At 39.3% G+C, this 68,488-nt stretch overlaps 2 protein-coding genes across 4 annotated transcripts in view; one reads left to right on the top strand and one right to left on the bottom strand.

Moving 5' to 3' along the window:
• Positions 1 to 34,996: 34,996 nt before the first annotated feature.
• ART3 (ADP-ribosyltransferase 3 (inactive)) lies at positions 34,997 to 62,396 on the top strand (the record flags this gene model as incomplete). Its single annotated transcript, XM_080697639.1, has 3 exons — positions 34,997 to 35,065; positions 41,049 to 41,760; positions 62,263 to 62,396. 3 exons carry the CDS (start codon positions 34,997 to 34,999, stop codon positions 62,394 to 62,396), a joined length of 915 nt encoding a protein of 304 aa, XP_080553765.1.
• Positions 62,397 to 65,980: 3,584 nt separating this feature from the next.
• The window catches only part of NUP54 (nucleoporin 54), a gene marked incomplete at both ends in the record, with an annotated part of 34,054 nt that continues 31,546 nt past the window's right edge, over positions 65,981 to 68,488 (bottom strand). For all 3 annotated transcript variants that reach the window (XM_080697049.1, XM_080697050.1, XM_080697051.1), the window contains 2 exons: positions 65,981 to 66,109; positions 67,017 to 67,127. In XM_080697049.1, the coding sequence (XP_080553175.1) occupies positions 65,981 to 66,109; positions 67,017 to 67,127 (240 nt within the window). The remainder of the gene's footprint in view (positions 66,110 to 67,016; positions 67,128 to 68,488) is intronic.

The raw sequence follows: 68,488 nt of genomic DNA, 5'->3' as shown, positions 1-68,488 counted from the left end.
GTGCTGCTGGGCATGGTGATACACACCTGTAATCCCAGTACTTGGAAGGCTGAGGCAGGAGGACCACAGGTTCAAGGCCAACCTTGGCAACTTAGTGAAACCCTGTTTACAAATGAAGAAATTAAAAAAGGGCTGAGGGCATGTCTTGGAGGTAGAATGCCTTGGGTTCAATCTCCAGTACAAAAAGAAAAAGAATAAAATGCTGTGTAAATATTATAGAATAGGGTATATTCAGATGGGAACCAGCTTCCGTAAGGCAGCTTTTCCTGGAAAGGCATTTAATTGTTGGACTGCTCTGGAAGTTCCAATTGTCATTCATTAAGAAGGACTATTTTCTTCTTTCAGCTCTTTTACCATTTATCTTTCACATGACTCTACGAAAGAACACTTTTAAAACATTTTCTTAAGAATCACCTAGCTGGGCGTGGTGGCGCATGCCTGTAATCCCAACATTTGGGAGGCTGAGACCGGAGGATCGCGTTTCTCGGACAGCCTCAGCTACTTAGTGAGACCCTCCACAACTCTCAGTGAAACCCTGTTTCAAAATAAAGAATCAAAAATAGGGCAGGGGGTGTAGCTCAGTGGTGGAATGCCCCTGGGTTCTATTCCCAGACCCACACACACAAAAAAAAGAATCACCTGACTTTTGCTTTTAAGTCTAAACTCTTATCATAGATAAAGCATATATTATTTGACCCTAGATCATCTTTATTTATATTTTGCATATAATGTCATGTTTAAAGAAGTCTCCCTGTACTTCTGTACTTGAATTCATTTCTTTCTGCATTGTAAAGTTGTATGAATAATGTTACATACACTTAAATTTTTTTCACGTGACGTTTTCACCTTAGATTCTATTTTGATCTAGTCTGTTTTCTTTTTTCTTTACTGTTTCCTCTTAAGCTTTCTAAATCTATTTTTTTTTTATTTTTTTTTTTTAGTGGTACTGGGGATGGAACCCTTCTACCTCTGGGCTACACTTCCAGATCTGTTTTTGTATTTTTTATTTGGAAACAGGGTCTCTTAAGCCAGCAAGGCTGGCTTCAAACCTGCGTGATCCTTCTGTCTCCACCTCCCAGGCGCGGGGATTACAAGTGTGTGCCACCACGCCTGGCTAAATCTATTTGTTTTAATGTGTTACTTGTGGACACATCAGAAAATCATGTTAGAGAAAGAGAGAGAAAGAGGGGGGGGGAGTGTGTGTGTGTGTGTGTGTGTGTGTGTGTGTGTGTGTGTTTTGCTGGGGATTGAACCCAGAGGCATTTTACCTCTGAGCTGCATGTCCAGCCCTATTTTATTTTTATTTGGAAACAGGATCTAAGTTGCTGAGGGACCTCAGTAAGTTGTTGAAGCTGGTCTCCAATTTGGATCCTCCTGTCTCAGCCTCCCAAGTACTAGGATTACAGGTATGTACTATTATGCCCAGCTTTCCAATGGACTTTTTAATGAGTGGATTTAATAAAGTATATTTCCTGTGTATAGTTGGTAATCTGTAATCTTTTTTAATACTCCCTTGTGATTTCTTTTCTAAGTTTTCCTTCTAATTAAAAAGAAAAATATTTAAGGCCAGTGCTGTGACAGTGGCTGTATTCCCAGTACTGGGGACTGAGACAGGAGGATTAAAGGATTAAGGCCAGCCTTGGCAATTTAGCAAGACCCTGTTTAAAAAAAAATTTTTTTTTATTAGGGGATGTAGCTCAGAGGCAGAATGCTCCTGAGTTTAATCTATAGTACAACAACAACAACAACAACAACAACAACAACAATTTCTCCCTGTGGTGCTGGGGATTGAACCCAGGGTCTTACACATGCTAAGCCCCTTAATACCCAGGGGCATTCTACCTTTGAGCTATACCCCAGCCCTATTTTATTCTTTTATTTTGAAACAGAAATACAATACAACAACATCCATAGAGCACAGAAAGAGAAACCATGATTCACAAATTTTCTAACTAAACAGTGATTTTCATATGAAAGTCAAAGAAAGATTTTAGTCATGTTTTATCTACATTTGAATGTCTATTTGAGATAATATGATCCAAAATTTTTGATCAAAATTTTTGATCCAAAATACTTGAGATAATATGATCCAAAATTTGAGATAATATGACCCAAAATTCTCACTAATTTTTGGAGGGCCTCACCACGTAGTTGAATCTGGCCATGAACTTGAGATACTCCTGTCTCAATCTCTCAAGTACTGGGAGTACAAGAATATGTCACCACACCCAGCTTATTATTTTTTAACCCAGGGACATTCTACCTCTGAGCTACATCCCCAGCTGTATTTTTTTTTTTTTAATTTTTAAACAGGGTCTCACAAAGTTGTGGAAGGCCTGGCTAAGTTATATGGTTCAAAGAATTTAGATAAATAATAGTAAATGTTTCTATTTCCCTAAAGTTAGTCTAGCATGGAGCTTTGATGTAAAAGAACTTCTTAAACAAATTCTAATTTTTTTCATTTCTGGGGATTGAATCCAAGGCCTCATGCATGCTAGACAGTACACTATCAGTAAGATACACTCCCAGCCCTTTTTATTTTCAAACAGATCTTGTTAAGTTGTCTTGGCTGGCCTCTAATTTACCATCCTGTCATAGCCTCCTGAGTAGCTGAAGTTATAGGTCTGTGTGACGTCACCACAGTGGGCTAAAAATTCTCAATTATAAAAAAGACTTAGAAATTGACATCATTAAAAATTTTGGATCATATTATCTCAAATAGACATTCAAATTTAGATAAAACATGACTAAAATCTTTCTTTGACTTTCATATGAAAATCACTGCTTAGTTAGAAAATTTGTGGATCACGGTTTCTCTTTCTGTGCTCTATGGATGTTGTTTTATTGTATTTCTTCACTACAGAAGTGATAGCTGATATGATTTTAAAAATTGGAAAATACAGACAATTAAGAACAAGACTGGGGGTATAGCTCAGTGGTAGAGATCTTGCCTAGTATGTATAAGGTCCTGAGTTCAACCCCCAGCACTGCCAGAAGAATAGGACCACTAGATACAGCTCAGTTTTGTTTTTTATCCTCCTTTGGGATGCATACACATACACATTTTTCACCTAACAACTTCAATATCAGATTACATCAGGCCTTTATTTCTTTCTGCATCAGGATGCTGTATATATAGATACTTTAGGAAGAGGTAAGGAAGAAGAGAAGGGGAAAAGGAAGATCTTTCCTCCTCTTCTGGAAAGAGGACCAGGCAGTAATCCTCAGAGATGATACTGTTGCTTCTATGTGATGCTGGATGAGGGGGGCTATACGTAGGTGTGGTCTTGTCTGCCAAATCACAATTTATTTTTTGCGGTATTGGAGATGGACCCCAGGGGCATTCTACCTTTGAGGTACACCTCCTGGCCCTATTATTTATTCTTTATTTTGACAGGGTCTCACTGAGTTGCAAAGGGTTCTCACTAAGTAGCTGAGGCTGTCCGCGAACTGTGATCCTCCTGTCTCAGTCTCCCAAATACCGGTTTTACAAGTGTGCACCACCACGCCTGGCTCCAAATCACAATTTGAATGGGGAGGAAGGTGTGTTTAGTTCTTCACTTCAAGTCTTCAAGTAGTAGATCCAAAATTATGCAGGGTTGGGAAAGGGGTTGGTTTTGTGCTATATGTAACATTTCCACCTAAATATCCTTGAACCATACAAAAAAGTAAGCCCAACTAGGCTTTGGCAGATACAAATATGGGTGTTTTCTCCTTTAATACACACTTTCTATTACTTTTTCCTCCCTTGGCTTACAGTTTCCTGGAAAATATCATCCCTTTTAATTGTAGTTCATTTGCTCATTCACTCATTCATTCAGTAATGTTTGTTTGAGGTGTACGTCATGTGTCTGCTACTTTGCAGCTATTGGAAGTAGAGCAGTGAACAAAACCAACCAAATTTCTTCTTGCGTATTTCAATTTTGCAACTTTCTGCTCTATTATAAAAGACATTGGCCTGCTTTTTGCTGGCTCTGTATATGTGTGAAGTCAGGAGGGCCTTCAGGATTGATTCTGACTTGTTATGGCCTGAATACTCTCTGATATCATACAAGGAAGGTTTTCTTTCAGAACTTCCCCACATCTAGTGAGTCTGAGACCTCTCCTATTTATACAATTTGGTTCTTCTAGCATGGAATGTACATTTCCTCTCCTTTTCTGAATTATTCAAGTCTTGGTATCTTCATGGAATGTTATCTTGTGAAGCATTCTTATAATCATATAATGATTTTTTAGCTTTATAGAACTACCTTTATCCAGTAGAAATATAATGCAAGCCACATACATAATTTTAAAGTATTCTACTAGCTATACTTAGAAAGAGTTTAAAGTATTTAAAATTATGTATTTAATTTAGTCTAAAAGGTGAAAAATATTGTTTTCAATGTGCAATCAATGTAAAAACATCGAATGAGGTATTTAACATTTTTTCATACTAAGTTTTCAAACTGAACTAGCCTCACTTAAAATGCTCAGTAGTCTGAGGCCTCCGAGGCTGTGATCGGAGCCTGCCGAGGGGTTAGGCCAGTGCTGGCGCCGGCGAGGCCAGGATAAGAGCCAGCCAAGGGGTTAGGCCGGTGCCGGGGCCAATGGGCGGCATCGGAGCCTGACATGAGGCAAGGCCACTACTGGGGCCTCCGAGGCTGGGATCGGAGACTGCCAAGGGGTTAAGCCGGTGCCAGGACCAGCAGCCAGCATCGGAGCCTTCCGTGAAGCAAGGCCGCTACTGAGGACTCCAAGGCTGGATCGGAGCCTGCCAAGGGGTTAGGCTGGTGCCGCGGTCAGCAAGGCTGGGATCGGAGGTCACCGTGAGGCAAGGCCAGTGCTGGGGCCTCCGAGGCCGGGATCGGAGCCTGCCGAGGGGTTAGGCCAATGCTGGGGCCAACGGCCGGCATCGGAGCCTGACAGGAGGCAAGGCCACTACTGGGGCCTCCGAGGCTGGGATTGGAGCCAGCTGAGGGGTTAGGCTGGTGTCGGGGCCAGCGAGACCAGAATCGGGGCCTCCCATGAGACAAGGCCACTGCTTGAGCCAGCGAGGTCTGGATCAGTCCACCGGGTAGCCAGGCCACTACTGGGGCCGTCAAGAGTGGGATCGGTACTTGCAACGTGGCATGCACAGAGAAATATCGCAGAAAATAAAAATCAGATGCTTCACCTAATCAAATACTAGGAGGAAAGGGGCATCAAGAAGAGGTCGAGCTATAGAAAGGGCCCTATAGTGAAGCAACTAAGGTGACCAATTAGAGGGTATGGAATAGGGGAGGATGGAGCCTCTTTAAAACACAGGAGGTACATAAACAAATGTATCAAAGTTAATCACCAAACAAGCATGGGATTGAGGGAGGGGGAGGGAATGGGATGGGGATTGGATGAGGGCTAATTGGATGATGTGTGCTTGTATATCCTCTCAAGTCTTGTACTTCAATGTGATATATGACTACAATGCACCAATTAAAAAATAAAAATAAATAAAAATAAAAAATAAAATGCTAAAATGCTCAGTAGTATTCCGGGCATGGTGGCACACGCTTGTAATCCCCGTGCTTGGGAGGCTGAGACAGGAGGATTGCATAGGTTCGAAGCCAGCCTCAGCTGGCTTAAGAGACCCTGTTTCCAAATAAAAAAATATATAAAATAGGTCTGGGAGTGTAGCCCGGAGGTAGAATGCCCCTGGGTTCCATCCCCAGTACCACACACACACAAAATAAATAAATAAAATAAAATAAAATGCTCAGTAGTCCCATGGTCTCATGTGGTTTTATGTATGTTGTATGTATGTATTTATTTTTGGTGGTACTGGGGTTTCTGGAAGCCCTTCTACCTCCGGGCTATACTCCCAGACCTATTTTATTTTTGGAAACAGGGTCTCTTAAGCCAGCACGGCTGGCTTTGAACCTGCGCGATCCTCCTGTCTCGGCCTCCCAAGCGTGGGGATTACAAGTGTGTGCCACCATGCCCGGCTCCCATGTGGTTTTTTTGTTTTGTTTGTTTGTTTTTTTGTGGTGGTACTGGGGTTCCTGGAAGCTCTTCTACCTCCGGGCTACACTCCCAGACCTATTTTTACATCTTTTTATTTGGAAACAGGGTCTCCTAAGCCAGCGCACGCGGCTGGCTTCGAACCAGCACGATCCTCCTGTCTCTGCCTCCCAAGCGCGGGGATTACAAGCGTGCGCCACCACGCCAGGCTCCCATGTGGTTTTAAACCACCATATTCAACAGCAGAATCAAGTGACTCATTTGGCATTTAATACATATTCTCTTAAATTTAAAACTAAGGTGGAAATAAAAAGGAGGACAGATGCCGGGCGTAGTGGCGCACGCTTGTAATCCCAGCATTTGGGAGGCTGAGACAGGAGGATCGCAGTTCGCGACCAACCTCAGCTACTTAGTGAGGCCCTTGTAACTCAGTGAGACCCTGTTTCAAAATATAGAATAAAAAATAGGGCTGGGTATGTAGTGCCGAGGTAGAATGCCCCTGGGTTCCATCCCCAGTACCGTAAAAAAAAAAAAAAAAAAAAAAAAAAAAAAAAAAAAAAAAGACAGATACTCTGAATTTTTTTTTTTTTCCAAGAAACTTGATTCCCTGAAGATGGCAGCAGCTGCAGTCACAATGGCAACTGCGGCTGTAGCAACAATAGCTGGTAGCAGCCAAATAGGACATGTATTCCTCTGAGAAACCCCAGACATCAGATTTTGGTTTTATATCTGATTGGGACAATATATAGAGACATTTATAGCCATAATTTCCTTCCTAAAATATAAGAGAGAAGATACAGACCTAGATGTTGGAGATGGTGGTGGTGGCCAGTATTCAGGAAAGGCAGATAAATCCAATCCAACTCACCTTGAACTGTTGGAGAAATCTCCCCAAAAACAGACTGCTCCTGCCCCACATGCTCAGGAATTCTGGACAACATACTATGTAAGAAAAATGCTCGGGAGGAGGGCCGAGATGTCGGTGGCGACAACGGCCAGTATCGGGGAGAGGCAGGTAGCTTCATTCTAATCCACCCGGAACTTTTGAGGAAATCTCTCTGAAAGTAGACTGCACCTGCCCCACATACTCAGGAACTCTGAACAACATACCATGTAAGAAAAATGTTCGGGGTGCGTCAGATGGAGCCCCGCATAGTCTGGCCGGCTGGTACCACTCACGCATCCTGGGAGCCAAGGGTGCTCCTGGCCGCCAGGCTCCTCTGCACAGAACTGGGGCTGGGTGCGCTTGGAGCAGCAGAACCCGCTCTCCATGTAAAGTTGTGGGCCTCTGCTCTTGGTGGAGAGATAAAACACATTGCTACTAAGTACTTGGGTCCCCACTCCTGCAAAAGACACATACTGTTTTATTAAAAAATATTGAAAGCCAGGCATGGTGGCACATGCCTGTAATCCCTGCGCTTGGGAGGCGGAGACAGGAGGATTGTGCAGGTTCGAAGCCAGCTGTGCTGGCTTAAGAGACCCTGTTTCCAAAAGTAAAAAATGTATAAAATAGGTCTGGGAGTGTATCTCGGAGGTAGAAGGGTTTCCAGGAACCCCAGTACCACAAAAACAAGAACAAACAAAAATATTGAAGAGGGGGGAAGACGGCAGCAGTTGTGACTGCAGTGGCAACCACGGCCTGAGTGCTGTAGATTGGCAGCAGCTGAATAGGACATCATCCTTCTGAGAAACCCTGGGCAACAGATTTTGATTTAATAGCTGAATGGGACAACACAGAAACATTTCCAGTCATGACTTCCTATCTGAAATACAGGAGAAAGAGTGGAAAATGGCAGAACTAGAGGCAAGATGGCAGCGTGGTGCCCGCCACCGCAAGAAAAGTGATTTTTGGAGGGATATCCCAGAAGAGATCAGAAAGCAGACTGTTCCTGCCACCCATGCACAGGAATACTTAACAACAACATACTCTAGGAGAGACCAAGAAGGCGGTGGCGGCAGTCAGTATTCAAGAGAGGCAGACAGATCCAACCAAATCCACCTTGAATTTTTTAAGAAATCTCCCCAGAAGTAGATTGTTCCTACCCCACATGCTCAGGAACTCTGGACAACATACTGTGTAAGAAAAAGTTTCGCTAAGATGGACCAAGATGGTGGCAGCGGCAGCAGCCAGTATTTGGGAGAGGAAGATAAATCCAACCAAATTCACATTGAATTCTTGAAGAAATCTCCTCAAAGTAGACTGTTCCTGACCCACATGCTCAGGAACTCTGAACAACATACTATGTAAGAAAAAGTTTCGCGGAGATGGACCAATATGGCAGTAGCAATGGTGGCCAGTATTCAATCCAATCCAATTCACCTTGAATTTTTGAAGAGGCAGACAAATCCAATCCAATTCACCTTGAATTTTTGAAGAAATCTCCCCAAATGTAGACTGCTCCTGCCACACATGTGGAGGAATTCTGGGGCAAGTCGGAAGGAGCCCCACCCATATTGCTGGGCCAGCTAGCTGCGCTGGGTGTCCCCAGAGACCTCAGCTCATTGCCACTGTGCTCATCAGTTCTGCATTGGGGGCCAGAGTGTGCTTGGAGCAGCGGATCCAGCTCTCCATGGTATGGCTGCGAGCCTCCACTTTCAAGTGGGGAGATAACATCCATTGCTGCTAGGCAATTGGGCTCCCAGCTTCTGCAAATGACACATGCTGTTTTCTCCTACTTTAAATAAATAAACATATATGTATATTTATATATATATACATATATATTATATATATACATATACATATACATATACATATACATATACATATACATATACATATACATATATATATATATATATATATATATATATATATATATATATATGGAGGGGAAAATAGGAACCTCTGTAAATGTCCTGCCCACAGTAACAGGGACCGGAGCCTGTGGCGCAGCAAGGCCGGGCCTGGAGCCTGCTGCACGGCAAGGCTGGGTCTGGAGCCAGCGAGGTCAGCCCAGAGCCTGTTGTGCAGCAGGCCTGGGCTCCACAGCAAAGGGCCAGCGGGTTTCTTCAGCTGTGTGGCCAGGAAGCACTAGAAGCTGCTGCTGCCTCACCTAATCTCATAGCAGATTTCCAGATCCAAGTGACCTCTATTAAAAAAAAATTGGTTGTGAGTGGCTCATCTTGTCAAAGTTACTCACCTTCTGGGTTTCAGGTTTTCAGTAAGTGGGAATACGTGTGGAGAAACAGAAGCTCTAATACATAGTTGGTGGGATTGCAAGTTGGTGCAACCACTTTGGAGAACAGTATAGAAGATCCTCAGAAGAAGGAAAACGAACTTACCATATGATCCAGCAATACCACCTCTGGGTATCTACCAAAAAGAATGAAAACCAAAATACCAAACTAATGCATGAACAACCATGTTCATAGCTGCATAGTTCACCATTGCCAAACTGTGGAACCAGCCAAATCCACTCATCCCTTCAATGGATGAGTGGATTTCAAAACTATGGAATATGTACACAATAGAATTTTGCCCAGCCATAAGGGAGAACCGAATTATGGTATTTACAGTGAAATGTCACAAAAAATAAGAAATCAGATGTTTTCTTAATGTGCAAAAAATTAGGGAGAAATGGGTAACAGGAGGAACTCTAGATGAAGAAGGGACCCTAAGGGGAGCAATGAAGGTGACATATCTGAGGGGATAAGAGGGAGGATAAGGGAAATTCTTTAAAGAAAATGATGTACTTAAACATATCAAAGTCAATCAGGAAGCCAAACATGGGAGGGGGAGGGAAGGGGTTAGAGATTGGGTAGGGGCTGATTGGATGATGTGTGTATGTATATCTCCACAATATTTTTTCCCCATTGAGATGTATGACTACAATGGACCAATAAAAATTTATAAAAAATAGAAACTTGACTCCCTAATCATTTTCTTCTTTTCTTCTCTTCAGTAAGATATTATGATGCCCCTCATTGCTCTTTTTAAGTGGAAAATGATTAAATTACATTCTATCCCTTCTTAGTAGTGTTGACCTTTTTTGTTTTTTCTGAAATTGGCTATTTTCTGTTTTATATTCCCACATTCAAAGTAAATGTTCTCTTGAATTTTGTCCATTAAGCCCCATCATCCTATATATAAGACATCTATAAAAACTGAAATCGAGCAATTTCATTGGTGTCCTATAATATTTTGTAGGTTTTTATAGGTGTCCTGTTTAGGACAATGAGGCATAATGGGTTAAAGGAACAAATCTAATTTCCATTATTAATTTTTAGAGTCTTTCAGCTTAAAAATTCAATAATTTGTGATTTATCTGAAGTTTTAGTTATGCTCCCAAATTATCCAGTTAATGTAGACTTATTAAATGTTGGGCTGGGGATGTAGCTTAGTGGTAGAGCACTTTGCTAATCTAGGTGAAACCTTGGGTTTGATCCCCATGATTGGGAGGAGATGTCAGGTTAGAAGAGATTAATATAGCCGGGCGTGGTGGCGCATGCTTGTAATCCCCGCGCTTGGGAGGCTGAGACAGGAGGATTGCACAGGTTCGAAGCCAGCCTCAGCTACTTAGTGAGGCTCTCAGCAACTTAGTGAGACCCTGTTTCCAAATAAAATATAAAAAAGGTCTGGGAGTATAGCCCGGAGGTAGAAAGCCTCTGGGTTCCACCCCCAGTACCACCAAAAAAAAAAAAAATTAATATAAATCAGTGGTGTGTGTGTGTGTGTGTGTGTGTGTTACTGGGGATGGAACCCAGAGGCATTTTACTTCTGGGTTACACTCCTATTCCTGTTCTGTTTTTCATATGGAAACAAGGTCTCACTAAGTTGATGAGAGCTTCACTAAATTGTTGAGGTTGTCCTTGAACCTGCAATCCTCCTGTCTCAGTCTCTCTCAAGTACTGGGATTACAGGCGTGTACCACCATGCCTGGCCCTTTAATATAAATCATTTAAAGATAATTCCTAATTCACAAAGTTCACTGGGTCTCTGAATAATAAATTGCTCTCAAAAACAAACAAAAAAGTTAATATCAAGGTTATTTTGTTCTGTTAATTGAAAGTACGTTAGAAATGGAAACTAACATTTTCATTGATTATAAATCAGCATGATTCAAGAGAATCCTGTCTGGAGTTTATAGAAGGCAGATGACTCACTCATAGGGAAGAGGTTGCCAGGCATGTGTTAGGAACCTAAAAGAATGTGAAGACTAAACAGAAAATGAATGTAGAATCCAGAATTCTGTGTGTGTGTGTGTGTGTGTGTGTGTGTGTGTGTGTGTGTGTGTGTTACTGAGGATTGAACCCAGGGGCATTCTACCTCCAAGCTATACCCTCAACCCAATTTTTAAAATTTATTTATTTATTCATTTGCAGGTCTGGGGATGGAACCCAGGGGCATTCGACCTTCGAGCTACACCCCCTGCCCTATTTTTATTCTTGATTTTGAAACAGGGTCTCACTAAGTTACGGAGGGCCTCACTAAGTAGCTGAGGCTGTCCGTGAACCACGATCCTCCTGTCTCGGTCTCCCAATTATTCTTTATTTTGAAACAGGGTCTAAGTACCTGAGGCTGGCTGAGAACCTGGATCTTCCTGGCTCAGCCTCTCAAGTACTGGAATTATAAGCATGTGCCACCATGTCCAACTTCCAAAACTCTTAAAAACACAATAGTAACAGTACCTGATACTCTTTTATAAAAGAAATTAAGGAATTTAGAAAGCTGCTAATGGATTTGTTTTGGAACCCTTCATGAGAGCTTCACTAGTATTATCTTTGTGATTTTCTTAAAACATTATTAATATATTCATTCTAGAAGACAGATGAATCTTGTAGACTATATTCAAGATAGACATTAGGTACTGGGTATGGCTGTATTTTTTCCCCAAAACTTTAAATAAATTTTATCAACAAAAACAATCACTAAGGTATTGAGGATGCATACATATTTTATTGCTATTGGAAATATTTCTAGACAGTGAGTTTTGAATCAGGCTATTTCTGAATCTATATTTCATCTTTCCTGGAAATTTGACATAAGACATTTTCAAAAGTTATATTCTGCTAATGCAGTCTGATATTTGAGAATAAGATAGTTTAGAGTTTATGTTTTATAAAGAAGACTTAATTTTTTTCCCCAGTACTGTGGATTGAACCCAGGGGCATTCTACCTCTGAGCTACAACCCAGCCCTATTTTTATTTTTTATTTTAAAACAGGGTCTCACCGATGCTGGGGCCAGCGAGGCCGGCATCGGAGTCTGCCTTGAGGCAAGGCCGGTACTGGGGCCTCCGAGGCCAGGATAAGAGCCTGCCGAGGGGTTAGGCTGGTGCTGGGGTCAGCGAGGCCGGCATTGGAGCCTGCTGTGAGGCAAGGCTGGTGCTGGGGCCAGCGAGGCCGGCACCGGAGCCTGCCATGAGGCAAGGCCGGTACTGGGGCCTCTGAGGCTGGGATTGGAGCCTGCCGAGGGGTTAGACCGGATCTGGGGCCAGTGAGGCCAGCATCGGAGCCTGCCGTGAGGCAAGGCCGGTGCTGGGGCCTCCGAGGCCAGGATATGAGCCTGCCGAGGGGTTAGGCTGGTGCTGGGGCCAGCGAGGCCGGCATTGCAGCCTGCCATGAGGCAAGGCCGGTGCTGGGGCCTCCGAGGCCAGGATAAGAGCCTGCCGAGGGGTTAGGCCTGTGTTGGGGCCAGCAAGGCTGGCATCGGAGCCTGCCGTGAGGCAAGGTCGGTACTGGGACCTCCAAGGCCGGGATCGGAGCCTGCCGAGGGGTTAGGCCAGTGCTGGGGCCAGCGAGGCCGGCATCGGAGCCTGCCGTGAGGCAAGGTCGGTACTGGGACCTCCAAGGCCGGGATCGGAGCCTGCCGAGGGGTTGGGCCGGTGCTGGGGCCAGCGAGGCCGGCATCGGAGTCTGCCATGAGGCAAGGCCGGTACTGGGGCCTCCAAGGCCAGGATAACAGCCTGCCGAAGGGTTAGGCCAGTGCTGGGGCCAGTGAGACCAGCATCGGAGCCTGCCGTGTGGCCAGGCCAGCATCGGAGCCTGCCGTGAGGCATGGCCAGTGCTGGGGCCTCTTAGGCCGGGAGCGGAACCTGCCGAGGGGTTAGGCCGGTGCTGGGGCCAACGAGGCCAGCATTGGAGCCTGCCGTGAGGCTAGGCCGGTACTGGGGCCTCCGAGGCCGGGATTGGAATCCTGCCAAGGGGTTATGCCGGTGCAGGGGCCAATGGCCAGCATCGGAGCCTGCCGTGAGGCAAGGCCTCTCCTGCGGCCTCCAAGGCCGGGACCGAAGCCAGCTGAGGGGTTAGGCCGGTGTAGGGGCCAGTGAGACCAGAACCGGGGCCTCCCATGAGGCAAGGCCGCTGCTTGAGCCAGCGAGGTCTGGATCAGTCCACTGAGTAGCCAGGCCACTACTGGGGCCGTCAAGAGTGGGATCGGTACTTGCAACGCAGCATGCACAGAGAAATATCGCAGAAAATATAAATCAGACGCTTCTCGCCGGGCGTGGTGGCGCACGCTTGTAATCCCCGCGCTTGGGAGGCGGAGACAGGAGGATCGCGCAGGTTCGAAGCCAGCCATGCTGGCGTAAGAGACCCTGTTTCAAAAATATAAAAAAAAAATAGGTCTGGGAGTGTAGCCCAGAGGAAGAAGGGCTTCCAGGAACCCCAGTACCACCAAAAAATAAATAAATAAATAAATAAAAAATAAAATAAATCAGACGCTTCTCTTAATCAGCAATAACTAGGAGGAAAGGGGTAACAGGAAGAGGTTGAGCTATAGGAAGGGCCCTATAGTGAAGCAACTAATGTGACCAATCAGAGGGTATGTAATAGTGGAGGACGGAGCCTCTTTAAAACACAGGAGGTACATAAACAAATGTATCAAAGTTAATCACCAAAGAAGCATGGGATGGAGGGAGGGGGAGGGAATGGGATGGGGGCTGGAGGAGGGCTAATTGGATGATGTGTGCTTGTATATCCTCTCAAGTCTTGTACTCCAATGTGATTGATATATGACTACAATGCACCAATTTAAAAAATAAATTAATTAATTAAAAATAAATAAATAAAAATAAAACAGGGTCTCATTAAGATGCAGAGGACCCACAGGGCGTGGTGGCACATGATTGTAATCCCCGTGCTTGAGAGGCGGAGAAAGGAGGATAGCACAGGTTCAAAGCCAGCCTTGCTGGCTTAAGAAACCCTGCTTCTAAATAATAATATAAAAATAGGTCTGGAAGTGTGGCCTGGAGGTAGAAGGGAACCCCAGTACCACCAAAAAAAAAAACAAAAAAAACCCAAAAATGCAGAGGCCCTCACTAAGTAGCCGAGGCTGGTCTCAAACCTGCTATCCTCCTGTCTCAGCCTCCTAAGTACTAGGATTACAGGCATGTGCCATCAGCCCAGCAAGACTTTTTCTTTGATATGTGCTATCCCAAACATTGCGATCTTAATTGCATGTCCAAAAGAAGCATTGGTTTTCAGTGGTCACCATCACCTACCTTCCCATGCTTGAGGCAGCCACTGCTAGCCATCTCTCTTTCCTTTCCCTGTCAGCATGCCAGAAGAGATGGAATAAGAACTCTGGCACACCTCATGTGAGATAGTGCTGAGCTCTACCGAATTTCTGATGTTAAAGAGGCAATTATCTGTATTCTAAAGAAACAAAAAATTAACTTTTTAGCTTTCAGTGATTGAAAATTTGAAAAGCAGTTACTGATAGCTCAATTTACTTTGTTTTTTTAACTATGCTATTCATTCTGATTAGGTACATGCTATATGTATCTTGGTCTTGGAGTTAGATGGCTTCTCATTGGCTTAATTAAGTTTATTGCACAGGAGAGGGTTTCCTGAAACATTTAAGTTACAGGTGTTTTATTAAACTACAAACAGCTCTTTCATTTTTGGAAATCAGATGATTATATCAGTTACTATTCTTATAAAAGGAAAACAATATTTTCTACCTTTTGGGAAGAAGAGTTATTAATAAGTTATTTGCTTTTTTCAACCTTGTGAAGCACAGTAAAAAACATTTATTTTATCTATAGTCAAATTTATTTGACTTAGAACATTAGCAAGGTTTTGCCAAGACCACAGCTCAGCTAGTTTATCAGAGGATAATTAACAAGTGTCAAAAATCTACCTGATTTATTATTTTCATAATAATTTATAAGGAAAGCAAAGAATATGAGTTTAAAAAATAACCACTGCCCTTTAGAACTTTAGGTAAAACCTCAAAAACATATATTTTGGAACTTACAACACAGAAAAAAATGGTTAGGTTCTGTTACCAACTTGAATAGACTCTCTTTTCCACGTCCTCTCTGCTTCTCACAAATGACAGAATGTTTCTGTCATTTGCATGTATCTGAGCCAGGATCAGTGTGGCAGTACAAAACAGCTTCAGTAGTACTATAAACTTCGGAGAATTCATTTTTCTCCCAACAAAGGCGGCTCTATGCATGGCCTTCAGTTGGCCTCCTGGAAAATGACTGCAGTCAACAACTGCCAGGGCATTGTGGATGTTCATGTTAATTTTCCAAGTTGAGAAACAACACACCTATTGTTAAGGGATAAAAACATGTGCAAGATTAGCAGTGAACAACTTTACAAACAACTAACCAAAGGAAGCTTGGTTCAGTAAGAAGGGAAACATTGTGCAGGAGCTTTACTTACCATTAGTTTATTGCCTCTGCTTCTCAGAGAAGCTGGAGGGGAGGGGAAGATACATCTACCTGGTATTATTCCAGGGTTTAGTTGGAAAAAGTAATACACAAAAGAATCTTGCCTGGAGATGAGCCTTGAATGTGGATGTTAGAAGAACTATGTCTGCAAGGTATGAAGCTGGATTGAATTTATTAGTTTGTTTTATAGAATATAAATAAGATGACTTTATAAGAAACATTGCAGTATACATAATTTGCTAGTTTGAACTAAGAGTTAGCCAGACTTAATGCTTTAAAAAATATAGTTAGGAGTGTAACAAAAAGAATTGGAAGGACATTTTTTGTTGCAGATATTTTATTTCTTATGTTATCTCAATATTCAATACTTGAATCTCTTTGGGATTCAAGATAGATAGGCTATGTTAAGTTTAGATATTATGCTAAATGTTGTTTTCTTTTTAAATAACAAGTCAGTAAACATTCCTATCATTTTCTTGTTTCTAAGACTTTCCTGATATCTGTTTCCTCCTCATAACCTACAGCCTAGCTTGTTTTATTCTATATTTCTTGCTTCCCTGTTTTTATAATGTATGGGAAGGTAAGCAGTAAAAGGCATGGTCAGAGAGCTGGGGCTCACTCCCTAGCTCTAGTTGCTACCTCTTCCTTGCCTCACATCTGCACCAGGTGGTGGTTGGGTATATGGTAGTAGCAAAGTAGATGATGAAAACCAGAATAATTTCCATAGTTTGTTTAATGTCTTTCATGTTTCATAGTGTCTCTTACCATCTCCTTATTGGCCATAACAATTTTATAAGAAAAGGCCCCATTATCTTCTTTTTAAAGAAGAAAATGAGGCTTCAAGAGATTATACAACTCAGTCTTAAATTATAAAATACATTTGGGAGCCAGACATGGTGGTGCATGCTTGTGATACCAGCATTTGGAAGACTGAGACCGAGATCCTGGTTCACGGACAGCCTCAGCTACTTAGTGAGGCCTTCTGTAACTTAGTGAGACCCTGTTTCAAAATAAAAAATAGGGTAGGTGGTATAGCTTGGAGGTCAAATGACCCTGAGTTCCATTTCCAGACCTGCAAAAAAAATACATTTGGTAAAAAACAGTCAGGAGCCAGGTGTGGTGGCGCACGCTTATAATCCCTGTACTTGGGAGGCTGAGACAGGAGGATCCAGGTTTGCCACCAGCCTCAGCTATTTAGTGAGGCTTCTGCAACTTAGTAAGACCCTGTTTCAAAATAAAGAATAAAAAATTGGGCTGGGGGTGTAACTTGGAGGTAGAATGCCCCTGGGTTCCATCCCTAGTACTGCAAAAAGAAGAAGAGGAGGGGAGGAGGAGGAGGAGGAGGAGGAGGAGGAGGAGGAGGAGGAGGAGGAGGAGGAGGAGGAGGAGGAGGAGGAGGAAACAGACTCAGGAGACTGCAGCAATGAAAAAGTTTCATTCTTTTGTGTTCAAATGGAAAGAAAAGGCATCCTCAGAGATCTGCCTGTATAACTTCCAGACCCAGGCCTCCCTGAGAAAATAGCAAATGCAAAAGAAAACAACTAGAGCAAATGATTAAATGTGGAACAATTTGATATAATATCTGAGGGTTCCAGTCAGCAAGCAATTAAGAAAGCTGGAGACGTTTTAGAGCCCCATTTAATTTACATTTCAAATAATTCTTGTGCTGTTTTTACTTAATTAATTAATTAATTTATTATTTATTTATTTATTTAGTGGTACTGGGGATAGAACCCAGGGCCATTCTACCTCTGAGCTATACCCCCAGCCCTATTTTTTTATTCTTTATTTTGAAACAGGGTCTCACTGAGTTGCAAAGAGCCTCACTAAGTAGCTGAGGCTGTCTGTGAACCCGGACCCTCCTGTCTCAGCCTTCCAAATGCTGGGATTACTGGTGTGCACCACCATGCCCAGCTTCTTGTGCTCTTTTTAAAACTTGCCCTTTATAAGTAATACTTACACTCCATTTCCTTATTTAACGAGAGAGAGAGAGAGAGAGAGAGAGAGAGAGAGAGAGAGAGAGAGAGAGAGAGCGCGCGCGAGCGCACGCGATCAAGCGTAATCAAGCATGTGAGCAAGGGAGCTTGGGGGGGATGGGGAGAGAGGAGATTGGGAGGGAGGAGAAGAGAGGTATATGAGGGTGTGAGGGAAGTTAGATGTGTTTCAGGAGAACAGGAAAGGGGCACAGTTCCTGATGCCTATCAGATTGGGAAGGGAATGAATAAGAGAAAGAAATGTGTTCCTGGCATTTCAGGTTGAGTCCTAGAAGACTTGTCTTCATAGAAAAGTGATATATGTTCATCTAGGTGTGGTGGTGAATGCTTGTTATCCTAGTACTCAGGAGATTGAGATAGGAGGATAGCAGGCAAGTTCCAGGTCAGGAATGAGACCCTGCTTCACAATAAAATAGGGCTGGGGGCATAGTTCAGAGGTAGAATACCCCTCAGTTCAGTCCCTAGTACCACAAAGAAATAAAAGTAATACATATTAGATTAGATATCTGGGCTAGCCTGCTAAAGGAGTTGTGTCATAATGAGCTGAAATAAATATTGTGAGAAAAATCATCTTGGTAGAAAATAGTGGGTCTCTTTAAATGATTTTTTTTTTGTACTGGGGATTGAACCCAGGGGCATTCTACCTCTGAGCTACACACCCAGTCCTATTTTATTTTTACTTTAAAATAGGGTCTTGCTAATTTGATGAGAGTCTCACTACTTGCTAAGTTTGTCCTTGAACCTGCAATCTTTCTGTCTCAGCCTCCTAAGTACTGGGATTATAGGCATGAGCCACAATACCAGTCTCAAATAAAATTTGAATTAGGTCCCGTTGGTAAGTGGGAAATCTATAATATAGAATTAAAAGGTAGCTAAACCTTTGTAACTTATTATTTCTTATGAATAATCATTATGAAGACAATTTACTCTTAATTTTTAAAAAGTTCAAAAAGAAATACTTTGGAAAGATGTTGATCAGTTATTTTATAGAATATTCTTCAATTTGGTTTATCTGATGTTTTCTCATAATTAAAATGAGGTTATTACTTTTGGTCAGAAAGCTACAAAGCATGGGCCGGGTGTGGTGGCGCACGCTTGTAATCCCCTCTTGGGAGGTGGAGACAGGAGGATCGCGCAGGTTCGAAGCCAGCTGTGCTGGCTTAAGAGACCTTGTTTCCAAATAAAAAAGTATAAAAATAGGTCTGGGAGTGTAACCCGAGGCGGAAGGGTTTCCAGGAACCCCAGTACCACCAAAAAAAAAAAAGAAAGAAAGAAAGAAAGAAAGAAAGAAAGAAAGAAAGAAAGAGAAAGCTACAAAGCAATATTTTCTTTTCAGAATATTATATTATATTAAGGTTCATAATGTTGGTATTTATTATACTAGTGATATTTATTTGGATCATTTTATTAAGTTTGCATTTGCCAGTAAAAAAACTGTTCCAGATTGGAAGAGGAACAACTAAATGCAATCCTGGATAAGATTCTAGAAAAAAAACGTAAGTGGCAACCTTTTAGACTAAATTTAAATGAGGTATGAAATTTAGTTAACAGTGTCATACCTATTCTTCATGATTAAATTGTGGTTACAAAAGATGTTAACATCTGGAAGAGAAGTGAGGGATATAAGGATACTCTAAAATTTTCACAGTTTTCTTTAAGTTTAAAATTAACTCAAAGTAAAAAAAAGTTGCTGGGTGTGGTAACACATGCCTGTAATCCCAGTACATGGGAGGCTGAGACAGGAGGATCACAAGTTCAAGGCCAGCCCGGCAATTTAGCGAGATCCTGTTTCAAAATAAAATAAACTGGGTGTGGTAGTGCACACTTGTAATCCTAGTACTTGGGAGGCTGAGACAAGAGGATTTTAGGCTGGAGACCAGCTTCAGCTACTTAGGCCCTCTGCAACTTAGTGAGACTTTGTTTCAAAATAAAGAATAAAAAATAGGGCTGAGGGTATAGTTCAGAGTTAAAATACCCCTGTGTTCAATTCCTAGTGCCACAAAAATACATACATACATACATACATACATACATACATACATACATACATATACAATCTTGGGATGTAATTCAATGGTAGAATGCCCCTGGGTTCAATCCCCACTACCAAAAAAGAAAAGGAAAGGAAAGAAAGAAAAATTACATAGTAGTGTTTACCAGGATCAGTTTAAACTCAGAAGCTATGAAAGAAAAAACAACTTTATTGGGACCTGAAAATTGCCATTTGGGAAAACACAGATTGTGACAGTAGTGAATGAGTCTTCTGAAGATATTCAGGCTATCCATGACTTTTAGAGGGAAGGAGAAGCAGGTGACAAGGAAACTCAAGTTACCTGGAAAGAAAAGTGATTGGTGTAGAGAAGCTATGTAACACTAAAGTGTGCGTCAGTAATTGATTACTAGAGCTTTCTCTGTGTCATTTGTTGCTCAGCTGTAACCTCCAATAAAAGATGTTAATGGCTTTGCCGGCCTTGGTATAGTTTAAAGGTTAGCATTCCTGTGTTATGTTCCTCCCTCCCTCCCTTCCAAGCTCCACCCCAAGCCCTATTTTTTTTTTTTTTGAAACAGTGTCTCACTAAGTTGCAGAAGGCCTCATTAAACAGCTGAGGCTGGTGGTGAACCTGCAATCCTCTTTATCCTCCTGTCTCAGCCTCCCAAGTATGGGGTCCTATGTCATTTTCTTGCAAATTCACTTTCCCAGGCAGCCGCCTCCTTAGTGGCTTCCTGACTACATTTTGAAATGCTCTCTAAAGGTTTTTTTTTATTATTATTATTATATATATTAAAGTTTTATTTTATTTATTTTTTCTTTTTTCAGTTTTTTTTAATTGGTGCACTGTATTCATACATCATAGTGGGATACAAACTTTTATAGACATACATGCACACATCGCCCAGTCAGCCCCCACCCGATCCCCACCCCATTCTCTCCCCATCCCTCCTTCCCATGCTTGGCTTAGTGGTTGACATCTAGTATTATAGCAATTTATCCAAAATTAAAAATGATAATTTCACATAACAGTTTCATTTGTCTGATACCAAGCTTTTGATGACTTAAAGATAACATTTCAATATTTCTTTTTGCTTTCTTTCTTACCAAAGAATATTTTTTTTTTAGGTGAAACTATCATATATTTATTTATTTATTTTTCAGAAAAAAATCTATCCTAATATGGAATATGAATTCTAGATACCCAAAATGATCTTGAAAAAGAACAAAGCTAGCAGATATATATTTTCTGATTTCAAACCATATAAAGCTACAATAATTGAAACAGTGTAGTACTGTTCTAAAGGCAGATATATAGACCATTGGAGTTAAATACAAGCCTAGAGCTAAATTCTTCCCTATATTGTCAAGTTATTTTTGACAAGGTTTCCACGAACATTTGGTGGTGGAAATGATAATCTTTTAACTAAATATTGTTGAAAAATAATACTTACATGGAAAAGAATAAAATTGGACCCTTACCTAATCCCATATACAAATATTAACTCAAAATAGATAAAAGACCTAAATATAAATCTTAAGACTATAAACTTTTAGAAGAAAATCTGGGTCATAAAATCTCACAACATTGAAATTGGCAGTGATTTCTTGGATATGATTTCAATGGCACAGGCAACAGAAGAGTATACAAACTCCCTAAAAAATTAAAAAAATATTATATATCCAAAGACATTGTAAACAGAGTTAACAGTTACTAATAGAATGGGATAAAATATTTCCAATTGCTATATATGTAGGTATATTAATATTCCAACTAGAAATCCTAAAAATTAACAACAATAAAGACAAACAATACCCTTTAGAGATAGGTAAAAGACTAACATAAATAATGAATCTCCACAGATAACCAATCTTGTTTCTCTGGTGATGGTGTTTTCTGGCTATGAAAGGCGCTGATTTTGTGGTAATGGAGATTGGTTGTTAGCGGGGCTCTTAAGCCCCACTTTTCTCGGTCGCCATCTTCCCGGACGGGTTTTTTTTTTTAATCACGATTTTCATCTGAATTTCACATTTACTATGTTCCAGATGTACTCTGTTTTCTAATAACTCTCTGATTCCTTGCAACAACCCTGTAAAGGGGATCTTTCATTCTCATATGATACAACTTAGATCCTATTTCAAAAATAAAGAATAAAAAATAAGGCTGGGGTGTATCTTGGAAGTAGAATGACCCTGGGTTCAACTCCCAGTATTCCCCCCAAAAGAATAGGATATAGAAATGAGGAATACATAATAATAATAAACCACCAGCCAAATATGTGTTAGATGTGTAATGCTAGCATTTATAAAAATTAGCAGAGGGAATGCTAATGGAGTGATGTCCAAGAAATCTGTGAGTCAGTGGTTAGGAAATCAGAATATACTTTCCTATAGTTTCCTAGAGGATAGGAAACTTTTTTTTGTTAAGCATATGTTATAGTATGTGACACTTATGGACTCAATAAATGCTGTTTAAAAAATGAACAAGAGCCGGGCGTGGTGGCGCACGCTTGTAATCCCTGCGCTTGGGAGGAGAAGATAGGAGGATCACGCAGGTTCAAAGCCAGCCGCGTTGGCTTAAGAGACCCTGTTTCCAAATAAAATATAAAATAGGTCTGGGAGTGTAGCCCGGAGGTAGAAGTGTTCCATCCCCAGTACCACACACACACACACACACACAAAGTGAACAAGAGCTGGGAGTGGTGATGCATGCCTATAATTCCTTGGGGCACTGAGATAAGAGGATCTAGTTTCCAGGCTCAGCAACTTAGTGAGACCCTGTTTCAAAAAAAATTTATAACTTTCTGTAGGTCTTTTCCAAATTGAAAGTATAAACATCTCCAGGCAGAGATCATCTGTGTTTTCTGCTTTTTGTCTTTGCTGAACACATTTTATATGTACAAAGAATACCTATCAATGAAGCCTAGCAGATTTTTTTTAACAATTTTTTTATTGAACATAAGTAGTATACATTTACACTATATTTGGTGCCCTCTCCCTCCCCGCCCCCGTTTTCTCTCCCCCCCCACCAATGGTTGTCATTAAGAAATTGAAGAAGAATAAATAAAATTAATGAGGGCAGGAAAAGTATATGGTACAGTCTCTACATGCTTGGGATGAGGGGCCTTTGAGGGATAAGTGGTCGGCAAATTTTAGAGTAGAAGAAACTTGATCTGAGTGAGCAGGAAATAGAGCATCTTTGTTCTATGCTCTTAATAGAGATGCACTATACATTTATGTATTCATGTTAATCAAGTTCTAAAAATATGAAATAAATATATATACCTAAACTATAAAAAAAAATTTAAAATAAGGCTGGGCGTGGTGGCACAAGCTTGTAATCCTCGCGCTTGGGAGGCTGAGACAGGAGGATCACACAGGTTTGAAGCCAGCCTCTGCTGGCTTAAGAGACCCTGTTTCCAAATAAAATATAAAATAGGTCTGGGAGTGTAGCCTGGAGGTAGAAGGCCCCTGGGTTCCATCCCCAGTACCACAATAAACAAACAAACAATAAAATAAAACTGAGGGTTTAGCTCGGAGGTAGAATGCTCCTGGGTTTAATTTCTAGTACCCTCCCCACACAAGTGAATGAGAAGAACATCGAAGCATAAGGATTATGAAGTACAGAAGTGAGGTTTCCAGGTGAATTCCACATAACTTCTTAGAGTCTATTTCCCTAGATATGCTAAGGACAATTTTAGATGGTAATGTTTCTGGAATAATTTAAGGGCAACATGTTGTCAGTTTTATGTAAAAGCTAACAAGACAGCATTTGAATTTGGTATTTGGTCTAAGAAAGATGGCTCACTGAAAAGGAGTTACTTTAGAAGAGAAAGTTGTTAATGGAGACATGTAAGAATGCTACCAGACTGATTTATGTCATCTACTATTTTAATCTACGAAAGGGATTACCCCTTTTAGTTTTGCTTCTCCTTTTATAAAAGCTAAGTTTTTCTGTTCCAGAAGGGAGTATGCTTTTATTAAAAAAACATTTAATTACCTTCAGTTTTCTTTTAACTGACTGATGTTCCAACAATAGTTACTTCATGGGGGTTTCCAGACTAGGGAAGAGAGTTAATAATGAAACTCTTTTTATTTTTTTCTTGGTGGTTCTGAGAATTGAACTCTGGGGCATGCTATCTCCAAGCTATACCCCAAACCTGATTTATTTTTTATTTTGAAACAAGGTCTCACCAAGTTGCAGAGGACTTCACAAGGTTGCTGAGGCTGGATGCAAACCTGTGATCTTCCTGTCTCAGCCTCCCAAGTACTATGATTGGTTACAGTTGTACACCACCTACCTGGCTATAAGGAAATTCTTGGATGCAACATGAACCATGCCCATAGACAGAATTTTATTCCATTCTTCATGTTATATAAAATGCTCACTTATTTAACAGTTCTCCTTCCCTGTATTTAAGAAGGAAGTTAGATAGGTGGTTGAAGGTAAAACTTTTCTTGCCTTAGTACTGAAGGGTCCAAGAATTGCCCACCAACCCAAATATCGAAGGACTCACAAGAGATGTAAAATGCAAGCGAGGTTTATTGTGCTGCAGCTGTCCCGGCTAGCCAGGGGTCGAGACCAAGACACTGTGGCCGAGGTTCGACCCCTCCCCACTCCACGCTCTGAATTTTATAACCCTAGGAGGGAGTGGTTACACACAAGAAAGTGGTTACACATGTCAGAGCCCGGCAAAAGTTCGAGCCTGCCAACCTTAGAATACAACCAATCAGATACAAGGACAAACAAGTACAACCAATAATTTTAAAACATGCATCCACACTCCCAGAGCCTGCTCTGCCTTTCCCACCCACCTTGGCTGGGCCAGGCTTATCTCTGCACTGAAGAATCTGCCTGGAGAGCAGATTAGCCTGGCCTTGTTTGCTGATCTAGCTCAGAGATATGGGGATGGGGTCCCATTTACAAAGACCTTGGCCGGCAAGCTGGAGATTAGAGGCTTTGACCTTGTGGGTCCCCTACCCTTGTCCTTGAATCCTGCAACCTGGGCAGCTGGGCTTATGGATCTTCATTCTATTTCCAATCCTACCTTACTTTTTTTCTATATCTTAACTCCATATTTTAATACCTTATTTCTAATCCTAATATGGAAGAAGACTTCTCTAGTTAACCTCTCATACTGGGGGGGGGGGGGGGGGGCGGGGAGCGCTTCTTCCAGCCTGCTTTCCAGCACCCCTACAGTACCTAAGTTATACCTAAGTACTTGAGTATAACTTTCACAGGGCATTAAGTCAGATCCTGTATACTCTTGTTTTGTGTCCTCAATCCACACGACTCCTTACAGCTAGATTTTGATCCTGTCTAAAATTGTTTTTCTTCTTAAACCTATGTCAGTTATTCAAATTGGTAGTGTATGGAGAAGAAAATGTAGATAAAAATACTTGAGATAAGAGTTGACTGGGAGGAGATGATAGACTACAGGAATGCGGAGAATAAATGAGAATTGTGGACTGGCTCTTGCATGACCCTGCTGGAGCCTCTTTGTGGGGACTGGGATCACAATTATGTGAGCCTGCCCTGGGAAAGCCTAGTTCTTCCCACTGCAATGGGTTTCATGAGGCTTCCCTGCAGCCCTTCTTCTGACCTCCCTCCTACCTTGTACCATGTTATGGAACATTGGCACCATAGCAGTATAACTATAGATGAAATAGTACTAGAAATTTCTAACAGAAAGGCAATGGTTCCATGTGTTAATTTTGCCTCCAGCCTTTCAAGTTCAGTCATTGTCATTGTGCTTATCATGGGAGTATTTTTAAAGAAAGGTATATGAGGGCCTACAGATAGACTCTTTACATCGCTGACCTCATCTTCTGCACTGTACTCACTGGGCTCCAGCCACACTAGCCTCTGAACCTTCCTGGTTTTTAAAGGCATAGCAGGCAAGCTGTTTTTTCTAGCTCAGCATTGTCTAAAAGAAATATAAGCTACACATATAATTTGAGACTTCCTAGCAGCCACATTTTAAGATAAACAAGTGAAATTAATTTTAATAATGTCCTATTTAACCCAGTATATGTAAAGATAAGTTTTACTTTTTAAAATATGTTTGAGCCGGGTGTGGTGGTGCATGCTTGTAATCCCCACGCTTGGGAGGCAGAGACAGGAGGATCACGCTGGTTCGAAGCCAGCCGCACTGGCGTAAGAGACCCTGTTTCAAAAATATAAAATAGGTCTGGGAGTGTAGCCCGGAAGTAGAAGGGCTTCCAGGAACCCCAGTACCACCAAAATATATATATTTTGAAATCCTTCACATATTTTTTACTGACAGAACTTCTCATTTAGATTATTATCTAGTTAGACAAGATTCATAAAAAAGAGAAGGAAAAATATAAAAATTGTTGAATTCTGTTGCAAACACTAGAAAACTGACTAAAAAAAATAGTGTCTCTGCATAGTATGCTGCATAGGTAGTATGCCACATATATACCTTTGAGAATGTCTAATTAGGAATTTAAGTAGTTATAAGTTTACAGAGTATTAACTATGTGACAGTGACTAGGGGAACACAACAGATAGGAAAACAAAATCTGCACTTGAAAATTGGTTTATAACAATGACATTAAAAGGTAAAATAATTGATGCTCTAGAAATCTGATTTACACAAAGCTTTATTTGTTTTCTGCGGCACTAGGGATTGAACCCAGGGCCTTGCATATTGTAGGCAAACACTCTTACCACTGAACTTTATTTTGAGATGGTTATCATCAGGTTAGGTACCCAGCTGGCCTTGAACTTGTGATCCTCTTGTCGCAGCATCTCCAGTAGCTGGGATTACAGGTGTACACCACTTGGCTGTAAAAAGCATCATAACTGTTGCCAATTAGAGGGCACTTCTGAATTGAAACAACCTTCTTTGAGTATATGTTCAATTCAGTACAGAATTCTTTCTTCCCATTTTGTTCTGCCTGGGAGCAGTCCAAATCCTGCCGCTGAAGTAGAAGTATCTTGGTCTGGTGCTGACCTCTAGTGGTCATTGGCTGTTAACAAGTTGCTGGTCCAGCTTGGCCCCCAGTCTAAAATACATGTGTTTTGCATTCACCTTATTACAACCCCAGACTCCTTTGAATCACCTAGTTGTTTCTCAGCCTCTTCCTTGGGCCACTGCAATATAACTGTTTAGATGTGATGTATATAAATCCATTCAATCTGAAGGTGCAGTTCTATGATTTTTGCCAAATTTTTATGTAACTGCCACTTATAGTTGTGATACAAAATATTTCATCATCCAAAGAATTTCTTCTTGTTCATGTTATCACATGAATCAGTAGTACATTCAAAAATTTCTTGGGTTATTTCGTTCGAAGCACCCCCTCACATGAGGCTGTAACTATCTTTTGTATTTCTATCTTTTTTAATAAACTCCTTTAAATCTTCAAACAAAAAAAAAAGAAAATTTTCTATTGAAATAGTATTCACATATCATATGGTTCACTTTGTCTAAAATATACAATTTTTAGGGTATTGATAGATTTGTATAACCTTTGATGCATGGCTAAAACTACTGATATGTGCAGTAGCATGGGTATATTTTAAAGCATTATGGTAAGAAGTCACAAAAGACTGCATACTAACTGTACACTAATATTTAAATAATGATAGGAAGCAGGACCTGTGGTGGAGAGAGGAGATTGACTACAAAGATCATGAGAGTGTTTTTTTGGAACAAAGTTTATGAGAGCTTTTTTGGAAAACTTACCTTGGAACCGCTTCTTTATCTTTTCCTAATCTCACTATCTAAATGCTGCTGGCTTCCTTTTCCCCTTTTTCTTTTGCAGAAAAACTCTTTGAATTGATTATATTGGCTCTTTCCAATTTCTTTTCCATTCTCTCAGACCATTCCAAGTAGGTTTTCATCCCTGTCATTTCATAAAAAATGCTCTTATCAAGGCTCCACATTGCTAAATCATGATACTTATGCATCAGACACATTTGGCACTTTCTCATAAAAAAAAGTCTTAACTTGAGTTCTCGTATATTTACTCCATACACAGTTCTCCCCATTTCAGTCAATGACAACTCTTTCCTTCCAGTTACTCAAGCCCTAAACCCTTGTTTTTTACTTCTTTTTTCTTGTAGCCCACATCTAATTTGTCTATTATTATAGTCTTAACCTTCAACATATATTCTAAATTTTTCTAACCATTTTACTTTTAATCTATTTTTAAATCTAAGCATTTAAATTAAGTTGATTCTTACTTACTTTTTTTTTTTTTTTTTTTTTTTTTTAGTGGTACTGGGGTTCCTGGAAAACCTTCTACCTCCCGGCTATACTCCCAGACCTATTTTTTAATATTTTTTTATTTGGAAACAGGGTCTCCTAAACGAGTGAGTCTGGCTTTGAACCTGCATGATCCTCCTGTCTCCGCCTCCCAAGTGTGGGGATTGCAAGCATGCACTACCGCCTGGTGCCTTATTTACTTTTTTGAATTATAATACTCTTGAAAATAGAATAGCCTTTTTAGGACCCAAAGATACTTTTATTATAATCAAGGAGTATTGAACTAGCTGGGTGTGGTGGTATATACCTGTAATCCTAGAAAACTGGGAGGTGGAGGAAGTGTCGCAAGTTCAAGGCTAGCCTTGGGAACTTAGACCATAGACCTTGTTCTAAAATATAAAAATTTAAAAAGTGTTTTGGATGTAGCTCAGTGGGTAAAGTGCCCTGGGTTTATTTCTTAGTATTAAAAAAGGTTTTGTGCTTAATTTAATCTTCAAAAATATAATTTTTAGCAAGTTCTCTAAAAATGACCTGTTTAAGCCGGGTGTGGTGGCGCATTCTTGTAATCCCAGCGCTTGGGAGGCTGAGATAGGAGGATCGTACAGGTTCAAAGCCAGCCATGCTGGCTGAAGTGACCCTGTTAAAAAAAAAAAGTGTATATATACGTGTGTGTGTGTGTGTGTGTATACATATATATAATGTGTGTGTGTGTGTGTGTATATATATATATACATACATTATATATATATATATATATATATATATATATATATATATATATATATCTGGGAGTGTAGCCTAGAGGTAGAAGGGCTTCCAGGAACCCCAGTACCCCCCCCACTATACATATATATATATATATATATATATATATATATATGCGTATGTGTGTATATATATGTATTTATGTGTATATATGTATATATATAATAGATCTGGGAGTATAGCCCAGAGGTAGAAAAGTCCCTGGGTTTCACCCCAGTACCACTAAATAAATAAATAAATAAATAAATAAATAAATAAAAATGACATGTTTATAATAACCAGCCAACCAGCCAAACAACAACAAAAACATTATATGATGGCCAAATATAGAAGGTGAGTTGCTGCCCCCCCTATCTCCCGAGAGCCAGGACACACTGATCTTCTGCCTTTGGACATCAGAAGTCTAGGCACTCTGGTAACTAGATTCTAAGACTTAGTATTTGAAATACTTTCTCCCTGTGTTCTCAGGCTTTGGGCCTAGATCTTAGAGTTACACCATCATCTTTTCTGGTTCTGAGGCCTTGGGACTTGGACTGCGTCACTATCATCTTGATGTCTCTAATCTGTAGACATTCTATTTGGGACTTCTCAACCACCCTAATTGAGTTAGCCAATTTTCTTGTAAATCTCTTCTTATGTGTTTACATACATATCCTATTGGTTCATTCTCTCTAAGAGCCCAGAGCCTGGTTCTTACCACCTCTACAACACACATCAACACATATGCATCTACTTCTTAACATTTCCACAGCAGCAACACCCCTCACACACACTTCACTAACTGTACTGCAACCATCTTGGTTCAAGTCACCATAATCTCTGCTGGCTATTTATTATTATTATTATTATTATTATTATTAGTCTGGAGATGGAAGCCAGGGGCATTCGACCTCCAATCTACACCCCCTTGCCCTATTTTTCATTCTTTATTTTTGAAGCAGGGTCTTACTAAGTTGCGGAGAGCCTAAGTAACCGAGGCTGTCCGCAAACCATGACCCTCCGGTCTCAGCCTCCCAAATGCTGGGATTACAAACCTGCACCACCATGCCTGGCTTTTGCTGGCATAATTATAATAAAATGTGAAGCTGGACGTGGTGGTGCATGCTCATAATTATTTGGGAGGCTGAGACTGGAGGATTGCGGTTCACAGACAGCCTTAGCTACTTAAGCCCTTCACAACACAGTGGGACCCTGTTTCAAAAAGAAAAAGACTAAAAAATAGGGCTGGGTATATAGCTTGGAAGTACAGTGCCCCTGGGTTCTATCTTCAGTACCCCCCCCACACACACACAGAAAAAAAGTGAAATGGTTTTCCTACTTTAACCCTCCAGACTATTCTCAGCATAACAGCCACAATGATCCCTTTAAAAAATGTCAGATCATGTCATGCCTCTGTTCAATACCTTGTGACTTGCTCTCTTTCTCTTAAAGTGAAAGCCAAGTGTTCTTCCAACCACCTCATTATCTCTCTGGTCTTATTTCCTCCTATTTTTCTTTTTTTCACACTTTCTGTTCCAGCCATTTTGACCTCTTTGCTATTTCTCAGACAAAACTATACATTATCTTTGCTTTGGGACTTCAGTACCTGCTATTTCCTCTGCTCTTCCTCATCTCCTTCAGGTCTCTCCTCGGATACCACCTATTCAATGAGTCCTCCTTAACCATCCAGTTTAAACGATAAATTACCTAACCTTCTCTCTGTTATATTAAAAACACCACAGCACTTAGTATATGCTAGCATACTTAAATAGTATATTTATTTACGTTAGTTTATATGATTGCCTCTTCACACAATAACAGAAACTTCATGAGGGCAGTATGTTTATCTATTTTGCTAACTTATATACCCAAGTACCTGACACATTACCTGGCACATTGTAAATACCCATGAATTTGATGAATGTCCAAAGAAATCAAGAGTTAACCCAGACTCATTGTTGCATGCCTATACTCCCAGATCCTGAGGGGAGCGGTCAAGTTTATTAATTCCTGACAAAGAGGCTTTAATTAGTTAAGTTTTATCACAGACATAATCACTTTACTATATAAAGTAAATTACACAGTGTATAATGGAGCACTATGAAGTACTTTTTCCACCCTCCACAGACTTGCTTTATGAATATGCTACATCTAGGTTGTATATTGGTTGTGATATACATTCTGTTATGGGCTCTGTTATGGGTTCTTTATGCTCCAGAAGCATTCTATTTATTGCAGTTTGTCTTCTAATTTATAAACTTCTAATTTTAAAAAATTTAAAAATCTAGTATTTTATTCCATATATAGACTCTTACTTTGTGCTTTGTAGGAAGGGTTTATTCTAGATATTAGATATAAAATTTATTGTATGCAGCAACCTGATTAATATGTGGTCAGAAGCTGGGTGTGGTGGTGCATGCTTGTAATCCTAGTACTTGGGAGGCTGAGACAGGAGGATTGCTGTTGGTGGACAGTCTCAGCTATTTAGTGAGGCTCTCTGCAACTTAGTGAGACTCTATTGCAAACCCAGCATTTGGGGGGTGGAGATATGAAGATTGCGGTTTATGGACAGCTTCAGCTACTTAGCAAGGCCTTGCACAACTCAGTGAGACCCTGTTTCAAAAATAAAGAGACTAAGCCGGGCGTGGTGGCGAATGCATGTAATCCCAGTGCTTTGGATGCTGGGGCAGGAGGATCACACAGGTTCAAAGTCAGCCTCAACTGCTTAGTGAGGTTCTCAGCAACTTAGTGAGACCCTGTTTTCATATAAAGTATAAAATAGGCCTGGGACTATAGCCTGGAGGTAGAAAAGCCCCTGGGTTCCGCCCCCAGTACCACCAAAAATAAATAAATAAAATAATAAATAGACTAAAAATTTAGGGCTGGGGGTATAGCTTGGAGGGGTGCAGTGCCTCTGGGTTCCATCCCCAGTATGGAAAAAAAAAAAAAAGGAAAGTAGTCAGAACGAGCAACCTTCCACTGAAGCCTTCTAAAGTGTTCTGACTTTATTTTAGCAGCTGACTTCATCCCTAGATTACAAAAATATGTTGGGTTTTTGTTTTTAATTGATACTCTATCCTGAATATAGCATTATGGTATTATTAATTAATGCCAATTAATAGCAGCAAAACCCATTGTAGCATACATTTACATAGCATTAAAAGACCTGACAAAAATCCTTAGCAAAACAAAATCATACATGAAGGAAAAATAAAGATTCAGCTCATGAGTATTCTTGCAAGTCAAAATAGACAGGAACTAAAGGCTTATTTTCACTAAAGGTTGTTCTTTTCTAAATGACCTCAACTAATGATGACTAAATTCCTGTGGAGTTTCTGCTTCATCTTCCACATGCTCATAAAGATTGGTTTTGGTAAGTCTTGTTTTAGTGGCAGCTCTATTAAGTTTCTAAAAATAAGTGCATGCTCAAATCAGAACAGCACAATAAGCAAAAGAGTCACAGACATCAACCTGATGGCCTCAGACAAGAATGGCAGTCTATGTATTGTCATAATGACAAACCAGGTGTAGGAAATGGGGTACCAAGCAGATGGAGGTGTGAATTAATGTGCAAATGAGTACCATTATATACTCTGGAATTTTGCCTTATGGTGTACATGGAATCCAGCAATATAACTGTAAGTAATAATGAAAAGACTCATTCCTGTTTTAAAAATCAAGAACAAGTACACAGATGTTCACAACACTGTAAGCTTCAAGGCAGTACCCTCTCTTTCCTTCCTTGTTCATCTGCTCTAATACAGATGGCTGGTTTAGCCCTGAGCCCAGCTCTAGTGGAAAGATGTGACAAGGGTGGTCTCTTTCCTTCTTCACCAGTGGTCTGTGGATTTTCTGTGTAAAGCAGAAACGTATGTTTGCCCAGCAATGATAATACAAACAGGTGATACTGGCATAAAAGAACCAGACAAACTTTCAACTACATAAAGATTCATTTTGTATATGTGGGTATACTTCATTGTGACTTAAAATATTTCATTAACGTTCTATGTGTATATGTATAGGAAAATACACTATAAATGTAGAATTTGGTGAATTTTCACAAACTGAGTAATGTAGCAGTGTGATTGGCAACCTAACCAAAATCAAAACCCAGCTAGCATCTCAGATGCTTCCCTTGTATGTGTTCCAGTTACTGTCTAGACCCAGGATGAGTCCTGTTCTGACTTCTAATGACATAGATGTGTTTTGCCTGATTGTAGAACTCTATATAAAATTAAATCATGCAGTATATACACATTATGTCTCTTATTTTGTTCAAATTTTTATGAGACTTATCCACACTGCTAATATATGTTAGAATTTTTCATTTTCAATACTATGTAAAATTGCATTATATATATACATTTCACTCTCTTGCCATTGTACTGTTGATAAGCATTAGATGATTTTCACTTTGGGGCTATTATGAATAATGCTACTATAAACATTCTGTTAATATATTTTGATATAAATATACATGGGTTTCCTAGGACATGTCAAAGTGGGTTTTTTTTTACCCATAGTCAGTGAAACTTTATTTACCATGTGTACCTTACTCAAATGAGCACCTGGCACAGTACCTGACAAATAATAAGGCAGCTGAGTGAATGATGATAGCCCCTACCATTGTCAGTGATTAGCAAAACATGCCCTCTTAGTTGTGTGAATCATCTAGGCAAAGTAAAATACTTGCACTGGTCTGATACCTCAGTGCCAAAGGGTTAGGAATGGGAAGTGAATTCTTTGTGAAAGAGTCTCAGAACTGCACGTGTTTGGAAGGGGGTTGCTGTGGCTTTACAAACCCTTTGGAGATTTAAAGCGTTAACAGCGGTGATTCCAGGGCATAATGTGGGGGCCAGATATAAATAGCAGGACACAAGTGGGGTAATGTGCCACTGCCAAGCTACGGCTGGGGATGTTTATAAAAAGAAAAGCATTCCCTTCCCAACTCTCACTGTCAACAACATCCCATCCTGAAGGCATATTCACCACAACTGTGAACGGGGAGTCAATTTGAGACCTAGAATTATTTAAACCTCTTCAAAGGCAAAAAAAAATAAGGTAAATATTCTGACTTCTTTACACTCAGATTATAGAGATGAAGAGTTATAAGGGAAACCCTAATCCAGAGCTTACTTAGCACAAACTGCTTTGTGACAGGTACCTATCAGATGTGATATTGGAAATATTTTTTGTAAAGGGAGCTTAACACAAAAGTGGCATTTTGGTACTGGGTTTTAATATTAATATCTTTAGTTAAACTGCTGCTGAAAGACAGGAACCTGGGGCCAAAATTATTTATGAAAAGGAAGACTATCTCCCTCCTTCTATATTAATTGTTTCCTTATTAAAAATCCGGAATATTGGTAATATAAGGTAGAGGTTTCATTTTAGTTTTAGTAATGTCTACTTTGTTGGAAGCATGTAAGAGGAACCAGAGGCTGGCTTGATTTATCTTTTTTTTTTTTTTTTTTTTTTTTTCCATGGAACTGGGTATTGAACCCAGGGGGCAGCTTTTACCTCTGAGCTATACCCCCAGTCCTTACTGGTGGTTTTTTTTGAAACAAGGTCTTATTAAGTTGCTGAGGTTGGCCTCTATCTTGGAATCCTTCTGTTTTAGCCTTTCAAGTAGTGGTTTTATAGGCATGTACCACCATGCCTATAATATTGAATTGGCTAATGACTCTAGGGCAGCTTCAACTTTTGAAAATCTCTAACCCTCCTGTTTATCCCTTTCAGTATTATAAATACTAGGATGACTACTGGGCATTCAGCCATTAAAGTTGTATAATCTTGTTAGAATTGCTGCCTACCCAGTTTCTTCTTATTCTCATTCCTGCCTTCAGAAAGTTATACAACACATTTGTGTTTTTCTTGATTGTAGATATTTGGGAGTGGGAGGTCACCTCTGATAATCTGTTTTGTATTACCACTGTAATCTTCTCCTCCCTCCTATCCAGATGGGCAGGACTTAGTTTGCAAAGAAGATAGATGAATGGAAGATACAGTATGACACATTCCTGGACAATTCATAGAAACTGGGAGCGAGGGGACCCATTTGAGACCATGATATTTAGTTAGATTATGTTATTTCCTGTGCATGCCGAGAAGAGATTCAGAGATAGGGACAAATTTGTCTCCTAGCAACTATGGTGGGAGAGATGACATGACTGGAGAAGTAAGGGAACGGGCAGGTTTAACTTGACCATTATCGATGAAGTTCTCTTAGGTGTTGTTTCCTCATCTCTAAAATGAAGGTGTTAAAATACTAGATGAAACCTAATGATTCTTGCAGCCATTAGGAATTTATTGATAATCACTTTCTGACCATCATGTCACTGTCACCCCAAATGAAAATACTGCTCTACTCCCCTGAACTTCTTTTACAAGTCTACTGAATTGCAATTTCTTCATTTTAATTTAAGGAAAAATGAAGACAGGACATTTTGAAATGGTCACCATGCTGCTGGCAGCCATTATTCTAATGGACTTCTTCCAGGTAATGTTGGGAATGGGGAGCATGTGGTCTCTGGAATGGAAGCTGTTAGTATAACATTGCCTGAGGCATCTGTGTGAAAAGAGAATAGGTAAACGAGTTTATTACAAGTAGCTTTTTAAGTTTGATGTATGTTAAATATGTTAACTGTAGAAAGTTGAAAAAATTAAAATTAAGCAGGAAGAGGACAGTAAAAGTCATCCATAATATCTCCACTCAGAGAGAAAGACTATAAGGTGTAGTCATATTTTGGTTTCTCTGTCTCTCTTTTTGTACTTATAGAAAATAGATTCGCATATTTTTTACTCTTTTATTTTATTTATTTATTTTTGTGGTACTCGGGGTGGGACCCAGGGGCTTTCTACCTCTGGGTTATACTCCCAAACCCATATCATACTTTATTTGGAAACAGGGTCTCACTGAGTTGCTGAGAGCCTCACCAAGTAGCTGAGGCTGGCTTTGAACCTGTGTGATCCTCTTGTCTCAGCCTCCTAAGCGTGGGGATTACAAGCATGCACCACCACGCCTGGTCTGACCTTTTTAAAAAATTAATAGTATGTTATATATTGGTTACATGGTTTTAAATCAAATTACATGTTTACTATTTTCTCTATACTAAGTTTTTTTTTAGTACCCTATAGGGGTGGAAACTTGGGACATTCTATCTCCAAGCTATATTCCCAGCCCTATTTTGTGTTCTTTATTTTGAAACCAGGTCTAAGTTGCAGAAGGCCTCACTAAGTAGTGGAGGCTGTTGCCAATAGCAGTCCTCCTGTCTCAGCCTCCCAAGTACTGTGATTACAAGCATGGGCCACCATACCTGGCTTATACTAAGTATTTTTCAGATTATTTTGTTTGCAAGTAAACCTTTAAATATTCTGTAACATATTTTTATGTAAAATACAAAACAAATATCTCATTTTATTTTCTCCCAACATTGTTTAGCTGTCACATTACCACTGAGTATTTGTGCTCTGGTTTTGAATGCCTTCTTTATTTATTTATTTTTTTTTACTCTTTAAAAATTTTTTTATTGGTGCATTGTGGTCATACATCTTAATGGGGTACAAGAAGATAGAGGCATACATACACATATCACCTACTTAGCTCTTACCCAATTCCTGTCCCACTTCTTCCCCCTCCCTCCATCTCATGTTTGGCTTAGTGATTAACATTGATATGTTCATTAATGTACATCATGTGCATTAGAGGAATGCCTTCTTTAAAATAACTTAAATTCTTAATATTTTATCTATTATAATTTAATATTTTGATCCATTGTCTAGACTCAAGAGAATCAGTGTATATTCTATTGTTTGAATATTCTGTTCTTTAAAATTGAGTGAGCTATATAATACATATGCTGCAAAAACACTTAAAATATGTATTTCATTCATTTTTATTATATTCACTATGCTGTGTAACCATCACTATTATCTAACTACATAATATTTCCATAGCCTTAAAAAGAACCCTTTAGCCATCAATAGTCAGCTATAATTTCCTCCATCCCTCATTCCCTGGAAACCAGTAATCTACTTTCTGTCTTACGGTTTTGCCTATTCTTGGCATTTCAACTGAATGGATTCTAAGTTTTTTTCCACTTAGCATAAAGTTTTTAACGCCTATGCATATCATAGTATGTACTAGTTGCGTGCGTGTGTGCATGCGTGTGTGCATGCGTGTGTGTGTGTGTGTGTGTGTGTGTGTGTGTGTGTGTTTTACTGGGAATTTAATCCAGTGGCATTCTACCTCTGATATACACCCCAGCCTTTTTTTTTTTTTTTAAACAGTTTCACTAAGTTACCATGCTCTGACCTCCAGTCTGCGATCCTCCTATTTTGGTCTACCAAGTACTGGGTTTCCAGGTGTGTACCACCATGCCCAGCTCCTCTTTATTTTTCTGTTGCTGAACAAACACTGTTGTTTGGATGTGCCACATTTTGCTCTTTTGCTGGTTAGCTGATGGAGGCTGGGCTGTTTCTGCTTTGTGACTGTGATGAGCAGTGTTTGTGTGGTGTATTCACGTTTCTGGGTGAGCAGTTTCTTTTTTAAAAAATTATAATCACAAAATCTTTACTGAAATATTTGGAGACTATACAAGCACTATTTTGTAGCCCTGCATAGAGGAGTTCACTTTATGTGTGCAGAAAATACTTGTGTAAATGTGAATAAGTTTGCAGGGGATATGCTTTATGCTACATGATAACAAAATTTCTCATGTGAACTGGTGTTTTAATTCTCTATGGTATAGACCTACAGTGGAATCAAGGTCATATGGTAACTTTGTGTTTAACTTTTTGAGATACTGCCAAACTTTTCCACAGTGTCTGCACCATATTACAATCCTACTGGCAGTGTACTAGGGTTCTAATTCTTTGCATCCTTGTCTTGTTATTTTTCTTTTCTTGGATATAAAGTCATATTTCATTGTGGCTTTTAATTTGTATTTTCAGTATTCCTTTGCAATAAAATTGTAATGCATTTGTTTTATTAATGTTTTATCACTTGTTTAACCAATTTCTCTTCTTGAACATTTAGGTCATTTCTACATATTTGTAATACATCTTTGGTAATTGAATTTCATCAGTATGAGCTTTTATTTCAAAGGATAAATCAGAGGAAGAAATATAATCAGCTTGTTCGCCTTTTTTACCTGTTTTTTAGTATCCATTCATTTGTCCCTGAATGGGGGTGGCATTTGTGAACTTTGTCACTGCTCAAAGCACACACTGTACAGAACACACAATCAGCTGTGGTGTCTGGCCAGAAAGTCTTGATATCTAATATTAGACATGTGGAGACTGGTAAGAGGCATAGGGAAAAAACAGGAACATATCAGATCAACTCTGATATGATGTGAGGAATGTGGGAGGTGGTTTCAGGGTCTCATGTTGAAATCTTAAAGATAAATCAGGCGTTGGTGCACTCTGGTACGTTCTGTGCTGCAGAGAAAGTATATTTATTGACTATGATACAACCATGATTTGATCTCCTTAAGCTCAAATTCCATGTCAAGAAACCAACCTACAAACCCAGGAGTGCAAGGGTCTTGGTGACTCCCCCAGCAGAATACACTTCTGCAAATAATCAAGACAGTCTCTGATGCTGGTTCACTTCCTGTATTTCTAACATGGAGTTAGTAATTCCTTAACCTTTCATAAGGGTTTGTATAAGAACAAAATTGCACTCTCTTAAAAGTGCTAATATAAGTGTCTTTATCACTTGAAACAATCTCAATTTTGAGAGGCAATAGAATATTATTAAGAGAACAAGACTTTGGAGCCAGACTGCTTAGGTTCAAATCCTAATTCCATATACTCTCAATCTATGCAGTTTAGTTTCCTTAGAGTTTTTTTAAAGGGTGCTGATGATAGTACCTACATCACAGGATTGCTGTGAGGATTACATGAGGTAATTCATCACTCAGTGCCTGGCATATAGCAAGAACACTGGACATGTTTGTTAGGTCTAGGAGCATAGCCAGAGAGGGTGACTGAGATGAAGATACCTAGGACAACCTTATGAAAGAGTAGATAGTCTTAAATAAGGACCAGGCCATTATTGTTGGTGGTTGGTTGTAGGCATTATGTTTTTAAGTTCGGCCTTAGGCATGTTACATTTAAATGGTCTTTGGGCATTCAAGTGGAAGTATCAACTAGGCAGCTGATATATAGATCAGGTCAGAGATATTTAGATGATAATTGAAACTATGGGCATGTGGGTTGGAATTGTGCCTAGGGATAGAGTTGAGAATTTTAAAATGAGTAGCCTTTGAAAACTCTTAACAGCCAGAACTAGTCGGATAGTCAAATGAGTCTAAGTACCCCCTCAGTGAGAGCTGAATGGGTAGAGAAATGAAGGTGGGAAACCAGAATAGCAAAGGTTGATGTAAGTGGGAAATGAAATAGAGATGTCAAAGACAGGTATTTCTTTTGAGAAGTTTGAGGAGGAAAAAAGAGTAGGAAGAAGATATAGGATCAAATTTTGAGTTACTTTTTTAAAAAATTCTCTCTTTCTTACACATGCATGCATGCACACACACACACACAGACACATTTTTTATAAATCTCTCACATAGAACTTTAACAGCTCCTCACTAAACGAAAGTCTCTTAACTGGTGTCCCTAAACATACTTATGCATCCATGTATCATACATGTATAGGATAGTAGAAAAAGAGGCCTTACCCTTTCATTTTAAAAAGCCATAAATAGTATTTGTGGGCAGATTCTCTGATCTTATTTTTGATCCATAAATCAGAGTATAGGTGGGGCGTGGTTGTAATCCCCTTGCTTGGGAGGCGGAGACAGGAGGATCGCACAGGTTCAAAGCCAGCCTCAGCTACTTAGTGAGTCTCTCAGCAACTTTGTGAAACCCTGTTTCCAAATAAAAAATATAAAATAGGTCTGGGAGTATAGCCCGGAGGTAGAAATCCCCTGCTTTTAACCCCCAGTACCACCAAAAAATAAAAATCAGAGTATAGGGTTCTTATTTAGTTCACCTCAGTTTTTTACCAGGTTTTATAACCAGGTGGTTGGGACTCAAGGATAAATATGATACATGTTCTGCCACTGAGAAACTTGCAGTATAATGCATAATTCCTATCATGACAATAATAATCAATAACCTCAGTTTATTGAAGGCGTGATATATAATGTACCAGGCACGGGCTAAGTGCCTTGCATATATTCATTATGTAATTTAATCTTCATAATCATCCTGCAATTAAAACATTATTTTATCCACCTTATCTTTACTTTTTAATGAAAAATTGAGACTCAGATATCAAATAACTTTCCTGTATGTAGTTAGAATCTGGTTAGTAATGGAAATGAAATTTAAACCCCGATCTATTTGGCTTTAAATTAATATTATACCACCCTGCTTTGTATGGCACATGAGCATGCATGTCATTTAAATATGCATTAGATCCCCGGCGTGGTGGCACACGCCTGTAATCCCTGTGCTTGGGAGGCTGAGACAGGAGGATCGCACAGGTTAGAAGCCAGCCTCAGCTACTTAGTGAGGCTCTCAGCAACTTAGTGAGACCCTGTTTCCAAATAAAATATAAAAAATAGGTCTGGGAGTATAGCCTGGAGGAAGAAAGCCCCTGGGTTCCACCCCCCCAGTACCACCAAAAAGAAAAAAAAAATCATTAGGTCTTTTTCATAGCATGTGACAGAAGCACAATTCAAAATAAATTAGGAAAATAGGGAACCTGTTAATTTTTATGACTGCACTAAACATTCAGATAGTAGAGCTATATTAAGAGGCTCAAATATGTTTTCCTGGCCTCATCTTTCTCTCTACTTCTCAGTTCTGCAAGTATTTGCTGCTCTACTTTCAGACAAAATTCTCCATGGGACTAAAAGAATAATTATTGGAAGTCCCAGCAAATATTATCCTTAGAGCTTACAGTTTTAGAGGGGGAAATATTCATTTTTTTCTTTTGGAAATGTTCTGATTGCTATGCCTTAATAACTTTCTTATACTTTGGGCTGAAAGCACAAAATCAGTCTCACACACGACATATGGTCAAGAGAGGGAGGGGCATGCTGAAAGGAAAAGAGTTAATATTTGCTGTTATGCACTTGCCTATTGTGTGCAATATTTTTCGTCTATTTAAAAGTTAGTTTTGACTAGTTGAGGAAATTCAGCTAAGGATATTGTTCAAAGCTAGGATTGCCAAGCTAGGACTGCCAACAAGTTCTTCAATTTCCTGTGTGTCGCTATCTTAAGATGAGTTACAGGCACAATCCTACCTATACCTCCACTAACATTGACTCTATAATTATATAATAGCTTAAAGAAATTGCCAATAGCAGTGGAAGATACTTCATACATAAAATTAAAATTCAAAGTTAGTTATAAGTAAGGAGAGATTGTTGTCAGGAGACGAGAGGGCAGGGATTAGCAATGTGAGAGAAAGTGATATATACTAAAATGTCTTATTTCAAGAGTATTCATTTTCTTTTCCTTTGAAGGTGAAGGCTGAAATGTTGGACATGGCAGATAATGTATTTGATGATGAATATCTGAAATGTACTGAAAGGATGGAGTCAAAATTTGTTCCCCAACTGCTGGAGGAGGAAAAAGGAAACCATCAACTCTTAGAGACTGTGTGGGAAAACGCAAAAGCCAAGTGGGCAGCCCGGAAGGCCCAGATCTCCCTCCCTATAAGTTTTAAGGATAACCACGGGATAGCCCTGATGGCATATATTTCTGAAGCTCAAGAGCAAACTCCCTTTTACCATCTGTTCAACAAAGCTGTGAAGATGGCTGGCCAGTCTCGAAAAGATTATATCTTTGACTTCCAATTTAAAGCTTTTCATTTTTACCTGACAAAAGCCCTGCAGTTGCTGAGAAGACCTTGTGAGGACAGTTACAAAAATGTGGTGTATAAAACAAGCCAGAATACTTCATTTACATTTGGAGGGCTCAACCAAGCCAGGTTTGGCAGTTTCACATTGGCATATTCAGCCAAACCTCAAACCACTAATGACCAACACATTGTGCTAACCATCTACACATGCTTTGGAGTTCCTGTTGATAAGTTTTTTGATAAAGAAGATGAGAATATTATTGTAATACCTTTGAATGAGGTTTTTCAAGTGTCGCAGGAAGGGGATGGCAATAACCTTATACTTCAAAGCACAAACAAGACCTGTAGTCATTATGACTGTGCATTTGTAGGTGGTAAGTGTCTCTTCTGTCTGTGCTTATTTGGGAGCAAAGGAGTAGGTTCTAATGTCCAGGAGAGAGCAGGTACTGGGAGTGAGAGGCATTGTAAAGGAAAATCACATTATACATTGCTAGTTATTTAATTTTATCAAAATAATATGTTTCCAGTATTACTACAAGTTAAAAAATAGAATAGTACTCCAAGGTAGTAGTTCTCAAACCGAGGCTGTTTTGCCTCTTCAGGGTCATTTGGCAATGGCCAGAAAAACTGTAGACACCATCTATTGAATTTCTACTATAGAGAATGAGTATTTAGCCTCATGTACCTTGTGTTAGTTAAGAATTCTCTATTGCTTTCAGCTCCAAAAGAAAACCCGACAGGTTTGTTGTTGTTGTTGTTGTTTGTTTGTTTGTTTGTTTGTTTTGGTACTGAAGATTGAACCCAGGGACATTCTACCTCTGAGCTACAGCTCCATATCTTTTATTATTATTATTATTATTATTATTATTATTATTATTATTATTATTTATTTGGAAACATGTTCTCACTAAGTTGTGGAGAGCCTCACTAAGTAGCTGAGCCTGGCCGCAAACCTGGATTTTCCTGTCTTCAGTCTCCCAGCTACTGGGATTACAAGTGTGCTCCACCACGTCTGGCTGACTGATTAATAATTAATGATTTAATGATTAATTAATGAGTCTGGAGGGAGGCTCTCGCTCATGTACATCATCAGTTATTAATGCCCTTTCTTTCTGTCCACCAATATTAGAATGTTGGTTTGGGGATTCATGTTTGCAGTTTGGCTATTACTGCTCTGAGCATCTATGTCCAAGACAGAATAAGGGTGACAGCCAAATCTGCCTGTTTAATAAGGACAGTAAAAGTTTTCCCAGAACCTTCAGGAGACTTTTGCTTACAGATCATTTACGAGAACAATTTCCTTTTACTCATAGCTACAAGAGAGTCTTGGGAAAAGGGGGTGATTAGCTTTTCTGCCCGCTGTAGTGTCAGGAAACAAGGGAGAAGGGAATTAGAAGTAGCTGTTACATAAATAAACCCAAAATATTTGATGACTACAACCCCCAACACAATGTTCATTTCCTGTTCTCTCAGTGTGGTAAAGATCAATAGTAGATAAATCAAAGAGTTGTTTGTGCTTAGGTACCTCTTTTCCCTAGGATTAAGTTATGATTTTTGCTTTTTTGGTTTTTTTAAAAAATAGCCCAATCAGTGACTCACCTCCAAATCTTCTGATAAAACCAGAAATCTATTATTACATTCAGATTCCTTCATGCTCTTTTTTGGTGCTAGGAATTGAACTCAGGGGCATTCTATCTCTAAGATACACCCCCATCTCTACATATTTATTTATTGAAACAGGGTTTCACTAAGTTGCTTAGGGTCTTGTTGAGCTGTTGAGGCTGGCTTTGAACTTTCAATCATCCTGTTTCGGCTTCCAAGTACTGGGATTACAGAGTTGTGCCACCATGCCCAGCTCTTTGTTGTTTTGTTTTGTTTCCTGGATATACCCCTCCTAGACCTTCCCATCATCTTGCTCTATAATGTGCTCTTTATACTTGCTGAATGTCCTGAAATCTCTTCACACCACCACATGGAGAATTTGCTTTTCTCCTGTGAAAGATTCCTATTTCTTGGATTTGTATGTCTTCCTTCAATTAACTCCCCTTTTTTTGGTGAATTTGGACTGGGGATTCTACAGAAGTGTTATGAGAAATGGTACACTGAAGCAAATTTTCTATGACTGCATATCTGAAAGATCTTTTAAGCTTGAATAATAGTTTCTATAGACCTGAATTTCTGTTTTAGTAATGAATTGTCTTTGGAATTTTAGAGACATTCCTCTAATGACTTTTAGATTCTGGAGCTGCTGTTCAAAAGTACAGTGCTACTCTTATTACTAAATCTTTGAATGAGAGGTGTGTGTGTGTGTGCGCGCGCGCGCGCGCATGCGTGTGTGTATGTGTTTGTGATTTTTTTGTGGTGCTTGTTATCAGATTCAGGGCTTCATGCATGCTAGACAAGCACTGAGTTACCTCCCCAGCCTGAGATCCGTTTTATAATCTGTGAAATTTAGAAGGTTTTCTTTTTATTTTCTTCCCTTTTTTTGCGGGGGCTATTCTACCTCTGAGCTATACCCCCAGCCCCATGTCTTATTTTGAAGCAGGGTTCTGCTAAATTGCTGAGAGCCTCACTAAGTTGCTGAGACTGTCTTTGAGCCTGCAATCCTCATGTCTCAGCTTCCCAAATATTGGAATTACAAGCATGCAATACCACACTCAGCAAGAAGTTTTTTTTTATTCCAAACATTCTTGATTTTTATGTTATTGTGCCATAGTGTCTATGAATAAAAGGTCAGTAAAATCCATTCTCTTATGGGAATGGCCTCCTGTTGATTTTCTAGCACTATTTCCCTGTAATCTGCTACAGGTGGAATGACAGCTGTGTAACCAGCAACACTGCCCATGGTCAACAAAAGCCTAGATCCATAAAGTGAACCTGAGCTGGGAGGATTATGAATGAGTTACAAATTCTTGGCAGAGACCATTGTTTTTGGCTTTCCTGAATGTAGTACAACATATCCAGATGTTTGTCCTTGCTGAGTACTAGGAGGAGAATAGGACTCTTATACCAATCATGAACAAGTTTTGCGAGTTCAAAAGATGCTGTCTTCTTATGTGGTATGAAGTTGTTAAACTAGAGGGTTTGTGCACCCATCTGTGTAATCTTGTTTTCTTGTAATTGAGCTATCATTTGGGGGGGGGGGCTAAAGGATTGGACTGCTGTGAGGATTTGCACTGAAAAGACATGTGCTTTTCTCCTACTAAGTAGTATGCTGTGCTCCCTGCCTTGCATTCTTCTTCAGAATTTAGTAAACTGGTAAAGAGTTGGCCTTCTGTGAGTATGACTGTCTAGATGAACCAAAACCTGCTGCTGGGTCAAGCAGAGGAGTACTTCAGTAGGCTTTGGAAATGGGAGAGACTTTTAGACCTTGGTTTGGTGTGTTCCTCTACTTCCCCCACCAAGTGTATTAGACCTTAACATCATATCATAGGCAGAAACCTTGCTGCAGCTGGGCTGACAGACATCATCCACTTTTGTGTTCTTGATGCATTTAGCTAAATGCTATGTGAAGTCCTTGGTTATATAAAAGCTCTGTCTATAAGCCAAATTGAATGCTAGTGTCTAGTTGATGTGTCACAGGGCAGTGAAACCCATAGACTCCTTGTGTTATGAGTGGAATTGTGATATAATAAAAGAGATGGAGTCCTTGGATTGGTTCTGAATGAGCCAGGGCTCAGTTCCACATGGAGAGGTGCATTATGAGCCCTGTGTGAGGAAGTGGGGAGGAGAAATGGGGATTAGGCAGAGGCTACACAACAGATTAATGTTCTGACAAGCCACAAAGGGAGGAGTTTGCAAAGGCTTATATGTGAAATGGAGTGCTCTAATTAGCTACTGCACTTGAGTGTGTTGATTGAACCTGAGCCTGGAGTACAGGATTTAATACTAGACTGGAATCCTTTGCTACCATCTAGCTGTAACTAATGGGAATGCAGGGTCAAAACTCTATGGTGATTAAAAACAAACTGTAGGGATTTTAAAAGCTCAAGCCAAGAGGATACAATGATAATCTTCTTCCCTTGTGCCTAAATTTAACTAGGCTCTGGATATAAAAAGACAGTATCTCTAAAGGGGTAAAAAAAATTGTACTTTACTAAATTGAGGGTGCTAAGCACAGTCCTATACTTACTGTAAACTTGCTTATGATTTTCAAGATAATATATTTTGTGTCAGTTGGGTGTGGTGGCTTATGCTTGTAATTCCAGTACTTGGGAGGCTAAAACACGAGGATCACAGGTTCATAGCAAGCCTCAGCAATTTAGCAAGGCCCTTCACAGCTTAGTGAGACCCTGTTTAAAAAAAATAGCACTGGGAGAGTAGCTCAGAAGTAGAATGCCCCTAGATTCAGTCGTATGTATGTATGTATGTATGTATGTATGTATGTATGTATCTCTTTCTCTCTGTGTATGTGTGTGTATATATGTGTGTTTTGTTTATACAAAAAATTACAAAACAAGTTAGCTAAAAATCGAAATAAAATTGTTAGGAAATGAGACTGCTAATACTCCATTAGATAATAAAATTCCTGTTGGCCATAGATATTAATTTTGGTATTAATGCAAGATAATGGAAGTAAACTCTTAGCCCTTTCTTATTCCTCAAGAGAAAATTACTGTCATTAACCACCTTTGATAATATTTTTAGATAGCTTTATAAAGATAGAATTTTGGTTGTGTAGTCAGGCTAATTTCCTTGTTGAAAATGATCTCACTAGCCGGGCATGGTGGTGTATGCTTGTAATCTCAGCATTCAGGAGGTTGAGACCAGAGGATCGCGGTTCGCGGACAGCCTCAGCTACATAGGCCCTTTGCAACTCAGACCCTGTTTAAAATAAAGAATAGAAAATAGGGTTAGGGGTGTAGCTTGGAGGTTGAATGCCCCTGGGTTCCATCGCTAGTACTGCAAAAAAAAAAAAAAAAAAAAAAAAAGAAAAGAAAAGAAAAAAGATTACTGACTAAAAATTTACACACGGATTGGGAAGACTATAGATAAATTGTAAATATCTATTGGAAAGCCATAGCTTTGGGATTACTGTAATCTCCATAAAAATATAGCAGTTTTATCAGAAGAAAACTACTTACAAGCAGAGAACTAGAGTACACATCATCCCCTGAACTGTCATTATTGTAATGAACAGGATTGACATAGATGATCTGGTCTTTTGGGCAATGTTCCTACAGAGAATCAATCTCAGTATACTGCTTTACATATTTCTAGAGTCAGGGGTCAGGGAATATCAATGTTCTGTAGTTGGGATGGTGCCTTATTAGAAGGAGTTTCTGAATGTTAATAGCAGGTATTATCCCATTTATTTATTGAGTTTACTGGGGCCTGTTGAGCTGCTCTCTGCCAAGCCATTTAAGGGGAAAGGAGATGAGCCTGTTGAGGCTATAATTTAATTCTTAAAATTCACCCTCAACCCATGGAGCTTATTACATGTATGTATCTCAATTGGTTCTGATTGATACCTGTTAGTATTTATTAGGAGCAGCAAAGTTATCTCAGATTGTTTGGGTTTTGAGCATCAATTCATGTAGCTAGGACAGATAGGGAATGACATAGCCAACATCAGAACTAAGTGACATCCAATTCATCATTATGAGTCAAGGCTCAGAACATTATGAAGGGTTTTCAGATTATATCTAGATTTATAGGAAACAAGAGAATTGTTCACCAATAACTCCCTCCATGCTCTCACTCAACAGATCTGTTCATCACTCTTGTGTCTGTCAGGGTTTCACCAGAGATCAAAATCATCATGAAGTTATATATATGAATATTTACTGAACGGAACTGGCTTACACTGTTAGGGAGCCAGTAAGGCAGTTATAAAATCCACAAGGCAGCCTGTGAGGAAATCCAGGCTGGGTCTATCGATGAGCTCATGCTGCTGTTCACTAGCAAAGCTGCTGCTGATGCTCCTCCTCCTCCTCTTCCTCTTCTCCTTTTTAAATTTTTAGAGGTTTTCTTCTGGGAAGACTTAGTTCTTCATAGCAACAACTAGATTAGTGTTTGAATAAAAACTGACTATCCTAGACAAGTTGGCAAAGGAAATTTACCTTCAACCTGTTTTAATCATCCTTTATTGAAAAACAAATGACTCCAAAACATACTGGGTTAAAAGAACACTATTGTCTTGAAGTTGCTGTGACTTAGGAATCCAGGCATAGCTTAGCTGGATCCTTCACTGGGTCTCTTATAATAATACAGTCATCTTAAGCTTGGCAGAGTTGATGGGAAAGGATCTGCTTCTTAGCTCATTCACATGGTTATTGGTAGGACACAGTTCTTCATGAATTATTCTACTAACATCTCAGTTCTTCATGAGCTGCCAGCTGGAGGCCTCCCTTGGTTTCTGGATAGATAGGTCCCTTCATAGAAAATCTTACTTACTTCATTAGAGTAAGCAACAGAGTCAGTTTTTTGCAGCCTAATCATGGAAGTGATATGTCATCGGGTTTGCTGTATTGTTTTCTAGAAGCAAGGCACTAGGTTCAGCTTGTGTTCAAGGGGAGAAGAATTTGCCATGGCAGGGTCCTTGGGAGCCATGTCAGAAGCTGCCTACCATAATCCTAAACCAATCCATTAGAGTCTGTCCCCTCCTTCCAGGGATAATCCACTTTCTTTGTTCTTCTCCTTTAATGATGAGTTCTGTGGTAACCTGTAGGGGCAAAAAAAAAAAAAAAAAAAAAAAAGTAGCCACAGAACCAATGGAAGAAAGCATCTAGTTTCATAAACCTTTTTTTTTAGGTGGTACTGGGGTTCCTGGAAGCCCTTCTACCTCCGGGCTACACTCACGGACCTATTTTCATAATTTTTATTTGGAAACAGGGTCTCTTAAGCCAGTGAGGCTGACTTCGAACCAGCCTGTCTCCGCCTTCCAAGCGTGGGGATTACAAGCGTGCGCCACCACGCCTGGCATAAAACTGTTGTTTTTTTATATTAGTATGATCTATTATTTGCTGAAGTATATGAAATTTTTATTTGTTTGCTAAAGTAAAAGCAAGTATTTGAGTGTTCATTCATACAGCAAGGTCAGAGTAAGCACATCTATTCAAGTATCTTCTTTCTCAGATCCCCCCTCATTCTTTAGCTCCCGATTCCTTGGTGGTTGGAACTCAGGTCATGGGACTAGTGTCCTTCTGAGAAGGGGAAAGGAGGCCAAGGGGCTCTTTCTCTGCCATGTAGAGACACAGTAAGAAGGCAGCTCTTTGCAGGCCTGGAAAGGAGCCCTCGGCAGGAACTGACTCTTCTGGCACCCTGATCTTAAGACTTCCTAGCTACAGACATCTGTAGTTTAAGCCACTCAGTCTAAGGTGTTAGGTATGATGGCTAAACCTGAGGCAACATCTTAAATCTTTTTGCTTTTGAACGTTTAACATGTAGCTGTCAAATATTTAATGTACTTCTGTGACAATTCCAAAATCCCTGTTAGTTCTAGCTTAGTTTCAATAGATGATATTCTCTGTTCACTATGAACGATGTTTTCTGCCTTCTTCACATGCCTAGTAATTCTGAATCAGGTGCCGCACATTGGGAATTTTACCTGACCTCATCGAAAACTAGTTACCTCTCAAAGGCCCACATCCACATGCAATCACAGTGGGGATGAAGACTGCAGCATATGAATTTGGGGACATAACACTTTTAGTAAGTGTAAATGGAGACAAGATATATTCCTGAACTTCCAGAAATACAAATACTGAGAAAATATAGATTAGATGGGATTACTGACAAACTAAACACAGCACTTGAAGACACAGGGGTGTGGTATGCAAAGAGGTTCACATGCTAATCCCTGGAACTTGTGAAACAGGTTACTTTACATGGCAAAAGAGAATTAAAGTTGCAGTACAAATAATCCTCTAGGAGCTGACAGATTACCAATAGCTATAGATTAATAAAAATATTTCCTACTATCGTTATATATAACAAAGCTTTAATCTTTGTGTTTCAGGACTAAAAACTGATGGTTGTGTGGGGAACATAGGTAAGATATTCTTTAAAGTAATTGGAATTTTATCAGTGTTAACATCTCACAAGTATGGGTCAGAGCCACTCCACCATATACTGTCAGCCCTCATTTTCTCAGGGCTAAATTGTACTATCTTTACTACCTTTTACAGGTGTTGGGCTCAGCCACTGCTGCACACTCCCTCAAATATTTCATTGCTCTGAGCATGCAGAGAACCTGCTACTCTTACCCTACCCTGTCCCTGCAGGAATTTAAGGACTCCTTAGTGCCTCTACATCTTTAGCCATTTCCCATCTGCAAAGAGCTGGACTTCCATTCCTGTGTTTTGATACATTAGGAATTAATATTTGAGAGAGTAATGAAGGAGTAGAGTAAATGTGACTCCAAGGGGAAGGATGGGCAGACACAACAGTAGTGAGGCATGTTTCTACTTTCTCAAGGGAAAATAGGAGGACCTAACAAGAAATAATCTTTCTTAGAAGACTATGGAAATATCTAGGAAGATAGGAAATTCTAGGAGTATTCAGGAAGAGCATTATCAAATAGGTCTAATAGATTGGAACCAAAGCTGCCAGAAAATGCCTTGAGTGATGCATGCTTTCAGTGGACTCTTTTGAAGGCTTTTTAAATTAAAAACTTTGGAAGCAAGAGTCCAGTTCTAGCTGAATTTCTGGCTACCTTTTCTATGAATTGATCTTCATGTAATTAAAATGATTCCATGTCGCCAGGCGTGGCGGCGCATGCTTGTAATCCCCGCGCTTGGGAGGCAGAGACAGGAGGATCGTGCAGGTTCGAAGCCAGCTGCAATGGCTTAAGAGACCCTGTTTCCAAATTTAAAAAAAAGTATAAAAATAGATCTGGGAGTGTAGCCCGGAGGTAGAAGGGTTTCCAGGAACCCCAGTATCACATACACAAAAAATGATTTCATGTCTATTTGTTTTTGAAATGAAAATTTATATTTCTCATAATAATATTTTGAATGTTTTTTTAAATGTAAGCCAACTCAAATCTTTATTTTTAGTAAGCATTTAAAAAAGAGGTTGAACCTAGCCAGGCGTGGTGGCACATGCTTGTAAAATCTTAGTACTTGGGAGGCTGAGACAGGAGGATCCATGTTCACAGCCAGCCTCAGCTACTTAGTTAAGCCCGCCACAATTTAATTAGACCCTGTTTTAAAATGAAGAATAAAAAATTGGGCTGGGGGTGTAGTTTGGAGGTAGAATGCTCCTCGATTCAATCTCCAGCACTCCACACACAATAAAAATATTGAGCCTGATATTCATATCTGAGCAGAGTAGCGTGTATACATATTTGTATTTCAGACTATTTTAAACCAACTTATGTCTACAACCAAGGTGAGTATGCTCTTAATTTTTTAAAAATAATGTTTACAAGGATGTTTAATAGCTTTTTCTTTATCAAATGTAGTTCTTAAGCTGAATAAAAGAAGTACTTTGCAGTTATAAAGCGGTAGCTTGGCAGATCTGAACAAGGGAAGAAAATCTATTCTGGGAAAATTTACCTCCCTCCAATAAGAGACTTAGTCTGCAGAGATCTGAACAATATGCAAATTTTCTGAGAAACAAAGGTAGTGGAACCTGAAGAACTAATCACCCTCGACCAGGTCTGGGTTGTCTATGGGTCATTGAGATTAGCCAGGGTAACACCAACATTCAAATTTAGGTAGAAAACTCAGTATATTTGCAACTCTCAAATATGCTGATGGTTGATATGTTTACCAAGAATAAAATCAACCTAGTCACAAATAAAGAAAATTACATTTATTTGGCGCTAATTAGAGTTGCATTCCAGGAAAACACAGATTTAAGCAATCCTGAAGATATGCTCCAAGTTATTACAAAATGGTGGCTGCATTGGTAGTTTTTTTTTTTTTTTTTTTTTTTTTTGGTGGTATTAAGGGTGAAACCCAGAGGCTTTCTACCTCCGAGCTATACTCCCAGACCTATTTTTTTATATTTTATTTGGAAACAGGGTCTCACTAAGTTGCTAGAGCCTCACTAAGTAGTTGAGGTTGGCTTCGAACTTGTGCAATCCTCCTGTCTCAGCCTCCCAAGTGCGGGGATTACAAGCGTGCGCCACCACGTCTGGCTCATTTGTAGCTTTAAACTTCAAGGAGAGTGAAAATTAGAGCTACGATGGGTATTGGTAAAAGTTAAGCTGTCTTGTAAGAAAGGGAATAAGTACTGTCTTGGTCTCTGGGTAGTTTGAGGGAAGGCGTTCCTTATACAAAAGGTCAGCAGAGGTTAACAATGTTTCAAAGGTCAACTGTCATCCTCCAGTGGACATCTCTGCAGCTCATCTGGGATCTGATTACTAATGGTTTCCCAACTTCATTTTAAGTGCTATTTTATTTTTTTCTTTGATAGGTATCATTTGATTAAAGTATCTGGGTAATTACATTTTTTAACTAGTTTTCACTAGTAGAGATATAACCACATCATTTCATTGCATTTTTATGTTTGGCCCATGTGGCTTCAGTAGGTTTTTCTTTTGGGGGGATAAAAAAAGAAAATTCAATCTTTTTATTTTTTTTATTTATTATTATTTTTTTTTTTGGTGGTACTGAGGTTCCTAGAAGTCTTTCAACCTCCGGGCTACACTCCCAGACATTATATATATATATATATATATATATATATATATTGGTGGTACTGGGGTTCCTGGAAGCCCTTCTACCTCTGGCTACACTCCCAGACCTATTTTTTACATTTTTATTTGGAAACAGGGTCTCCTAAGCCAGCGCGCGCGGCTGGCTTCGAACCTGCGCGATCCTCCTGTCTCTGCTTCCCAAGCGCGGGGATTACAAGCGTGCGCCACCACGCCCGGCGAAAATTCAGTCTTTTTAAAATATTCAATTTAATCTATATTCAGGAAGATACTCCCTCCCCCCCCCTTTTTTTTGTGGTACTGGGGTTCCTGGAAACCCTTCTCCGGGCTACACTCCCAGACCTATTTTTTATATTTTTATTTGGAAACAGGGTTCAGCGCGATCCTCCTGTCTCCGCCTCTCAAGCGTGGGGATTACAAGCCTGTGCCACCACGCCCAGCGATACTTCTCCTTTTGAAAGAAGCAAAGCCTTCTATGCCCCCACCCACCAAGGACATGCTTAGCAACTCCTCCTCTTACTGGCCATTCGAGTCACAAATTCTGATTGCTTCATAGGGTCCCCACTAACTACAAAATAGACATTTTTTTTTTTTTTTTTGCTTCCTTGAGAGTAGGAGGAGACTAGCTGTATCTGTGGTGGTTTTTCTTCATAAGATAGTTGCAGTACATTAGCCAAAGTATGTTTAGACTGTAGCTGACATTTAAAATTATTAGCAGTAGTTACTGGACATACCAAGTGGTTTTTTATAGCCATATTACTCAGAAAATTGTGTGTGTGTGTGTGTCTAGTATTGAACCCCAGGCTATTCTACCACTGAGCTATTTCTACCCTTTAACATTTTTTATTTTAAAACAGTCTAGTGCTAAGTTGCCCAGTCTGGCCTTAAATTTGTGATCCTCCTGTCTCAGCTCCCCCAGAAGATAGTTTTGCTGTAGTTATGGTAAGTCCCAAAATTTTAAATATCTTCTTTAAAACTTTTTTTTCTTTTTTATAACATTAGGTAAAGAAAACCAGGAACTTGAAGACCCTAGTAAGACATTTTCATCAACTCTGGGGGCTTACATTTTCACAACAGCTCCTTTTATGGGTAGGAGCAGGTGGACATGTTATATGTTAAGAAAAATTGGGAAGAAGGCAGAGCCCACCTTAACTAACGAGTTGGTATATGAGATAGAATTTTTTATTTTTATTGGTGATTGAACCCAGGGACATTCTAATTCTGGGATATATGCGGAGCTCTATTTTATTTTTTTTAATGGTCAAATTTATGTGTGTGTGTGTGTGTGTGTGTGTGTGTGTGTGTGTGTGTGTGTGACTGGGCGTGGAACCCAGGGACTTTCCTACCTCTGGGCTATACTCCTAGACCTATTTTTTTTTTAATACTTTTTGGAAACAGGGTCTCACTAAGTTGCTGAGAGCCTCACTAAGTAGCTGAGGCTGGCTTCCAACCTTTGTGATCCTCCTGTCTCAGCCTCCCAAGCGCTAGGATTACAAGCGTGCGCCGCCATACCCAGCTGGAGCCCTCTTTATTTTGAAACAAAATAAAAAGAGAGTTGCTGAGCGATATTCTACCTCTGGGATATATGCCCAGCCCTTTTTGTTTTGAAACAAAAAGAGAGTTGCTGAGTAACTCACACTGAGTTATTGAGGCTGCCTTCAATTCTGTGAACCTCCTGTCTCATCCTCCCAAGTACTGGAATTATAAGTGAATGCCACCATGCTCGGCTCAGATAGGATTTTTTATAAAAATGACACATCAGCTCTGTGCCTCTATTCAACAATCTTTAGGTCATCCCAGAAAATAAAGTACAGTGAGTACAGTGTGACTATTCCACAAACTTTTGTACTCTACAGTGTTGGGCAGAGTATAACAAATAACATTGCTTTTTACCTAAATTAAAATGACAAATCTCTGTGTTTATTTCTGCCTACAGCAATCTGAATAACAGATGGTATTAGCAATACCCATTTGATTATTGAAAAGTGTAACTTATCCCCAGGCTTTTATATTTCTTTCTTTTTTATTTCTATTGTGCGTGTGTGTGTGTGTGCGTGTGTGTGTGTGTGTGTGTGTGTGTGTGTGTGTGTGTGTGAGAGAGAGGGGGGGGGGAGAGGAGGGAGGGAGGGAGGGAGGGAGGGAGACTGGAGATACACTAAGGCAATGTAAATAATAGGAGCTAGTGGTACATTCATTGGTAGAGCACTTGCTTATTAGATCCCCAGAAACCTCCCCCAAAAGGTATAAAACAACATGTAGAATACATAACTTTATAAATACATATGTACATTATATATATATGTTCAAGAAAATTGAAGGGAAATACACCAAAAATTTTAAGAATGGGTATCTTTACGATTTGAGGGTTTAGCTGGGCATGCTGGCTTACGCTTGTAATCCCAGCATTTGGGAAGCTGAGACAGGAGGATCTGGAGGATCTGGGTTCATGGACAGCCTCAGCTACTTAGTGAGGCCCTCTGCAACTCAGTGAGACCCTGTTTCAAAATAAAGATAAGGAATAGGGCTGGGGTGTACCTTGAAGGAAGAATGCCTCTACAAAAAAAAAAAAAAAAAAAAAAAAAGACGAGAGTTTCAGTGATTTTTTTTTTTTTTTTTTTTTTTTTGTGGTACTGAGGTTCCTGGAAACTCTTCTACCTCTGGGTTACACTCCCAGACCTATTTTATATTTTTTTATTTTGAAACAGGGTCTCTTAAGCCAGCAAGGCTGGCTTCGAACAAGTGCGATCCTCCTGTCTCCGCCTCCCAAGCGCTGGGATTACAAGCGTGCGCCACCACGTCCAGCTTCAGTGATTTTTAACTCTTAATAATTCCAAGTATTTTTCCAAATTTTCTATAATTATAAGATATGCCTTATATAATCAGGAAACTTTTTTTTATGTGTGTGGCACTGGGGGTTGAACAGAGGTATTCTGCCTCTGAGTTACACCCCCAGCCGTTTGTTTGTTGCATGGTACTGGAGATTGAACCCAGGGGCATTCTACCTCTGAGCTACACCCCCAGCCCTATTTTTATTCTTTTTTTTTGGGGGGGGTGGGTCTGGGGATGGAACCCAGGGGCATTTGACCTCTGAGCTATTTTTGATTCTTTATTTTGAAACAGGGTCTCACTAAGTTGCCGAGGGCCTCACTAAGTATCTGAGGCTGTCCACGAACCGTGATCCTCTGGTCTCAGCCTCCCGAATGCTGTGTGCCACCACACACACACACACACACACACACGCCAAGCATATATATGTATGTATGTATGTATGTATACACATATATACATATATACACATATCATGACAACTTTGGGTCAGGGTGTTTGGATTAAACTAAAAATAAAAACAAAAACAAATCAAGCACTGTTTGCTTAATGTAGGAGATCCTGAATTGCTAGCCATAGTTCTCACCATAAGTTAGGCTCTAGTAGGTTATCTTTCCCGTCCTCCCTTTACCCTTATCTTTGCCATTTTGAGAGTTTTCTGAGTTTTCTTCTATAAAAATTCAACTATAAGGTTAAATTAAGTTTTGAAGCTGAATGCATTTTTTACTAAATAGTTCTTACTGTTAGGAGTAAAGGGCTAGCGGTCCACTGTCTTTCCTGGTAAATGAATCATCTTTTTCTTGCTCTAAAGACTAGCTATGAGGTAAGTAGGAGACACAAGGACTCCTAAAATGAAGAACATAGCCCAGCATGGAGAGTTTGGTGAATGAATTAAGCTAGAACAGAGGGTCTTCACAATTATTTGGTACTTTTCTTGTTCCATGCAATGTACCAAACATTTTTATGTAGTAGTCCTTTAATCCTTGATTGTTATAAACTTACCAGGTAAGTATTACTTCTGTAAAAAGGAAGACTTGAAATTCATAGGAATTAAGTACCCTTCCCAAAATCATGGGGCTAATAGCTATAATGACAACAAAGACTTCTATTCAGAACTGTTTCATTTAAAAATGGACATCCTAAGTCTGTCTATGAATATAAGGTTGGAGAGGTATGAGTTAGATCATGGAAGTCCTTGAAGTTTAGCTTAAGGAGTTCAGACTTTATCCTGTTGGAAAATGAAGAGCTATTGAAAGGTTTTTGTCATTGCTATTTTCTTTTTTCCCTTCTCTTCCTTTTCATGTCCTTTCTTTTCCATTTCCCTTTTCTGTTGGAGATGGAGAAGGGAAGACAAAGGGGGGCATTAACAGTTCAAGACAACTGATTAACACTAACATATTTATTTCTGCTTTTCGGAGTGAAAATCCCTGATTCCACTGGAATGACTGGTAAGATAGCTTCTATTTACTCTCTGAGTCCAAGCATGGGGTGAGAGCGATTCCTCCAGCATTAAAGAAGATATGTTATAACTGTGTGCCAGTTATCTACAGATTCAGCTAAGCAACAGTGTAGAGAAAATGCTTCTCCTCCCTAGCATTTATGTATTCTTGGAGCACTTGTTTCTGGGACAGGAAAGTTAGCTGTGCTGAGGACATGGCTAAGGGCAAGACTGCTGGGACCTGGATGTGGTAGGCTAGTAGCTTCCAGGTTGTACAGCTGAATTTAATAGAAATTTCATTTTTTTCCCCACAAACCATTAGTTTCAGTTAACAACTCCTTGTTTGGAATCTCCAAGTAACCAAATAGTACTCTGGTATAAACACACAGTAAGGTGCTATGGCAGAAGACTCCTTTAAATGTGTGCAGGTCTAGCACAGTGAGGTTTTATGGAGCTAAGACTTTTCAGTCAAAAACCAGAAAGTAGCTGGGTACGGTGGTACACACCTGTAATCCCAGTACTTGGGAGGCTGAGGCAGGAGATTGCAGGTTTGAGGCCAGCCTCAACAATTAGCCAGACTCTCAGCAACCTAGTGAGACTGTTTCAGAACAGAATAAAAGAACTGTAGGTATAGTTAAGAAGTAGAATGCCTTGGGTTCAGTCCCCAGTAGAATAAAAACAAATCCCAAACAAAACCAACCAGCAATTACAATGTAGTAGGACATTTGGGGCTTGTATCTGTTGAGCTCATCAAACAGAAGAGTTTGAAAATTGTACTCACTGGAGCTGACTGAAAATCACTATAAACTTCTTTTTCATTTAGGAATGGGAACCCCAGAACCTCTTCCACAGCCTGGTAAGCACAGAAGGCATGGCACTGTATACAAGAGCACATGAGTGCGTGCGGGGGTGGGGGTGGGCTACGTTTTTACCCAGTGTTTGTTCCTCAGTATTCGTGCTTCCTCAAGTCTGTTTCTAGCATTTTACCATGATTTAATATGCCTATAATACAAAGCATAAAAATAGATATTGTAAGAACAAGAACTGTAGCTGAGGACAGGGTCATTTAGGGGCCTTGAACTTCTGTGTCTAGAGAACCTGAGCAGTGAGTCCAGTCAGGCTCCTCAGAAAAACCACAGAACCTTATGCCTTCAGGGCAGGAGGCAAACTAACGCCTTCCTTAACTTCTTTATTGGGACAAGGAGAAGAAAAGTGGACATGATATATTTTACCAGATAGCGATGGCAGTAACTACACCTCCATGCCTTAGAATTGTTATCCTTCAAATATGGCTGACATTTGTCATATTTAATTCATGGGAATATCTGTAAGGATTATAAAACCCACAAATGCCCCTAATACATAATTAAAATTCTTTCTTTTGAGTTTATGGAATACTTTTAAATCATATTTTGTAGATTTTGTTACTATTGGAATGATCATCTATAAAGAAATTCTATTTTTCAGCATCTGCTAAATTACATCCATACACAAAATACTGACCACTGCCTCACATTGCTGTCTACAGAAACTGCATGCCGTGTGCAGGACAGCTTGGCAACAGTTTATTGCAGACAAAGTCTCAGAAAAAGGGTCCAACAGCTCTTTTATACTGACCTAGATTATCACCAATCGATTTATTTGGCCACGATTTTAAAGGAAACCTCTAGTAATACCGATGACATATCCCTTCCACTGTATTGCCCCACATTTGCAGTTTTCTCCTCAAAGTCTTGATTGTCACAGCCGGGCCGGGTGATACACACTTGTAATCTGAGTACTTGGAGGCTGAGACAGGGGGATCTCAGGTTCACAGCCAGCCTCAGCTACTTAGTGAGGCCCTCCATAACTTAGACCCTTTTTCAAAATAAAACATAGGGCTGAGGTTGTAGCTCGGAGGTAGAATGTCCCTGAGTTCAATCTCTAGCACCAAAATAAAAAAAAAAAAAAAGTCTCGATGCTCACACCGTGGTAGTCTGAGCGATGGCCACAGAGCAGGATGGGCTGTGGAGATGTACATCTCTGGCTTCAGGAAGTCTCTCCTCTGCTTTTTCCTCTGGGTATTAAGTTATTTTGTGTGCCTTTGCTTCAAGAATGAAATGAGGACTAATGAAATAAAGTACTGACAACTTAATAGTGGTTAAAACAAAAAAAAGGGAACAGAAGCAGTCACTATAATCTGAAAATCTTTTTTTTTTTTTCATTCAGGAATAAAAGTGATACAAACGGATGAAGTACCTGGTAATACATTTTGTATTGGGATGGTGGAACATGGGATTGAGTCCTTTATCACAGTCATTCAGTTAGATCAGGCTTAAGGGGTCTGGGGAAGATATCTGGGCAGGACAGCCGGTCTGCATGCCAGAGGGGAAAATGTTGAGAACTCTTTTAGTGTGAGCAGCAAGCTGCTATGAAGGTCCTCTGAGCCAAGTGGAAAAAAGGTGCTTGACTTGAAACCTGAATAGTTGTCCTCAGCTGTGTTTATCTGTTTCCACATGAGGCCGGAGGCTTCCCAGGGAAAGATGGAGTGGTGAGGGAATCTGTAGACACGGGAATAACATCATCAAAGAAATGTGAAAAAGACAGGTATAGTCCCAGCACTTGGGAGGCTGAGACAAGAGGATTGCAGGTTGGAGGCCAGCCTCAGCAACTTAGTGAGACCTTTTGCAACTTAGAACCTGTTTCAAAAGTAAAAAGGGCTGGTGGTGTAGCTTGGAGGTCTAGTGGCCTTGGGTTGACGCCACAAAAATTTTTAAAAAGGAAGTATGAATTAGAACTGTACATGTTATGAGGCCAGGCATTCTGTGCTCCTGATGACACTACCCTTTTGCTTCCTCCTCCAATAGGCCACTAGGTTTTGCTGAGTCTGTGCTGCTTTCTACCCTCTCTTGGAAAGCTTGCAGGTTTTGCAGGGGATTTTTTTCTTTTTCCTGGTACTGGGTATTGAATTCAGGGGGCATTCTACTTTCTTGCTATACCCCAGGCCATTTAATTTTTTTTTTTTTAATTGAAACAGGGTCTCACTAAGTTGTTGGGGGCCTTGCTAAGTTGCTGCGGCAGTCCTCAAACCTGCAATCAAGCTGTCATAGCCTACCAAGAACTGGGACAAATGTGTCACCATACCGAGCCTGGCGCAGGGTTTTTAAAAGGAATTGTCAAGCCGGGCATGGTGGCGCACGCTTGTAATCCCCGCACTTGGGAGGTGGAGACAGGAGGACCGCGCAGGTTCGAAGTCAGCCATGCTGGCTTAAGAGACCCTGTTTTAAAAAAAATACACACACACACACACACACACACACACACACACACACACACACACACACACAAACAATAGGTCTGGGAGTGTAGCCCGGAGGTAGAAGGGTTTCCAGGAACCCCAGTACCACCAAGGAAAAAAAAAGGCAATGTCAAAACAGTACACAGTATCTCACTGGATCCAGTAAATGTATTGCTCTTGCCACTTCGGAGATGAGGACATGGAATGGAGGACTAGTAAGGAACTTGAGAGAAGCTAGAGACAACCAGGAACCAAATCTTTCAAGTTTGTTTCCTTTCTGCCATATGACACTTGTCACCTCTATCCTGGGCTATTAGAGTTGACATTTGGCTTTAAAGTTTTGAAATGTGGAAATACCATATTTTAATACTAAGCACACACTTGGAAGCAATATAGCATAATAATTAAGAGCAGAGGTTTTGAAAATAGACATTGCTACCAGTGATGATTTCTGTGATTTTATTTATATTTTGAGGGACATCTATAAAATATGGATAACTATACCTACCTAATAGAATTTAAGAAGTAAAACTGAAACAGGTGTGTGGTGATGCACACCTATATTCCCAGTACTTGGGAGGCAGAGACAGGAGGATCACAGGTTCACAGCCAGCCTCAGCAAATGAGACCCTGTTTCAAAATAAAAAAACAAAAAGGGCTGGGGTGTAGGTCAGAGGTAGAATGTCTCTTTGGATCAAATCCCCAGTAAACGCGCACACACACACGCACCAGAAAAAAGAAAAAGAAGTCACGTACATAAAGCATTTTCATAATGAATGACAGATGATAAGCACTGAATAAATGGTGTATTAATGTTGTACTTGGGAATCAAGAGTTCAGTATGTAGAAGGCAGTTTTTTGGTAAAGAAAAATTTAACCTGACTTAAGTAGAAACACATATTCATGAGAATTTTCCAAGAGCACAAATGACTAAAGATTAAACCCTTCTACAACCCCAGTATACCACTAACCCTACAACCCTGCCCCTTATTCCCAGAGATAACCAAGTTTGCTTAATTTTTATTGAATCTTTTTCTTTTGGATAATAGGTATGTAATGAACTAACTGAAAATCTTTTTATTTTTAGAAGACAGAAGTCAAGGAAATATCAACAATCCTAGTAAGAAATATCTAGTCTTTAGTTCATAGATATCAAAATATATTATCATGTTTATATATATATGCATTATATTATAGTATATATTTGCATATATTATTATATATTCTGGCAATATAAGGTGAGAAACTTATTTTTCCTAATAAAAAGAGTGAAGTTGCAAGAGTTGAAGGCATTGCAACAACAGAGTGTAACATATTCAACTGACTATATGTGTTTTGTGGCTGTAATTAGAATAATAATTTCAACTGTGGTTAGAGGTTGTGCTATTTTAGAACAGTTCTTAATCTTCTCAACCCAATTTTTTTATAACAAAATTTTACTAGGACCATATATTATCCTGAACTAAGATTCATAAATCTTATTTCATCCGTAAAGTCATTGTAATTATTTTATAACTATTTTTTAAACAAAATTACATACATTTCAGTAAACAAATGCTTAAATTGTACTGAAAGGTTTAATGACATAGAAACATGCTACATTTATGCAAATAAATTTGAATTAAAAAAGATTGGAGGTTATACAAGAATTTTAAGAAAATGAAAGTGAAGAAACAGTGGACACTAATGTTTAATGTTCATTAAAACTGTCTAAAAGTACTTTGTTTATATGTAAAACTGCTTTAAGGTCTGGGTGTTTATTACTATAAATAGGTTTTTAAATTAAATATATGTCTAGCAGTGCATTTGAAAGTTGTGAAATAAGTAGATTGCTTTTTCTTTGTGCAAGACTAGATATCCAGTCCTACCTCCATACCACTGTTGCAAAAAAAATAATAATCCTGCCAGTTATTCACATTAATGTCTTCTTGAGGACCAGTGGTCTGTTAGTAACATCCTATTGCATGAGTATACCTGCCTGCCTGTCTCTCTGTCTTTATAGATAAAACTGAATGTTTATAACTATGGCATGTAAAACTGATATGAAGTCTTTATAAAACTTACTGTTTCTCTTGGCTTTACTTAGGAAATCTGACTAGTTATCCTCTTTGGATAAACTTTTGAGTCAACCATTCCCTATATAGTCTGTTTAAGCAAAAACAAAGCCATAAATAAGTTATGTGAGTTTATGGCAATGTGAAGCAAATTACTCTGTCATTAGATGTCACTGCTCCTCTAGAGTTCAGATGAAAAAGTTCTTCAGAGCCATGCATGTAAGGAGGAAAAAGCATTTATTTTTATTGTCCAATGCATAGGACTGTTTTAAAATGAAGCTATATCCAGTCACACTGGTAGCTGCTCAGATATGCGGGTGTAATACATTGCCCTACTTGAAACAGAAGAGACAGTTTAACTTACATGCATATATAGAAAATGGAAATAGAAATTGCAAAGAAGTACTAGAGAATTTGAACAAAGATATAATTGTCTCAGATATATGGTAATTAGAAAGCCTGTGAAATCTTGGATAAAACCTAGAGTAGTAGCATATCATGATAATATATATTGAAACAAAACAAATGAACTATGTTTATTTGAATGTTGTCTTTCAATGAGTTTCTAATTTCAGTATTGTTTATATATTCAGGATATATGGTATAGGTGAATGATACCTGATAGCAGAAATGATGTGTCAGTGACTGTGTTCTCATTAACAGCTCTAGGTCCAGGTCCAGGTCCTGTTCCTGTTCCACATCCCAAAACCCATCCTTCTGCATCCTCTGGCAAAATGCTTCTTCCACCGTTTGGGACAGTCATCGTTTTAATCATTGCTTCTGCTGTAAATCTTTTTATTGCTCCATAGTTCAATATAGTCTGTATCTTTCTTATTCCTTACTTGAAATACACAATAGGGATCCCACAGGAGATCAAAAGAAAAGACGTATTTTTCACTTGTTGGCTAAAGCCACTTTATAAAATGAGAACTGTGTATTTGTTATTTGTTTGAAAATTCACAAAGTTGGTCCACGTATAATGTTACAGAATTATTCACTTTTCATTTATTTCTGTATTAATTTTACAATTGAAAAATTCCCCAAACTGTATGCTTTTTATTGGATTCAATAAAATACTTTTAGGATTATTAAATATTATTTCTGTAGAATTGCCAGGTTAAGTGTCCATTACTAATGGTAGGTTAACATGAATTTACTACAATTGGAATTTTTAAAGATAGTCTCATCCCTTTAAAGGAAGAAACTTTGCCATCAAATTCGACTACTCCTCTTCCATCAATTTCTTTATCTTCCCTCAGTATATATTTGTATTTTTATAAAACTAAAGATTTACAAAGTGCTGTACATACATTGAATCTAACTTGAATCTCATATTAACCCAGGAAAACAGGGTACTGAGTATGTATGCCATACAGGGAAGAATGAAGTGATACTGTATAGTACCTTTTTCCTGAGTATATAAGTTGAATAGTGAGTGACTTAGGCATGGGCTTTGGCAGTTGAGACTTGTTTATACTTTGCCAGTGTTTCAAAATGGATTAAAGGCCACTTTCAAAGATATAGAAAAAGCTACATAAAATCTAAACGAGGTGTTAAGGGTTCAGTATGCTTCCTTACATCAGTTACTTCTTGTTAACGTGTGTGTGTGTGTGTGTGTGTGTGTGTGTGTGTGTGTTGCTTTGCACTTGCTAGGCAAGTATGCTCTGCTGTGATGTATATCCCCAGCCATCTTGTTTAGAATTTTGAGAAGACTACATACAAGAACTGCTAGCCAGTTGAGAACTAGATAGAGAACTACTGGTAAACTATCACTGAACACAACTTGGTACTATGGATAGAGTTGGTCTTCCTCCTGCCCACCCATATTTAGAATTTAGTGTCTGAGTCTTTAGGCTGTTGCAGTAACAGAATACCATCAGGTGGCTTCTAAGACACAGAAATCTATTTCTCACAGCTCTGGAGGTTGGGAAGGCCAAGATAAAGGTGCTGGCAGAGTTGGCTCCTGGTGAGGGCTCTTTTCCTAGCTTGCAGAGGGAACTTTCTCGCTGTGTCCTCATATAGCAGAAGGAGCAAGAGAGGTAGGGCACTGATCCCGTTCACTGAAGACTCCACCCTCATCACCTCCCAAAGGCTTGCTTTCTAATATTATCATATTGGGTGTCACAGTTTAGATAAGAATTTTATGGAGACACATATAGTCTGTGGCATTTGGTTATCATGTGCTTGGAACACACTAGAGTACTAGCTGTATGAACAGTAGGTGACCACAGGCTTGCTTTCTAGATGCAGTCACCAGTGGGAGAGATGCCTGGGAAGTTGACTGGGCCTCTTAAAAGGCAGACCCTTAGTCCTGTCATAGTATCTAGTGGAATTGAGAACCTAACCAGCATCAGAACATGAAAAACAAAAGGCTAGAGAGTGAGCAATGGGATGTGTAACTAGTGATCGGCCCACTAAATTTTGTGGCTCAGTGAATTAGTTCTTATCTTTTAGAAAAGTTTCTGGGTTTTTTTGGTACTGGGGATTGAACCCAGGGGCATTCTACCTCAAAGTTATATTCTAGCTCTTTTTGAGTTGAATACTTTGGAATATGTATTCTTTCAGATCTCTTTTAATTCATACAAATTTTGTGGATTTTTTTTCTAGATTCATAATCAGAGTGAAAGCAGATTTGTATCTTCGCTTAATATTATGGCCAAAGCATTTCCTTGTTCTTCTCTCCATGGCCATCATCATTTTTTTGCTTTGATGCATTAGACTCTCACAAAATAATGTAAATCATGTTGAACAGGCACATGCTCTTGATGCACTCTAGCCCTTAAAAAATTTTTTTCTTTTAAATTTTGAAACAGGATCTAAGTTGCTGAGGCTAGTCTCATACCTGGGATCCTCCCCTCTCAGCCTCCAAGTACTAGGATTACAGGCATGGACCATCATACTTGGCTTCAATTTCTATTTTAAGGGAGTGCATAAGACACAAACTCCTTTCCATACCCAGCTATATAGATGAGAGGAATGCATGCCTATGTTCTAAGCCATGAAGAAAATACGTACGAGGAGAGAAATTCCTTTCCCAACACTGTTGGAATTGCAGCAGTGGATAGGAAAGTATAAATGAAAGGGTAGAGCAGTATAACAAATGTGAATGCTATAAACTTACCAAAAGTGGCTACAAAGTTCTAGCGGCTAGCTTCCAATCTCCTATTCAACTGTAACCTAGTCTGCAACAACTGAGGAGAAATTCAGTGGGTTCTTAACATGGATTCTGGATACACCTGCCTTACATCTCTCACCCTTCTCATAGTAAATACAATAGCAAGATTCATGGGGTTGTTTCTTGTAAAAACTCTCAATATAAGCCAGAGCACCACATAAGCTACAGTATTTCTAGGGGTGCCAACAAGATGAAGCCTAAGTATATAAAGTCTGCAGTCAGAAATATAGTTTACAATAACTGGGTAACAATCCACTATCAGAATTTTGTATTATGTTTCAGATTTCCTATTTTCAGATAACTAGTGTTTTATTAGGGTATTCCTTATTCTAGGTGATATCTTAAGTTTTATTTGCCATACCTTAGTCAAAATATATCAGCATAAATCAAAGGCCTTAGAAAGGAAAAATAAAACTGGGAAAAAGGAAAGACTAAAATTCCTAGTTTCTGATTATAATTAGTACTTGTGTGGACATCAATGGTCTTTCCCCAAAAGCCAAATAAAGCACCAGACAGAATTATATAAGAATAATTACAAATTAAGAATTTATTTAAAAATTTTCATCTTTTTTTAAAAATAAAAAGGTTTAAAAAACAAAAAGTTGCAAAAATGTTAATTTTGTTATATCCTAATTGCTTAGGTGTGTCCTGTAAATTCCAAATAAGTAAAATAATATAAAAATATATTTTCAAATTTGTATAGAACAAAGAGAAAACCACATTAATTAAATACTTTTGGATTTTCTTTACTCTTCCTACAGATGATATCACAAATATAAAAACCAATGTACATTACACTCTGAAGTACAAATCTCCAACAGCCAAATAATTACACAGTTTATTATGTTATGTGCAAATAGACATATTTCATATTTACTTGCTTTGGAAAGCAGAATGGAGAATAATCATTCAACACTGTGATTATGTTTAAGAAAATGCTGTTGTAGAAATTTACAATAATACATATACTTTTGGTAATTACTTCTTACAGTAAATACAGTTTTTAGATGTGAATCTTTTGAGGGTTATCTCTGAAGAGCCGTGAGGTGACTATTTTATTTCAGATTTAATGAACAGTACCTCAAAATCCAAGCCAAGAGAGCATCACTTTTTCTTTTTTCTCCATGTGGTCAGTCATTTTCAATCTTAAGAAGGCCAGATGCTGTAAGAAGGTGGGTGGATTGCTTTCACAAACCTCTAAGACAAGCTTGTGAACTGTCAACTAAAGACACCACCTCTGATGTGAATAGTCTCATTCAATCCATGTTCTACCAACTTTATATCTTCTAGATCATCTTTTATGATGCTTATCAAGTGGCTAAGGCCTTCTTGTTGTTGTTTTAGATGCTAGAATAAAGAAAATAAAGTATTATTAATGCAATTTTATTAAATTGCAGGTTACTCAGGAAAAAGACCATTTTCGTCTATAATCTAGTAACTGCTCTAAATATAACAAGCATGCATACTTAAACATTTTTTCTACATCTTTTGCTAATAACACCATTATATGTCTGACAGTACAAGTATATTCTTAAGAACAAAATCATACATTAACAATCTTAAATATTTTTAGATGGCTATTCCTCTTATCCTTGATTAACAAAGGCATATTAAAAAGAACTTAAAGACACTTAAATATAGATGAATATTTACTAGAAAAACAATCATTTTATAAACAGAATTTTCACATTTTAAAGTACAAAGAATATAGTGATGGGTAATAGTAATGACTATGGTTGCTAATATTTTTAGTTCTTCCCATGTCCTATGGTACTGTTTAATAACTTCATTGCTATTAACATGTTTAAAATTCATTTAAAATCCTTTGAGTACCTTTTTACGTACCAGGATCATTTCTACTTTACAGTTAAAGAAACTGAGACATAGGTAAGTAATCTGCCCAAGATCAAGTGAGCCATGAATCAACTGCAAAAAATACACTGTTTTTCCTCATTTTAAAATGTAGGTGGGGACTTGAACAGACATACACACATGTATCCAAGTTCCTGTTTTAACTTCCTTGGGTATATATCCAGAAGTGGAACTGCCAGGTTGTTAAAAGTTCTATTTTAATTTTTTAAGGCACCACACCACACTATTTTACATATAGACTCCACCATTTTGCTCCTTAATTGTGCATGAAAGTTCCAATTTGTGTCAATACTTATTTTCTGGTTTTCCCATAGTAGCTCTCCTAATGAACATGAAGAGGTAAGTTGACACTAAAAAAAGTGCACCTTTGTGCAACATTTACCTGCTTGATTTCTCGTAATAGATCAGCATCTATATAATATCTTTCTTCAGATTTGACTGCTCCAAAATGATTCTGCATTCTGATTTGAGACATCAGTTCATTTAATCGGCCCTAAAAGTAAGAATGAGTCAAAATACAACTGCTAACAATATCCACCACTTTTTTTTTTTTTTTTTTTGGTGGTACTGGGATTCCTGGAAGCCTTTCTACCCCCGAGCTACACTCCCAGACCTATTTTATACTTTTTTATTTTTTGGAAACAGGGTCTCTTAAGCCAGTGTGGCTGGCTTCAAACGAGATCCTCCTGTCTCCACCTCCCAAGCATGGGGATTACAAGTGTGCTCGACCACGCCCGGCTTAACCACCACTTTTAAAAGAGATTGTTTTCTTTTGAAGAAATAGTTTCAAAACCATCAATTAAAACTTTCCAAGCAGGGCGTGGTGGTGCACACTTGCAATCCCAGCATTTGGGAGGGTGAGACAGTAGGATCATGGTTAGGAGACAGCCTCAGCTATTTAGTGAGGCCCTTTCTAGCTCAGCGAGACCCTGTTTTAAAATAAAGAATAAAAAATAGGGCTTGGGGTGTAGTTCGGAGGTAGAATACCCCTGGGTTCCATCCCCAGTACCATAAAAAAACAAAAAACCCAAACTTTCCAGCTGGGTATGGTGGCACATGTTTGTAATATTAGTACTTGGGAGGCTGACACTGGAGGATCGATAGTTTGCAGCCAGCCATAACAACTTAGTAAAGTCCTCCACGATGTAGTGAGATCTTGTTTCAAAAAAAAACAAAACACAAACCTATAGATTATATATAGGGCTGGGGGTTCTCAGAGGTAGAATATCTCTGGGTTCAGTCCTCAGTACCCAAAAATAAACATATATTCTAATCTGGGCTGGGGTATAGCTCAGTGGTAGAATGTTTGCCCAGCATACATGAGGCCTTGGGTTCCTTCCCTAACAAAAACCACAAACATGCACACATTTACATGCCTGATTCTCCCTGTACATTATTGAAACACTAATACAGGCAAGGAGGTTCACTTTTTTTTTGGGGGGGGGGGTTGCTGAAGGTTGAACCTAGAGGTATTCTACTTCTGAACTACACACCCAGCCCTTTTTACTTTTTTATTTGAAACAGGGACTTGCTAAACTGATGAAGCTGGCCTCCAACCTGCAATTCTCCTGTTTCAGCCTCCCAAGTACTGGGATTATAGATGTACACCATCATGCCCAGCTAGGAGTTCATTTTAGAAAGGTTTTTATTTTACTTTTAGTGCTAGAGATTGAATTTAAAATTATTCTCTCTCTGAGCTTTACCCCCAGCTCTGTTTTTTATATTTAAGTTTTTTTGATACAGATTCTCCCTAGGTTGCTGAGAGTCTCACTAAATTTTTGCTAAGGCTGGTCTCAAACCTGCAATCCTCCTGTCTCAGCCTCCCAAGTACTGGGATTACAGGTCTGCGCCACC

This window comes from Muscardinus avellanarius, assembly GCF_963383645.1.
Source record: "Muscardinus avellanarius genome assembly, chromosome: 6".
In the NCBI taxonomy this organism is placed as follows: Eukaryota; Metazoa; Chordata; class Mammalia; order Rodentia; family Gliridae; genus Muscardinus; species Muscardinus avellanarius.
This window is presented reverse-complemented; position numbering and strand designations above follow the sequence as displayed.